General features: G+C 47.0%; 3 protein-coding genes across 4 annotated transcripts in view; 2 read left to right on the top strand and 1 right to left on the bottom strand.

The window, feature by feature from the left end:
• Positions 1–867: 867 nt before the first annotated feature.
• COMMD7 (COMM domain containing 7) lies at positions 868–12363 on the bottom strand. Of its 2 annotated transcripts, none has more exons than XM_080925746.1 (9): positions 12225–12363; positions 9041–9094; positions 8511–8613; positions 4202–4258; positions 4052–4089; positions 3458–3548; positions 3189–3238; positions 2007–2055; positions 868–1225 (listed from the first exon to the last, which is right to left on the bottom strand). In XM_080925746.1, the coding sequence occupies exons 1-9, from the start codon at positions 12306–12308 to the stop codon at positions 1149–1151; spliced, it is 603 nt and encodes a 200-aa protein (XP_080781872.1). In that variant the 5' UTR covers positions 12309–12363; the 3' UTR covers positions 868–1148. The 2 variants fall into 2 exon arrangements, with proteins under 2 accessions (XP_080781872.1, XP_080781873.1); XM_080925747.1 differs by having other exon boundaries at positions 9041–9091.
• A 15889-nt stretch (positions 12364–28252) lies between these two features.
• Positions 28253–63149, top strand: LOC308426784 (DNA (cytosine-5)-methyltransferase 3B). Its single transcript, XM_080924706.1, has 23 exons — positions 28253–28305; positions 39675–39852; positions 40351–40412; positions 40943–41062; positions 43068–43193; positions 43723–43914; positions 44813–44971; positions 46919–47026; positions 47695–47839; positions 48183–48242; positions 49372–49494; positions 49654–49698; positions 51800–51879; positions 52139–52251; positions 52648–52834; positions 53406–53490; positions 54269–54414; positions 54742–54832; positions 55068–55216; positions 55929–56014; positions 60446–60515; positions 60932–61050; positions 62702–63149. Exons 2-23 carry the CDS (start codon positions 39681–39683, stop codon positions 62841–62843), a joined length of 2580 nt encoding a protein of 859 aa, XP_080780832.1. The 5' UTR covers positions 28253–28305; positions 39675–39680; the 3' UTR covers positions 62844–63149.
• A 7016-nt stretch (positions 63150–70165) lies between these two features.
• The window catches only part of LOC308427456 (DNA (cytosine-5)-methyltransferase 3C-like), a gene marked incomplete at both ends in the record, with an annotated part of 28413 nt that continues 28246 nt past the window's right edge, over positions 70166–70332 (top strand). The window contains 1 exon segment of the mRNA XM_080925576.1: positions 70166–70322. Coding sequence (XP_080781702.1) covers positions 70166–70322 — 157 coding nt within the window.

The following is a 70332-nucleotide window of genomic DNA, read 5'->3' as shown; positions in this document are numbered from 1 at the left end:
GACAACTAATCCCTCATGGGCTGGGAAGATAGCCCTGTATTTAGTTCCTTGTAAAGATCTGACATGGGGACATGCCTGTAATCCCAGCACTCATGTGAAGGTAAGGTAGAACTGGTTTTATTTTCTTGAGACAAGGGGTTACATAGCCCAGGCCAGGTTTTATAAAGTGTTGGCGAATAAAGCCAGACTTTATGCATGTTAGGGAAACACTTTCCCAACTGAGCTACGCCACAACCCTGTGGCCTTTTAAAAAAGATTTCATTTGTATTATTTTGTGTGTGTGTGTGTGTGTGTGTGTGTGTGTGTGTGTGTGTGAGGTTGGAGTTACAGGCCGTTGTGAGCTTGCAGAAGTGGGTGCTGAGACCAGAGCAAGCAGGGTCTTCTCAGAGCAGGAAGCACTCCTAAGGACAGAGCTGTCAATCTAGCCCATGGCTGGCTTGGTTTGAGGCCGACCCTCACTCTGCTGCCCTGGCTGCCCTCTAACTTTTGGTGATCTTCCTGTCTCTGCCTCCTCAGGGCCAAAGTCAAAGGTGTGTGCTGCTCCAGTCGGTTCAGACACTTAGCAGACTCAGAGCTTTTCTCTGAAGCTGTTTTTCTTTTCATTTACCACTTAACCAAAAAGTGGTTGTCTTCTGGAACCAAAACCATCTAAGATGGCCTCAAAAGGCCTACAAAACCAGAAACAGTCTGGCCTCAGCTCTCTCCAAAGAAGACTTAAGCACAGGCTTTTTACAGGGACGACAGGCAAACACTGGCTGGCAACACCCTTCCCTTCCAAACAGCATGACACAGATGGGACCCCTCCTGACACACCATCCACACTGCCTGCCTCTTCCTCAGCCACAAACAAGAACTTAACCATCTGAATGAATGAAGAAACCGTTTGTTTACTGTTGAATGGGAGGTGACAATACCCGCCTCCCAAAAGAAAGAAAACAGTCCCAGATGTAGTAGCTGTCAGAGCATCTAGGTGTAAAGTCACCCAGGAGCTGGAGCTGGTGGCCCCCAGTGGGCTTACAGAAGCATCAGACAGGGCTCCTCAAGCACTGAGACTCTTATTTTTAGGAACTCTTTGCACCTGCCTCCCAAGGCAGCCGGGACCCTGAGTGGACATTAGGGAAGAGGCAGGGGCAAGAGAAGAAACCGGGTCAGCTGAGGCACTCCATGCTGGCTCTGACTCTCTCCATCTCGTGCAGAAAGCTGTAGAACTGAGGCAAGGTTAACTCTGGGGAGAGAAAATTCAGTTTCAGGTGAATGTTCCCAATGCCACGTTATTACCAGGAAAATCCATCTCTACCTGCAGCTGCCTGCGGCTACTGTCTGTACTGTGTGTATCCAGTGCTCCATCTCCAAGCTGACATCTATTCTCCCTGGTGATCTCAGCAGCTTTTTCTTTCTTCTTGTGCTGCTGGGAATCAAACCCAGACCTATAGCATGCTAAGACCTGAGCTACATGCCGCCAAGTGGCTCCTGATATGTAACCTATCAGAACAAGGAACCTGCAGTCTTGACTTCAAGGGTCTGAGCTCCAAAAGAGCATTGAAGTTTGTATTAATGGTGTCACACAGAAGCATGGAGGGTTTCAGTGGGCATGCAGGGATGCCCACAACAAGAGGTTCTTGCCTCCAGGGGCTGGAGAAATGGCTCAGTGGTTAAGATCACTGACTGTTCTTCCAGAGGTTCTCCCAGCAACCACATGGAGGCTCACAACCATCTGTGATGGGATCTGATACCCTCTTCTAGTGTGTCTGAGACAGCAACAATGTACTCATACACATAAAATAAATAAGCCTTTAAAAAAGTTTCTATCCTGCAATCTGCTTCCATTTTACACCCCTCTTCTCTTCTACTTGAGCTTTCCAGCCTCCCAATAGCCTAGTAACAATCCTGCTTTGAGGAGGGAGGTGGAAGCCTGCTCTAGAGCTAGGGATGATGTCTTAGAGAGCTGGGCTGTCAGGGACTGAATGGAGGAGGTGGGAATCTACAAATTGTGGCCGCGGACTCACCTATATACACGTTTTCAGTCTGTTTTCCTTTCTTAACCACCAACTTTAACTAAAAGGGGAGAAAAGGAGAAGGTACAATAAATAACTAACTTTAAAATGAAAATGATGGGCCAGTAAGATGGCTCAGTGGGTAAAGTGCTTACTACATGAGCCTGGTGGCCCAGGTTTGACCCTTGGAACCCATGTAAAGGTGGGAGAAGAAAACTGACTCCACAAAGCTGACCTCTGACCTCCACATTCATGATGTGTCATTTCTTTCACACAGTAACAACAACAACAACAACAACAACAATAATAAATGCATTTAAATGACAGCTGAGAAAAGAAATTCCTCCAAGCCTTTTCACCTAATTAAGTTCAAAAGCTTCCCAGGAGACCAACCTCCACCCCTGAGCTCCATCCCAGCCCCAACACAGGCTCCATCTTAGGACTTATATGAAGTGATCTGAATTGTCCCTGGTGAAATCCTGACAGTCCCCAGCCCCATGGAGCAACTGAACTTGTATGACCGACACCGAGACAAGCCCATCTGAAGGTAGGCATGTTGGGGAATCACATCCTTGGCTGGTCACACGGCTGTGAGATGCAGAAAGAACTTTAGGGGGATATAAACTAAGATAGAAAACCTGTAGTGGTTTGAATGAAAATGGCTGCCACAGACTTATATACTTACATGCTTTGTCACGGAAGGGACACACTTGGCACACTTTGATAGTATTAGAAGGATTAGGAGGTACAGCTTTGTTGGAGGAAGTGTGTCATTGGGAGTGAGCCTGCCTTCTCTCCCTCTATGTTCCTCCCTCATCTCTCTCTCTCCCTGCTGCCTATATGTGAGGATGTAGAATTCTCAGCTACCTCTCCAGCACTACATCTGCCTGTACATTGCCATGGTGACCACTGATGCCAATAAACCTGTTAGCGAGCCACAGTTACTGCTTTCTCGTATGAATTGTCTCAGTCATGGTGTCTCTTCATAGCTAGAACACTGACAAGAGCAAAAACCAGTACTGCTTTAATAAAAAACAGTTTGAGAAAGTGCCTCATGAAGCCCAAACTGTCCTTGAATTTTTGATGTTCAAACCTCTTGATTGTGGGGATTACAAGCCTGTGCCACCATGTCCAGCTTTGAATAACTTTTAACCAGGTTGGAATCCTCCCCGTCGCCACTGACCACAGACTTACCTGTAAAAATATGCTTCCCACTTTCTCTAATTCACTGCTTCCAGATGTCACTGCGACACACACACAAAAGAGAATACTAAGTAACCGACCTCTTCTCAAGAGCTCAATTTAGCAGGCTGTCCTGAGCAGCCAAGTTGGGGTGAACATAAACCAGAAAGATGGTAGCAGGGGTCAAGTACAAGTCTTCCCCACCCAGGCTTTCCAAAAGCCTCTACAATCCAGCCCCGGGACAGCGACACAAGTAAACAGGAATGGATCTATCCAGTTACCTCCAAACCTCCACTCCATGTCAATCAGCTGGTTAACCATCAGGGTCTGACCTATGGCCCACTGCGCTAGGGTTGGAGCGTTCTGCTTCCACTAGAAGAAAAGCAAAGGACGGCATCAGCATTATCAGAGTGGGGACAGGGACCATCAACCCTATCCCTCTGCTCCAAGCGCCACCGTGCTCAGCTCTCAACAGAGAGGAGGAAGCAGAACCTGCTCACACTTATCCAAGATATGGCAGGAATACAGTCTTTCAACAGGGTATCAGGAAGCCTAGCTGACCTTGGATTTTCTGTGTATTTGAGTTTGGCCTAGAGCCCAACCCCCAGTGCTGGGATTATGGGCAGGCACCCACTATACCCAATTTAAGTATTCTTTGTTCATCCCGAGATTTAATCCTGTGAAACAATGGCATTAATATTTGTCAAGTCAAAGGAGACAAACTAGGACTGCAGAGCTGGTTGGCAGGTGTGTAGTTCCTGAGCCGCTGAAGGGGAGGGGGGATGGGATGGTTTTGTCTTGCTCAGCATTTTTTTTTCCCTTTCCTTTTCAGGAAATAAAAGCCAGGCTCTTAACCTTGATTACTAGAATTATACCTTTTCAGAAAAGTAAGTGGCTTTCTCTTCACTAAGACCTACAAGAGAACAGAAGATATTAACATGACAAAGAGCTCACCAGCCCCCCCCCCCCCCCCCCCCCCCCCCCCCCCCCCCCCCCCCCCCGGCAACCCTAGATAAAGACCTCACCTAGAGTCAGGAGATCCGTCCGCACCTGCTCAGCACTGAGGCCCTTCTTCAATGCACCTTGGAGGCAGGGGGAAAACACGAGGTGTAATGAAAGCAGTGGTCAGTAAGAAGTATTTGTTGGACCCAAACTATGTGACAGAAAAGACAAAAGTAGTGGTCTCTCTCTAGTGGGGAGAAAAATGCAGCTACCTCGGGGCAGGGCAGTTGTCCCACCCATTCATCGAGCAGTGGGATCCAGTGCCCTCCAGCAATGGGAGTGATGAGCAGGCTACAGTCCTGGAGACGGTTACAGGCTACAGTACAGTCCACGGCACGGAGGACGGTTAGAAAAGACCGAGTGCAGCTGCACGACGTGGTTAGACCTTCAATCCCAGCATTTGGGAGGCAGAGGCAGGAGGATCTCTGAGTTGAGACCAGCTTGATCTACCCTGCCATGAAAAGACCCTCCTCTCCCACCCTCCCCCAAAAGAGTGAAGTTTGGAGACATAGCTCAATTAGTTTCCTTGGAGCTGTGGGTGCTGGGATAAGAAAAACTTTAAAAAAAAAAACAAGCTTATTTCTTTTATGTGAGTATACTGTTACAATGTAGCTGTCTTCAGACACACCAGAAGAGGGTACCTGTATCAGACCCAATTACAGATGGTTGTGAGCTACCATGTGGTTGCTGGGAATTGAACTCAGGACCTCTGGAAAAGTAGTCAGTGCTCTTAACCTCTGAGCCATCTTGCCAACATTTCTTTTTTTCTTTTTTTTGGAGACAAGACTTCTTTGTGTATACCAGGCTTGCCTCAAATTGGAGATCTATCTGCCTCTGCCTCTAGAGTGCTGGGATTAAAGGTATGAGAGCCCCATGCCCCTGTTCTTGATCTTTTGATCCTCTTGTTCCTACCTCCTGAGTGCGGAGATGACAAGTATGTGCCGACTTTTCTCTTTCCTTCCTTCCTTCCTTCCTAAAGCGACGGTGGTAGAATTGTAGGCCATATTTCCATTACTATTATTATTATTATCATTATAAATTAAATGGGGTCTCACTATAGCCCTAACTAACCTAGACCAGGATGGCCTGAAACTCACACAGGTCCACCTGCTTCTGACTCCTGAGCACTGGAATTAAAGGTGTACATCACCATACCCAGCTTACTTACTTCCCTTTTTCTTTTTCTTTCTCTCTTGCACATGCACACATATGTTGTGGTTTTTATGAGAGTCTCATGTAGCCTAGGCTAGCCTCACACCTATTATGTAGATTAGAATGCCCTTAAACCCCTGATCCTTCTGCATCCACCTCTCTTATACCTGTACCTTTTTCTATTATAAACACAAACGTTCCTTTGTTTTGCTTAGGGCCAACAAGTACAATACCCAAGTAACTTACAGACTAGAGGCTATCCCAGGAGCAGCTTCTTTACTGCCTAATATCTTAATGGGTTGTCCTGACGACCAGTACTGGGCAATTTTCCAGCAGAGACAAATACAGCAGACTAAGCGCTAGAGACCAAGGAGCAGGCTCTCCCTCCACTCTGGTTACTTCTGTAGGCAGAAGCTGAACCTTACAAAGATGAGGTTCCCTGAGACCTCTGCGGAAGCTTTTCCAGCTGTATCCTTTGGTGGTACCTAGATCAATGTCAGCCAGGTATCCAGGGGACAGGCCTACAGTCTCCACCTGGGTAGGAAGAGTAGGTAGCACTCCAGCAGGTCCCTGACCAAGTCCACACAGGAGGCCCCGGGAAGGCAGCTGCCACTCGCATGTTATCTTTCTCTGCCTACTCTGCTTTGTTTCCGCTGGAGATTGGAACCAGGGCCTCCTGCACTCCAGACAGGTGCTCGCGCTGAGCAATTGTCACCAGCTCATCTTTCTCCACCCTTCCAACAATGGATGCTGGGAACCCCCATCAGCTCCATTTCATCAATGGAGACTGTAATCATCAGAGGTGGTTAGCAGAAACCAGGGGCCCAGGAACCAAATCAGTTTGGGCTAGAGCCCTATCTAGACCCTGCTGAGCCTGAGAACTATGACCTTACCAGAAGACAATGCAGCAGACTATGAGGAACCAGTCACAGCGGAGGCAAGGTTTCCTTTCGATAGGTTATCATTCACAGACAGATAACTAGGCATTTGGGAATTAAATGTTCTCTGCTACCTGCTGTAAACAAAACCAGTCTGGGAGCAGTGAGTCCTGAGGGCAAGGGGAAAAAGCTCAGTTAAGAGTAGGTGGCTATTTCGGTGGAATTTTTTGTTTTGGTTTGGTTTTTCAAATAACTGTTCCTCTATGTAGCCCTGGCTGTCCAGCAACTCACTCTATAGACCAGGCTGGCTTCAAATTCAGAGCCTCTGCCTCCTGAGTGCTGGGACAGAAGGTGTGGGCCAACACAGCCTGGCAAGGAGTAAGTTATAAAGAACTACATGAAAGGTTACTTATGAATGGTGCCACTTGTTCTGGGGAGGCAGACACAGCCAGATCTTTTGGGTTCCAAGCCAGCCAGGTCTACATAGCAAGTTCTAGGCCAGTCAAGGCTACACAGTGAGACCCTATCTCAAAAAACCCAGAAACCAAACCAAACCAACGGAACAAATAAAACCCATGTGAGCTGTGCAGTGCGATTCCCAAGAGATGCAGTAAAAGTTAATTTTTAGAGATATGAATAAAAAAGGCACAGCAAACAAAATATAAGTCCTGCTGGGCATGGTGGCTCACACCCATGACCCCAGTACTCAGGGGCTGAGACAGGAGGCCTGTTGACATTTCAAAGCCATCTAGGGCTACATAGCAAGTATTCCACTAGGCTGGACTCCAGAGATACTGTTTCAAAAAATAAACAAGCAAACAAACCAAATAGCTTAATCAGAAAGGGCTCTTTAAGTGTGGAGTTTGAGTTAGACCCTCTGGAACTCACTTTAAAAAGCTGGGGTGTGGGCTGGAGAGGTGGCTCAGTGGTTAAAAGCACTGACTGCTCTTCCAGAGGTCCTGAGTTCAATTCCCAGGGACCACATGGTGGCTCACAACCATCTGTAATGGGATCTGATGCCTTCTTCTGGTGTGTCTGAGGACAGCTCCAGGGTACTCACATAAATAAAATAAATAAACCTTTTTATACTACTGTGCATGGTGGTGTACTTTAACCCCAACACACAGGAGGCAGAGGTTTGTGCTTATCTGTGAGTTCAAAGCCACCTTGATAGCCACAGTGAGCTTCACTTCCTAGAGAGGACCTATCTCAAAACAAAGAAACCAAAATAATTACTAGCTAGGGGTTGGAGGAGTAGCTGTCAGCATGGGGAAGGCCACCATGGATCCCAGTCCCAAGAGGAAAGAGCCAGCTGGGGTAGGCATGCCTTGATCTAGAGGCGCTGGCAGAGGCAAGAGGGTCTCTGTGAACTGGAGACCATCCACAGAGAATATAGTGAGACTGTGTGTGTGTGTGCTCGGGTGTTTGTGTGAGTGTGTCTGTGAGTGTGCCTGTGTGCGAGTGTGTGTGTGTGCACAAGTGTGTATGAGTATGAATGTATACGTGAGTATGGTATGTGTGATTGTGTGTATGTAAATGTGTATGAGAGTGTGTACATATAAATGTATGTGTGAGTGTGTGTGTATGTGAGTGTGTGTGTGAGGTGAATGTGTGAGTGTGTGTGAGTGTGTATGTGAGTGTGTATGTGAGTGTGTGTGAGGTGAATGTGTGTGAGTGTGTGTGAATGTATGTGTGTGTGTGTGTGTGTGTGAGAGAGAGAGAGAGAGAGAGAGAGAGAGAGAGAGAGAAAGAGAGAGAAGACCTGGCTTTGAGCTGCCTCCCTTTACGTGGCTCCTGTGCTATGTCAGCACACTGTCCCTGGCATCAACTGGGTACCAGGTCACAGGCCTCTTAGACTAACATGTCCCTCGGATAAAATGACACAGTACTTGTTAATACAATCAATACAACTACATACTTTGAACTACCTCTCAGTTTTTTTAGACCCCCTGCCATATTGTAAACACACAGAAATGCTAGTTATACGGCTCCACTTGGGAATATTGAACGAAAGCATGTCTATGCTGCATATAAGCACGATTTTTAGAATGTTTAAGGTGTATGCTATCACTTCTGATTTTAAAAATGTTTTTGATCCTTTCATGGTTGGTTGAGTGCACAAACACAGAGCAGCAAACACACACAGAGCTGTAACACTGACCTCCACACCTGTGTTCTGCTCCAGACTGTATGCCCTGCCTTGTTTGGCTATTTACCCGGTGCTGTTCGTGTGACTTCCTAACTGAAGGGCAGCTCAGGCAGCAACAGTGTCTCTGTGGAGACCTGTGGAGAGTCAACTCACCATTTGGAACCAGAAGGAGGCTTTTCATGATGCTTTTGAGGGGGCCAAGACTGATCTGATTGGTGGTGGCAAATTCAGAGAGTTGAGCCAAAAAGCGCTCCACCTGCAGAAAGGAGACGGAACAGGCATTCACCCACCACTTAAAAAGACTTATTTTGGGCTGGAGAGATGGCTTAGCAACTAAGGGTATCTTAGGTCCTGAGTTCAATTCCCAGCACCCACATGGTGGCTCACAACCATCTATAATGGGGTCTGATGCCCTCGGCTGGTCTGTCTGAGGACAGTGACAGTGTACGCATACATTAAAAAAGAGAAAAAGGTTTATTTTATGTACCTGAGTATTCTGCCTGCATGCGTGTTCCATGGGATCCGCTAAGCAAGAATGGCAGAAGGTTGTGAGCTGCCACATGGGTTGTGGGAGCCAAACCAGAGTCCTTTGTGAGAGCAGGCAGTGCCTAGATATTCACTAAGTTGTCAGGGCTGTAGACCCATGTCGGCCAAACCTCTTTATCGTGAAATGTCTTACTCACCTCTTTGGGCTCAGTTAGGAAATGGAAAAGTACTTCAGTCAGGGCCGAGAACTGCTGCAAAAGGACAGCATAGAACATGAGCACCTTTGTTTCCTGATGCCCACCACCCAGTGTTCCCATCCCCCAAGTGTGCCCATCCCCCAGCATGCCTCCCCCATGAAATGTCTCCACCAAACCCAGTATGCCACGTATGACCCAGCTATATAGGCTTTGGAGAGGGAATTCCTTGAGAATTTATACAGTATGTTTGGATCATGTTCACAGCCTCCCCTGTATTTATTTATTTCATTTGGGGTGTGTGTATAGGGCAGTCTGAGGACAACCTTCAAGAACTGGTTCTTAGCTTCCACCTTGCTGCGTTAGGGTCTCTCTCTCTCTCTCTCTCTTTTTTTTTTTTTTTTTTTTTTTTTTTTTTTTTTTGAGATAGGGTCTCAATTGTGTAGCACTTGACTGGCCTAAAGCTTGCCGTGTACACCAGGCTGGCTCAAACTCACAAGAGATGTGCGTGCCTCTGTCTCCTCAGTGCTGGGATTAAAGGTGTGAGCTACCATGACGGGTACCATGCTCATCAGCTATTTTAACTACTGTCACTGGTAAACACCACAAGAGATGCTTGGGTCATTCTAGACTGCAATGTTAGGGAAATGCTAACCAGTGATAGTGATACCCCTTCATTTACTGGATCTACAAACCAAGTCTCAGGACGCAAACTCTTCATTAATGGCTGTAGGGGGTGCCGGCCACCCTTTCCAGAGGACAACGGCATAATACACATCTAATTTTAATATAAATCACAGCCCTAGAACTATGAATTCTACTGTAAAAAGTATATGGTTCATATCTGTTCCATCCTTGCTTGCAGAGCCTTTTCTCTGCAAAGTTTCGGTTTAAGACCCAGGACAAGCAGCTGAGGTACCTATTTAATCAAAGCCCACCTGTCCTCCAGGTTCTCCCAGCATCCTTCAGTCCCTACCTGTTCCAGGGCATGGCTGCCATATCCCACTTTCTACTCTCAATTTTCCAGCCCAAGAGCTGGGCTTCCCCAGGGGCTCTTTAGTATATAATCTAGACAATTTGTGTGCTCTCCCTTTCTCTCTCTCTCTCTTTCCCTCCCTCTGCATTTTTCTCTTCCTCTGAATGCATGTGCTTTATCTTCCTTCCCTTCCTTCCTTCCTTCCTTCCTTCCTTTCTTTCTTTCTTTCTTTCTTTCTTTCTTTCTTTCTTTCTTTCTTTCTTTCTTTCTTTCTTTCTTCTTTTCCTCCTCCCCTCTGTCTCCCAGTCTGCATGGGGATGTCTCTGGTCTTCTTCCTTGGGACCAGTGAACCTGCCAGAGAGCTGCCCCCAGTAAATCTGCCTTTGTGTTTTTTTTTAAGTCCACTTAAATTGGCTTATTTCATCATCGGAGAAAATCTATCATCAAGTATCATTTATTTGAACAAATAACTGAAATTCAGCCAGGCATGATAGTACACTCCTGAATGCCTCTCACAGGGAACTCAGGCTACCTGGGCGACATACAGAGTGAGACCTTGCCTCAAGAAACAAACAAACCAGCCCTCAGGCTGAGACAGGAATCTAGGCTACATAGTTAAATAATTTAAAAAATTTTTTTTTTTTTTTTTTTTTTTTTTTAAAGAACTGGGCCTGTTGGGGATAGAGGAAGGAGGATTCTAAATTCAAGGCCATATTGAGCAATTCATTGAGAATCAGACTCAAATAAGGCCAGGCATAATGGTACAAGCCTAAATTCCTAGCCTTGGAAGGCAGAGAGAGGAGGATGATTTTCAGTTCCAGAACAGTCAGGATTACAAAGACCTCATCTAAAAATAAAAGAGAGGGGCTGGAGAGATGGTTCAGTGGTTAAGAGCACTGACTGTTCTTCCAAAGGTCCTGAGTTCAATTCCCAGCAACCACATGGTGGCTCACAACCATCTGTAATGAGATCTGATGCCCTCTTGAGGTGTGTCTGAAGACAGTATATATATTGCCAGACACTTGGGGAAGCTGAGACAGAAAAACCTTAAATTTGAAGACAGGGGACAGAGAGACTATCTCAAAGTAAAAAAAAAGAAAAAGAAAATCTTGGGACTGGTAAGATGGCTCAGCTGGCAAAGGTGCTTGCTGCCAAGCTGGCTGGCCCGAGTTCGATCCCTGGAACATGCACAGCCAAAGAAGTGCCAAAGCCAAGTCCCTTAGGTTGTTCTCTGACCTCCCCCACAATATAAAATGTAATACTGTAAATAATCTTTAAAAAAAATCATTTGAATCTCTCCCCCTCCAAATGGAAATCTTCCAGAAAACAGTGGTAACAGTACAGATTGATCCTCCTGGCTTTGAAGTTAGACATCTGGCTGTGAATTCCTGGTTCCAGTCTTGCAATTTTTCTGCTCCTACCTTTCACATGGTGGCACGACAGGCACATACTACCAATACATCCTATTTTTGCGATTTACTTCTTTTGATACAGGATCTCACTATGCTGTGGATCGTCTAAAACTCATTATATAGAAGGGAATGTTTTTGAATTACAGAGATCGACCTGCCTTTGGCCTTCCAAATGCTGGGAGTAAGGTGAGAACTATGCTGCTGTTTTTTATTCTTCGAACTGGCCTGGGTGTGCTGGGAGTTGAGGGCCCCACTTCCTGGGACCCAGTCAGGGAAACATGTGGATGGGTGAAGGGTTATTTATTTTTCTATTTTAGTTTTTTTGCTTTTTTTTTTTTTTTTTTTTTTTTTGGACAGGTCTCATGACATTCAGACGGGCCTTGATCTGAACTCCTGCTCCCACCTCTTAAGTGCTGGGATGGGCAAGGACCACTTATTCCAGGCTGATGCCCTCTCACTTGGCTAATTCCTGCAGTGTGAACAGGAGGTGGCATTCGGAGCATTAGGGGCAGGGCCTCCAAAAAACGTGCACCGCTGCTTCCCCCGCCCCCAAACTGGAAAGGGGTGTGGTCACCGGTCCTGTCTGAGCCTCTTCCGGCTCAGCCCCAGGGCCTCGCTTAGGCCTGGCGACACCAATACCTACACCCCGCCTGCAGTCGGGGTACCTTCCCTAATCTGTTCAATCCGGAGCCCCTTGGAATCTCCTCATTCCCTCCTCTAGAGGCCTACGAGTCAGGTCCCCGCGTCCGGAGTGCGTCGCCCCATTCCCGAGCCCCTCTCAAGCCCAGGCGAGGCCCACCTGCGTGCCCAGCTGGTTCAGCTGCTGCATGTCGCCGCGCACGGCCTCGGGCACCGGGTCCTGCGTGCAGTGCAGACGGCCCATGGTGCCGGGAGCCCCGCAGACAGGCAGCGGCGCTCGCTTCCTCCTCCCGGGTGTCGCTGCGCTTCCGCAGCCGCACTTTCGCCACACTCCGGGCCGCCGTTCTCCTGACAGCGCACGCGCGGCCGCCGGATTCTAGGGACCGCTCGGAGCATCCCAGTAGAATTCCGAGTCTCTGCCTGGGAGGGCCTGTGTATAAAGCACCGTCTGAGCCTCAGTTTCACAGAATAGTGTTACTTAGGGTGGCTGTTGGGGTTTTCATTCTCCCAAAACTTTTGAGCTTAAAGCCTGGAGCACAGGTATTCCTCAGTCAATAGCTTGTTGGTACATTGCTGTTAAACACAGAGTATATCTCCCAATCAAATATATCTACCATTTTTCTTTCTCTGCCTCCTATACATGTGGTGTGGAAGATTGGTTCTGGATCTTTGCATAGACTTGGCAAGGACTCTGCCACTGAGCTACATAAAAAACATCCAGGAAATACTAAATTCCTACCAAAAGCCAAGCCCTGGTAACAGGGAAGAGCATAAACCAGGCTATGGTGTCCCTCTGACAGTCTATGTCAGAGTAAAAATAGAAGATCTTGTCATCTGGACAATTTCGTGTAAATGCCAATTGCTGGGTCCCACCCTCAATCGCTCAGTTCTGAGCTGAGAGGCTTGGCGAACAGTCAGATAATGTCTATTTCCAATGAATTCCCGGAAACTTTGAGAGGCTCTGGAATAGAGGAATCTGATCAATCTAAGGATTGTTGAGAGCCCTGGGCAAGGTGGTGATAAGAAGGGTTGAGATAGTGAGACCAATGGCAATTATGACCCTTCTGGGGTCAAACTCAGCATGGTCACCTTCAGAACTCCATCCCTGACAGGGCAGGAAGACCCAACCCTAAGTTCCCTACAGCCAGCCACTGGGTGAGTGCTGACTTCATCCTCATTAGACCAGAGAAAGTAGGAGTCCACTCCCTGAGTCCTAAGCAAGGACTGTCTGGCACTTAGTCTAGTCTGGAAGAACCCTGGAGGCCTGGGAGTAGAATATGCAGTCCTTCTGGCACGGGTTTTGACTCTACACTTCTCTGAAAAGTTTCCCTTTGGAAAACATTGATAAAAAATCTTTTATCCAGAGACTAAACATATACAAGAGTGTAGAGCTCACAGGGCACAGGTAGCCAAGGACAGCTACAAATTGTCCCAACACAATACTATAATTACTCAAGACATAAAATGTGGTGGTGCACACCTTTAATCCCAGTAGTCAAAAGGCAGAGACAGGTGACTTTGAGACCAGCTTTGTCTACACAGTGGATTCCAGGCCATCCAGAGCTACATAGAAATCTCAACAAAAACCAAAAAAACCAAAAAATTATGAGCTTTCCTTTTGTAGTTTTATTTTGTAATTTAATTGCTCAACTCTCTCTTTTTAATTCTGATGCCTGCTGAAGTCTGCTAAAATCTTTTTAGAAGATTTATTTATTTATTACATAAGTACACTGTAGCTGTCTTCAGACACACCAGAAGAGAGCATCAGATCTCATTACAGATGGTTGTGAACCACCATGTGGTTGCTGGGAAATGAACTCAGGACCTCTGGAAGAGCAGTCAGTGCTCTTAACCACCGAGCCATCTCTCCAGCCCTAGTTGCTCAATTCTCAAGTGTCAACTTTGTAAGTGACAACGTCCTGTGGCGGTGCCAAAAGGTGGACATCCCTGCAAATTAGTCCTTCTTTCTTTCTCACCCACCCTTTATTAGCCCTTGCCCCCAAGATCAGCCATGTAGCTGCCTGGAACTATGTAGACCAGGAACCAGGCTAGCTTGAGTTTGCGCTGTATGCCCCTGTCTGACTCCTGAGTGCTGGGATTACAAAGCTGCCTGTGCTACTATGCTTGCTCTTTCTCATTTCCTTTAGACTCTAAAGTTTAGACACAGGAACTCACCGTGTAGTTCAGGTTGGCCTCAAGTCTTTCCTTGTTGCTTTTGTTTGTTTGTTTTGAGACAGTATTTCTCTGTGTAGCTCTGGCTGTCCTGGAACTTGCTTTGTAGAACCAGGCTGGTTTTCAACTTAGGGATCTATCTGCCTCTCTCTGCCCGCCTCGAAATCTTAATCTTTCTGCCTCGGTAATAAGTGCTGAGATTTCAGGCCTTTGTCACTGGAGTCTCTCATCCTTTTTCCCAGCATTCACTTTACAGATATTGACTACTTGTAGGGATATGTGAAGACACTGCCTGGCCAAGACTACACTGAGAAATGCAATATAGAATCTCAGGTTCAGAAGACTAGTCAGGATCAAACTCATAGCCTAATGCATGCTGGGTACTTTTGCTCTACTATGGCACTCCTATCCCTTAGGGTCTGCACTAGTACAAGCAGGGTAGGAGCTTCTGTCTCCATCTCCTGAGTGTTGGGATTATAGGCCACCATGCCAGGTTTATGAGGAGTTGTGGGTGGACCTTAAGGCTGTACTCATATTAGTAACCACTCTATCTACAGGGCTCCACCCCAGCTCCTAACGACCAGTCTTTGTGTGTAGGATTCTAAGTAATAGGATGCACATCATGTATGAAGATATACATGTATGGAGATATACACCACATTGTTTGTTCATTGGTCCCTCTGATTATTTCATTTCTAACTTTTGTGGTTCCAGGAACAGCAATTGTTTCTATTTTATGTTTATCACATTCTTGTCATTTTCACATTGTTTTGCTTTGCTTGAAACAGGATCACTGGAGAGTGGCCTCGTAGGTAAAGATGCTTGCTGCCAAGCCTGAGGACTTGAGTTTGATCCTTGAAATATGCAAGTGGAATAAGAGACCCAACTCTGACCTTCACACACACACACACACACACACACACACACACACACACACACACACATGAAAATAAAGAAACACGTTTAGCAAGTGACAGGGTCTCTCTCATGTAACCCAGGCTAACCTTGGTTGATCTCAATATACAATGAAGGCTGCTTCATCTTCTGAATGCTCTGATTATACATGAAAGCTGCCCTGCTTAGCCTTTATATTTTTTGCTTTATTTTGTATGTATTAGTGTTTTGCCCATGCGTGTGTATGTGCGCCATTTGTGTGCCTGGTGCCTGCTGAAGTCAGAAGAAGGCATTGTATTCCCTGCAGCTGGAGTTATTGATGGGAATCAATATTGATGGATGGTTGTCAGCCACCATGTGACTGCCAGAAACCTTACCCAGGTCCTCTGCAAAATAAGTGCTCTTAACTGCTGAGCCGTATCTCCAGCCACCACCATCATCATCATCGTCACCATCAGACAGGGTCTTACAACATAAACCTGCCTGACCTGAAATGCAACAATCTGTCCATTTTTAGGCTGACCTCAGAGAGAGCACAACCATCTTCCTGATTCTGCCTCCTGACTGTTGAAATCACAGGTATGAGCCACCACCCTGCCCCTGTCTCTGCCTCTGTCCCCTGGAGTGTGTAGGAGTATACCATCACCCATCACACCTAACTTTCCTTTTTTTACGTTTAAAGCTTTCTGTGTTTGGTTTTGGTCTGAAAACATTGAGTGAAAATTTTCAGAAGAATACTAATTCATTCATTTAAAGTTGCATACCTCTCTGACTAGTGATTGGCTAATCCACTCTGTTTTACTGTTTGGCATGTCCATATGATACTTGCCTGTCAGAAAATGTTTTCCTCCTCCTTGCTTTTTTTTTTTTTTTTTCCATGTTTGTTGAGGAATTTTCTCTGACAGCCTTTGAAACCCAAACCATAGAACTCTGTAAATAGAAGTCATTATAAAGCTTCAGCAAAATTTCGTGAACCAGTAAATCAGTCGCTGCTTATTATTAAACAGGTTTTCGGCATAAGGAATCTTACAGCCTTTTGCCTAGCATCTGCTACCCAATTCCACGTATTGCAGGCATATGCAATACGCCTCTGGAAACTGGAACTGTTTTTCTTGTTTTTTTCAAACCCAGCACCTTTCTCATTCAATTAGTTACAGCCTCCGCCTCTCAGAAATATCAGCAGTCCGTAGAAAAAGAGGCCTCATAAGATTTTTCTGGCCAGTCTTGGTTTCTACGAGGTAACCTCAGAGGAAAAAAAAATCCTAACCTCTCCAAAAAACTACGTAGACATGGAGCTCCTCCTTGCTTTTTTGTTTTTAGATTTATTATTTTTTTTTTATGTTTGAGTACACTGTAACTATTTTCAGACACACCAGAAAAGGGCATCAGATCCCATTACAGATGGTTGTGAGCCACCATGTGGTTGCTAGGAATTGAACTCAGGACCTGTGGAAGATCAGTCAGTGCTCTTGACCACTGAGCCATCTCTCCATCCCCCTCCTTGCTTTTTGAGCTGGGGTCCCAGTTTGTGGCCTGGGATGACTTGGGGCTCCTTACATAGATCAGGTTAGCTTTGCGTTTAGAACAGTTTCCTTGTCTTTGTCTAACTACTGGGATTACAGGAGTGCTGAATCACCTGAGCATAAGCTGTGTGTTTGTTTATTGTTTATTTATACAAACTCAGAGATCTTCCAGCCTTTGCCTCCGAAATGCTGGGATTAAAGGTGTGTCCTCCCACCACTCAATTTGAACAGACCCCTCTGTTTATAGATGGACACTGTCCTACGCTGCTTTGCCTACATTCAGGTTTTATAAGATCCCCCAAAACACGTTAGTTGGGTGATGCTGGCAATATGGTTATGCCAGATAAAAGCTACAAGCAGCCTCCTTGGAGTAAAAAGGGAAAGTTCTTGATGGAATAAAGAAAGGAAACAAAACAACATTAGTCTGATGTGGTGGCACTTGCCTGTGATTTTAGCACTTGACCTGCTGAGGCTGGAGGATGGATGGGGCTTGGCTGGCCTGGATTATGTAGTAAGAGCACAGCCAGAGGCACACAGCAAAACCTGCGCTCAGGGGCAATGATGGGAACAAATCTTTTTTCTGTGAAACTGTAAAGAAGGGAACGTGTTTGAGGGGGCACACAGGTGAACCCGTGTGGGGTGGTGTTCAGCACTGGAGAGATGACATCAGAAGGATCAGGACTCAGGCTCAGCAAGGACATTGGCAGGAATGGCCATATGTGACTCTACCTCAACAAAGGAAAACAACAACAACCACAACAAAGTTCAGAGAACAAAGTGTAGTTTATAGAGGAAGTTCCAAGCCAGCAAGAGTTACACTGTGAGACCCTGTCTCAAAAACACAGTGGGTAAAGGCACTCACCATACAAAGTCTCACCATCTGAGTTTGATCCCTGAGACTCACATGTTGAAAAGAAACAACTCCCAAAATAAGTCCTCTGACTACACAAGCAAATGTGGCATGCACACACATTTGTGTATACATACATATGTAATTAAAAAATTAGAATCTGTCTTTGTACATGTACACCTTTAATCCCAGTACTTGGGAGGGAGAGGCAGAGGCAGGGGAGTTGCTGAGTTTAGGGCCAGCCAGGACTACATAGTGAGAGAGACTGTGTTTCAAAACAAAACACAAACACAGATACACACACACAGACATACACACACAGAGAGACATATAGACACACACACAGAGAGGGGGGGAGGGAGGAGAGAGAGAGAGAGAGAGAGAGAGAGAGAGAGAGAGAGAGAGAGAGAGAGAGAGAGAGGTGGTGGCACATGCCTGTAATCTCAGTACTAGGAGTTTGAGGTTTGGAGGATCAGACTTCAGATAATCAGTTCAAGACTAGCCTGGGCTACATGAGACACCCCTTTTCCAAATGTGGCGTTAAATTTGTAGTTAGAAAATATGTTTGTATGACAGCGATGTGTTGAACCAGAAAGCATACACCGTATAGAAGATTTCCTCAGGGGACTGACTCCCTGGAAAGTTTGGCTCCAGGCCTTTACCACAGGATGAGAAATAAATTAGTAAATTTAGACTGGAAAATATAAACACCCTAGCAGAGGCTGTGTCTACTTTTGAAGAACCTGATACCATATTATTTACATCCACTTATATATGTATGTATGTATGTATGTATGTATGTATCTATCTATCTATCTATCTATCTATATTCTATCTATCTGAAACAGGGTTTCTTTTTGTAGCCCTGGCTATCTTGAACTGATTATAGACCAAGCTGGCTTTGAACTCAGAGATATGCCTGCCTCTGCTCTGCTAGGACTGATGAAAAAAATAGAGAACACGAAATGACACCTGTCACCCCAATTCTTAGAAAGTAGAAGCAGGCTGCTCTATGTATTAAATTCCAGGCCAGCCAAAGGTATACAGTGAAACTCCTTCTCACAAACAAAACAAAGCAAACAAACAAAAAGCTCAAAAACTTTTATCTCAGGCATGGGGAAGGGTCAGAACATTTCCAGTCCTCTCTGAGGGTTTTAGGACTGACTCATCCTGGAAGTGTGGAGGACCACTCCCCCTCCCCCTCCTCCTCCCTAGAACTTAGCTCAGGAAGGAGAAAGTGCCAGTTAGGGCAGCAGGAAATGCATGCCCAGAGGCCTCTTTTCCACCGCACCTCCGACCCCCCACTTCAGACTTAATGAGGGACCTGTTCCCTTCATTCATTTTAAAATGTCCCCCTGGCCTTTTCCCTCGCCCTCAAGTGAAAAGCCTTGTAAAGCAGGGGCCGGCTCAGGTGAGGATTCCTACTGTGAAGCTCACCAGGACCCACATTTCCCCGCGGGGGAAGATCTGAGCTTGCTGCTCTAAAATGCCGCCTTAAAGCTTTTTCTTAAATTAAGCTTTTAAATGTTGTAAATTCTTACCTGATTGAGAGCAATAATATCCCTTGTCACCTTCATCTGGTTGGTCTGCCTGCAGGATTCCTCCAGATTCAAAACATTCCATCCCAGCCAGGCCTTACTCTGGGCCTAAGGACCATTTTACAAAACGTCTAGCTAGCTTCATGTCTTGTTTCTAGCAAAAAAAAAAAAAAAAAAAAAAAAAAAAAAAATTGCAATTCTAGGTTGTTATCCTCACCCTAATCTCCAGCTTAGCATCTCTGTCCTAACAGTACTTCAGAAATGCAAAAGTGAGGTTGACTTGGATAGAGCCATGCCTTCTCTGTAAACAGATGTGCAAGCCCTCTATAAACAAAGGAACGACGAAGAATTATTACAGATTAAGAGACTCGCCAGGCACAGTTAGTGATAAACCAGTCTGCTTCCAACTTACACTTGACAGCAATCTTCTGGTCAGGACAAACTAGATTCACTACTGCTTCTTATTAAATCTGTTTTTCAGCTCCTATGTGTGTGATCGAAGCTGGGAGGCTGAGGCAGGAGGCGAGTTTGAGAACAGGCCTGGGTACATACCAAGTTCCAGGCCAGTCTAGCTCTTGGTCCCTGATTCTGTCTTCTATCATTGCCTCCCCCAACACACCACACACACACACACACACACACACACACACAGCCCGTGTGAGCACTCTTGTGCAGGCATACAGTGTGAAAACAAGCTGAAAAGAGAAGGTAAGGATTGAGGTGTAGCTCGTGGTAGAGTGCCCGTCTGACATTCAAGAGTCTCGGGGATCTGATTCCCAGCTAGAAGGGAGGAAGCGAAACTCGTCCTCATTTAGGAAGGCGAAGAGACAACTAAACCTTGACATTGGTTCTCATCTTGCACGGAAGCTAGGGTGCTGGGTAGGAATCAAATCCGTTACATGGGTGAGTGACTGAAAACAGCCCTCCAAGAGATACAGCACAGCTGGAGAGTACTTGCTCAGAGTGCAAGGGTCCCTGATCACCCACATGGTTGCAAAAGCAGGTGAAGGAACACATCCCTGTGAGTTCAGGCAGGAGGATCAGAAGTTCAAAGTCATCCTTGGCTGGATGGTGAGTCTGAAGTCAGTTTGCGCTACATGAGACGCTGTCTTTAAAAAAGAAAGAGCCCTTTATGGATTATTTACTTGTTTGTTTATATACCCCTCCAAAACCAGGGTGGCCATGGTGGCACACTCCTTTAATCTTAGCACTAGAAAAGCACAGTCAAGAGCAAATCTGTAAATCCAACACCAGCGCTGCTTACAGAGCTAGTTTCAAGGCAGTCAGGGGTGTGCACAGAAATCCTGTCTCAAGAAAAAAAAATCCTCCCAAACCTTCAATGCTCCGCGGGCATTCATTTTAAAAATTGGATTCCTCAAGAGGCAGTGATTCCCCTTAAAGACCCTTTGCCACTCTGTACTCAGAGGCAGAGTCAGGAAGACGTCGGTGAGTTCCAGGCCAACCTGGTCTACACCATAAGTTTCAGTCTAGCTAGGGCTATGTGGAGAAACCCAGTCTCAAAATAAAAATAAACTAATGAAAGATCTTTTTGCCTAAGCTTCAAGAGACATTCAAGCTGTCCACCTGGGACATTTGCCTTTTAAAGGATCTATTGCCAGTTCCTAGTTTGAGGAGGGGTGATAATGCCTGTACCCTTCGGAAATCTCACTCCTCATTTCAAATTCATGGGAGGAATTACTTTGAGGGGGACACGAAGGCCCGGGTTCTCTATTGTCTGCTCTGTTTTTCTCTTTGGAACAATTATAAAATGAATGCCTGGTGTGACCCCATGGGGAATTGCAAAGTTAGTCTCTGCTGGGTGCTGTGGACCTGGCTGAAGGTTTAACGTGAAAAGGGTTACCTGAGGAAAGTTTTCTTCTAAAATATTTTCTTCTTCTGAGATAAGGAGGAGACCATTCAAACATTCAGTCAGGAAGGTCCTAGCTGTTTAATAAGCACCTACTCTGTACTAGGAACTTTGTGTCTAAGGTATATTGTTTGTTTCCTTTTTCCTTTTCTAACTGGGGATTGAGCCCGGGATCTCTTGCATGCTAGGCAAGTGCTGAGCATGCATTGTTTGAAAAGCCACCTGAAGCCACTGCAAAGGAGAAGAAATCTAGGGAGCGAGTAGCTGTTAGCAGGTTTTATGGGCTGTAGACAGTCAGAGAGGGGAAGGAGAGGAGTGGGCAGGTCTGAAATACGAGCAAATATAAAATAGTCCCCAACCCTTGTCAGGTTCAGGACACCTGACAGGTGTGGAGGTGGATGAGAGGGATGTATGGGGCCTGTCAGTCCTTAACTGCCCAAATAGCTCCCATCTAGAATATTTTTTCTAGGCCCAGCCTAAGCAGGGTTGTCTGCAGGCTGTGACTGTGAACTTCAAGGAGGTAGGCCAGAACAGGCAGTCGGAACCCAGAACTGAGTAGAACGTAAATGGGTCTGAAGGCGGGTAGTTAAGAGCAACAGCAGGTCCAAGTCCTCAGTGCTTGCCATGATGTCTGAACCCAGAGAGGGAAAGCCACGAGCTTCCCTAGGTCCCTCACTGGCTCCCAGAGAGGATGAGAGTGAACTTGGCTGCTCACGTTTGCCTTTACTCGTTCCTTCCCTCTTAGGGATCAAGACTGCTTCTAAGAAGTTTCAGGGAACGCTAGATGATTTGTCTGAAGGCAGCTGAGTGTTTGAGGGGAGATGGGAATGAAGGAGAGTCAGGAGACAGGTGTTTACTGAGTGCCTAATTTGGAGTAGAGGTGGTGCTTGGTCTTGGTAAGCAAATAGGGTGGATGACTTAAAGTCACATCAGGGGGCTGGAGTGTTGGCTTAGTAAGTGTGAGACCCCAGGTTCCAGACCCCAGCACCACAGCCACCACCACCAGGAAACTAATGAACAATTAGTCTAGTCAGTACTAGTCAAGAAAATAGTCAGTGGCCCATGGGAAGTTGTAAGGGGTTTAAATGAAAGGACCAGAGCAAGTGGCATGAGCGTTCCTGTTGAAAATGAAAAGTGAAGACCGTGCTTGGCTTGCGAAGGTGGCCTCTAATGACAATCAAGCCTGAGCGCTTTCCAATGGACTTCTTTCTCTTTGCAGGGCTGGGAGAACCCTGCAGCCATTCTGGGAAATGGGCCTTACTTTCATTATTATTCAATTGAAGTTGAGATGGGGGAGGGTCTAACTTCTGAGTTTGGTACACAGGTGGGAGAGGCGGGGTGCAGAGGAGGTAGGGAATCCAAGCTGGCTGTATTGTGCCAACTCTCGGGCAAACCTCCCCTCTCAGCCTAAGCTGCCTCAACTGTAAAATGAGGTTCTTCATATTTGAGGCGGTGTGAATGAAGACCTTGAGTAAAAATGGGCTAGCCTTGAAAGCCAGGAGAATGCTCAGTGGAGCAGAAAGACATTTCCATTAAGGTTCTCATTAATTTTGTTGTTTATTTGTGCGCGAATCCAGCAGTTTATGTGCACCATATGTATGCAGGATCTGGAGTTACCAGCAGCTGGGGGCTTCCTGACGTGGGTGCTGAACTAGGGTCCTCTCTGTAGAGAGAGGAGTGCTTTTAACTGATGTGCCATCTTCACAGCCCAACCTAGAGTATTCATTCATTCATTGACTCATTTGTTTATTTTGGAAACAGGCTTTCTCAATGTAGTGTCCCATTCCCCAGTCACTCTGGCTGTCCTGGAACTCAACCCACCCACTCTGCGGGTCAGGCTGTCCTTGAACTTAGAGATCTACTTACCACCTGCTTCGGCTTCCTGAGTGCTGGAATTAAAGGCATGTGCTGTATTCCAGATCACCCACATTGAATTTCTTCTCCATTTATCTCTGTATCTCTCAAGAATGCCGGAGTGACCAGCCTGAGCTCGTATTTCCAGTTTTATTGCACTTTGAGATTATGTTTATTTATTTATTTATTTATTTATATTTTATGTATGTTGGTGTTTTGTCTGCTTGTATATGTGAGGGTGTTTGATCTTGGTGTTACAAACAGTTGTGAGCTACATGGGTACTGGGATTTGAACCTGGGTCCTCTATAACTAGTCAATGTTCTTAACCACTGAGCCATCTCTCCAGCCCCCATACACTATGGTTTTATATAACAACACTTTAATGGTTTTTCAATAAGCTAGACTTCTGTGCATTTTATTACATAATTTTCAACAAACTTTGAAGTAATTAAAGTTATCATCTCTGTTTTAAAGATGACCGAGGCATATAGAATGAAGGCATATAGAATCTAAAATACCCCACAGCTAGGACCGGTATATATTAGGTACTCTGTCAAAAACTTCACAGTAAAGATGATGGGGATGTGGCTCAGTGGTAGAGTGCTAGTATGCCTAGCATGAATAAAGTTCTGGGTTCAGCTCCCAGCACTGCTAAATTAATTAATGATAAGTTAAGTCAGATGTGGTAGTGCACACCATTAATCCCACCACTGGTGGGTGAAGGCAGAGGCAGGTAGGTCTCTGAGTTTGAGCACAGCCTGGTCTACAGAGTGAGTTCCAGAGAGCCAGGGCTACAAAGGGAAACTCTTGTCTGGAAAAACATAGATAGATAGATAGATAGATAGATAGATAGATAGATAGATAGATAGATACCTCAGCTGCTCTAAGCTGGACTGAACACAAATATTGACTGATGAAATTCTACCAGTGTTCATTCATCAGTACAAGGATAAGTAGCAGGTGTATAACTTTCATTTGAACAGTCTCATGTACCCCAGGCTGGCCTTGAACCCTGATCCTTTTACACTACTTAAGATCTGGAATCACAGGCCCAGGGTGACTGTACCCAGCTACAGAGGAAAGGTTTTTTTTCTCTCTCTCTTTTATCCTTTTGGGGCAGGGTCTTGTAGTAACTATGGCTGGCTGGCCTGGCTTGAAACTCATGGAGACCCTGTTGCTTTTGTCTCCCACGTGTTGAGTGACAGGTACCCTCCACTGAACCTTGACTTTTGTTTTTTGTTGCCTGAGACAAGATCCGGCTGGCTTTGAAACCTGACTAATCCTCCTGCCTCCACCTTTGCTGGGATAACAGGAACATGGCACCTAGCTTTAAAGTACTTAAAACACCCAAACCCACTTTTATTTATTTATTTTGTGTGTGGGTGTGTGTGCCGCAGTGCAGGTGTGGAGATGAAGGAACAACTGGCTGGAGATGGTCCCCACCTTCCAACATTATGTGGGTCCCGGCGCTTACACTCAGGTCCTCAGACTTGGTGGCAGGTGCCTTTCCCTGATCAGCATACTTTTGGTTGGTTGGGTCTTAAGAGTTATTTTTATTCTATATGCATGAGTGTTCTGCTTGCCTGCCTGCCTGCCTGTCTGTCTGTCTGTCTATCTGAGTGCTGCATGTGTGTTCGGTTTCCGAGGAGGTCAGATGAAGGTGTTGGATTCCCTGGAACTGGAGTTACAAATGCTTGTGGGTGCTGGGAGTCTAACCTAGATCCCCTGGAAGAATCTTCAATTCAATTCAAACTGCTGAGCCATCTCTCCAGCCCTTATTTGCCCTTTTTGGATTTCTACTAGAACAGAACGGCCTTGTCCTGCAAGAGAACTTGAATTTCTAATCTTGCCTACTTCTTCCTCCCAAGAGCTGCAATTATATACTACCAGGCCTAGTTTTAATGCATGGTTTATGATAAAACTTTACTTGGGAGGATCCTATATGAATAAGACAATTTTTGTTTGTTTTGTTTTTGAAATAGGTATCTATGTAGCCCTGGCTGGCTTGACTCCCCCAGTGTAGACCAGTCTGGCCTTGAACTCAGAGATTCACTTGCCTCAGCCTCCCAAGTGCTGGTATTAAAGACGTGTATCACACTTGGTTCTTGGATACCAGAATGTAACCTAAGAGGGCTGGTAAGGAGGCTCAATGGGTAAAGACACTTGTGGCCTGTCAAGCCTGAAGCACTGAGTTCAGTCCCTGGAACTGACATTGTGGAAAGGGAGGGAGTCTTGAAAAATTGTCCTCTGACCCCCCACATAAATAAATGAAAAACAATTTCTTCAAAGTCATAATACACTTGTTTATATTTTGCCTCTTTTTATAAATCTGCCACCTGCACATACTTATTGTATTTATTTTCCTGTATGAGAGAATAAACAGGTGCATATCTGCCTTTCCTAAACACTTCCTGTTTGTTAAGCGCAAGGACATTCCTTTGTATCTCTGTCTCCTCCTTTATTGAGCGAGATGGGAGGCATCTTAGTCTATAGTCCCGGCTCAGACTTCTAGCAGCCTGCCACCTCTGCCTCTCAAGAGCTAGAGCAGAAAGCTTGTGCCACTAGCCCCAGCTTGCTTTTTGCCTCTTGAATGTAGAATAAAAGGGCTAAAATCACAGATGTCTGTGTGGGCATATGGCACTGGGGATAGAGCCCCTGGGCCTCGAACAAGGTCAGCAAGCCTGCAACCACAGAACTACAAATCCAACCCCACCTCCCAAATACACAGTGATTACCATCATGGCTGGACTGACCATGATGTTCTTACAGTAAACATCGCTGGCAAACTCCACGTACAGGTGGTTCAGCCAAAGTCACATTGTGTAAGTGCCTCCCTCTTCCACAGGGCTTTTGCTTCACTATTCCAAAACTCAGGCCTAGGCTCTTGGCTCTGCCTTTTCTCAGGGCCATCTTGTGGCTCAAGTGAGTTTACCAAAATGGTCAATGACTTTTCAAACTGTTTGTGCTTTCTGGAGATACTTTTCACTCTTTAAACAAGGTCTCATTGCATAGCCCTGGCTGACCTGACTTTCAACAGAGACCAGACTAACCAGAGATCCTCCTGCCTCTGCCTCTGAAGTGCTGGTAAAGGTACTAGTGACCACACCTCCCCTGAGGTAGTTTTCTTTCCTTATTTTAAAATTAAGTTTATTATTTTGTATGTATGTATTTTGTATGTATAGCTTCTTGTGGAAACCAGAAGAGGGTGTCTGGTATCCTGGAATTGGAGCTTCCAAGTAGGTGCTGGGAATTGACCCCTGTTCCTCTGTAAGATCAGCCAGCCTTTTGTTCAGTTCTGTGTGACGTTTTCTTACTCCCATTTTCCTAAACTCCTTTTCTATGTGTAGGAAAGGTGATTCAGACAGGGTCTCACACAGCCACAGCCTAGCCTGGTCTGGAACTTGCTACATAAGCTGAAGTTGGCCTTAAATTCCTTAACCTCCCCAAGTGTTGGGATTCCAGGAAGGCTCCACCATGCCTTGATTCTCTGGATCCCTATCGTCCTTCCAAAGTCATGGACCAAGCCCACCGGCTCATCCAGACTCTTTTTAAAAAAATATTTATTCATTTTATTTATATGAGTACACTGTAGCTGTCTTCAGAGACGGTTGTGAGCCACCATGTGGTTGCTGGGATCCAAACTCAGGACCTTCAGAAGAGCAGTCAGTGCTCTTCACCGCTGAGCCATCTCTCCAGCCCCCTCATCCAGACTCTTACGCCATTCTCTTTCTGTATCAACTTCTGGACACATTTCTCAGCCCTGAGAGTCAAGACTTTCTGCTGGTCCTCCTCCCCAGGGGGCCGGGGCCAGCTGGGGTGGGGGTGGGGGCAGGGGGCTGTGCTTTCTCTCCTTTTGTCTTTTGGCCAGTCTACCCTATTTTAAGTGGAAAGGTCCAGAAAGGATTGAGACTTGAAGTTCCCAAAGTTACCATTTGTCCCTTTACTTGCTAACCAGGAAGAGGTGCAGGGAGAAAGATGTGCTTTACACTAGAGTCCCCAGCGGCAGGAAACCTTTGGAGATTTATTCAACTAACTGCTGTTGAGTTAGTTCCTTTTGGATGCTAGCCTCCCCGGAGGACCTGTGTTCCTAGAGAGAGAGATGTGGCTTCCAGGCTCCATCCACATGGAAGATGGAAGCCACCTCTGCCCGGAAAGGGGACGCAGACAAGACTATACAAAACAACCTTAGAGGGGTTTCAGTGTTACAGCAACAGGACGAGCTAGAAGGATTCGAAGACTGTTCTGTGTGGTAACGAGAAAGCTCCTTCCTGTGATAAATCTGGGGAAACAGTCTCAGAGGAGGAAAGAGGCCAAAGCTTTTCTCAGATGGACAATGCTTGGTGGGTAAGAGGAACAGTAACGAGGAAGAAGAGGTTGGAGTGACGTCAGGGAAGATTTGTGAAGGCTGAGCCGCACGTGCTTGGCCTTTGCAATCATTCGATTTGTTTCTTCTTTTTAACATATGTTTGTTTAGCATCTACTTTGGTCTTCACCATCTAATCTATGGAGACAGACAAGCAGGCAAACAAATAAAGAAATAAGCATAAACGCCAGGTGCCTATCATAAATATTTGTGTTTCGTCAATGGTTCAGCGGGGGGGGGGGGCCTTATGGCCGAGGCAACCCGAAACTGCAGAGTAAGGCTCCTCCCTAGGAACCCAGGTAGTTGGGGGAACATGTATGCTTTATTTTTCTCCAAGGCCTCCTTTCCCCTCAAGATGGCTGACAAAGGCCAAGCTGGGTGAAAGCAGGAAGCAGTATGGGGTTCCAAGCGGGTGACCTGCAGGGCCATCACAGCGCCCTGGCCAGCCTTGCAGCAGAGGGGTAGTCGAAAAGCCGAAGCAGGGTTGCTGTGTGACTCCAGCAGGAACTCTTCCCTCTCTGGGCTGCTCATCCAGACCTACGAGTGTGTGATTGTGTGTGTGTGTGTGTGTGTGTGTGTGTGTGTGTGTGTGCATCTGATCTGGGTTGGGGGGGACAGGAAGGAGGGGGTGCCTCAGGTGGAGAGGGTTGGGCGCTATCCGTGGGCTCGGATCATCCGGGAGGGTGACCCGCCAGGCATAGGGGGCCCAGGGGTGGCTCCCGAGGAGGCGGGGCGAGGAAGCTCGGGAGGGATTTCAAATCTCCCTCGCCCTCGCCCGTCCCCTTGGCCCGGCCGGCCGGTGAGTGGCTGCGGCAGGGGCGCCCCCGGGTGGGGGCGGGGCGAGGGCCAGGCCGGGGCTACAAGGGCAGCGGCGCCGCCCCCTCCCCACCCACTCCCGTGCGCGCCCGGCCAAAGGCGTCCTCGTCGCCGCCTCTCGTCTCGCAGCCGCAGCCCGCGTGGACGCTCTCGCCTGAGCGCCCCGGACCAGCCCGGGTTGCCCCACTGGCGCGCGGGCGAGCGCACGGGCGCTCCCGGCCGGCAGCGCGGGGGTTAAGCGGCCCAAGTAAACGTAGCGCGGCGATCGGCGCCGGAGATTCGCGAGCCCGGCACCCCGCGCCTCCCGGCGGCCGAGACCCGCGGCGCGTCCGCGGAGCCGCGCCACAGCCAGCCACGCGACAGGTGAGTGCCACGCGCCCCTCGGGGGCTGGGGACCTGATGGCTGGGGTTGGGTGAATGCTGGGGCAACAGGTTGCCGGGATCTTTGCCGGGGCCGGAGAGAACGGGGCGCGTGGCACTTAGCGGGACGGGGACACGGCACCGGACACGGGGACAGAGGAAGCCAAGTTCCAGTTGCGTTCTGCCACGGAAGAGTTGAAGGGAGAACTGTAGCGGCTTTTCTGGAGTGTAGAGTTGAGAACACTTGGGAGCGGAGTGGGGCCCGATCAGTGGTTGTCCTTAGGACCCAGTGTTCTTACCTAGCCTGCTTCTTACCCAGAGCCTTCTCGGGGAGAAATGGCTGGGATGTAGAGGGAGAAGTTGTCTCGGCAGTGTGGCGGTGGATGTAGATCCGTTCTCACTTGGGACCTCTCACTTCCAGGTTGGAATGGCGCTCTGGGTACCGGCGAGTGGGGATGCGAGATGGGCGTTGTCCCCGGGGTCCTCGGAGCCGAGCCACTTGAACTCGGGCGCTGCCCGCTGCTGGGAGGGGCAGGCTGAGCACACCTGGCCGGGGAGGAGTCAGTTGGGCGGTTCCTCACCGAGCCTGCTGCCCTAGGGGCTCACTTTCCATTCGTAGTCTTCTTCCGGGGTGAGGTGGCCCCACTACTCAGTCCATAATGATAAAGTAACTCTCTGCCTCCACTTCCTAGCGGTCAATCGTCTGTGCTTCAAGGATTGCGTAGGGATACCCGTGGAGTCCGTTCTGGCTAGAGGGTGCAACCTAAGCGGAGACGGTGCGCTTCTCAGGCTGACTGCGCAGAGGGGAAGCGTTTCTTGCTCCAGTCTCACCAGTGGCAGCAGACCTGGACTCTCCATGCCTCTGCCCCACCGCCTGCCACCCCCTGCATCCCTGAGGCGTGGGCTCCCTGTGATTTCTGTTTTGCACTCTGAGGCATATGAATTAAACTGTATTAAGGGCTCGGTAGAGTGCTTCCTGACTTGTGGATTTTGTGGATTGGTGGCACTCACCGATCTTCTTCTGTCCACCAGGCCTGCTGAGGCTTGTGTGCCAGGCCTTGAAAAACCTGAGGTATACATCACTCTTGACTCGTGGGTCTCCCCTCCCCCACATATAGTGCCTTGGGACCAAATCCAGGGCCTTACATATTTCAGGTAAGCCACCTACCACCGGGTTACACCTTCCAACTTCAAGGCAAATTTTGTAGGGTTGGTAATCCAGCGAGCACCGTCGTTACCGTGGTTGACCCCATTACCTACCAGCACATGGTTAGAAGCAGTCTGCCCTTCTCATGCCAGCACTGTTTGGGATTTGTGTTCAATCCTGTTATTGCAAAAGCAGTTACAGTTCTGTCCCTGTGCCTTAGCGGTGCAATAGAAACAGTTCAGAGATTAGAGATGAAGGCAGCTGTGGGCTCTTCAACCCTACATCTTCAAGGTGGTGGTGGTAAGCCCTCAATGATACAGTACCTGGAGTAGGCCTCAAGACTGAATGTTGAGGTATGCTGTGCTGAGTGGAAAGGACAGTCACCTCTGCCAGCCCCTCCTTTTCCTGCCTTCCTGAGGTAGTGTTTCATTCTCAGCTATGGAAGCATTTCTAAACCATCATTGTCTGACTGGGGAGTTGGCAGGAAGGGCCGTCTTTGTTTCCTTTTAAAAAAAATTATATTTTATTCTGTGTGTGTATACGAGCGGGGCACCATTGTGAAGGTCAGGAAAACGGGGCAAGCAGTATGCCACCATGTGGGTCTGGGGATCAAACTGAGGACTTCAGCCTGGGCTGCAAGTGGCTTTACCTGCAGGGCCACCCCCATCACCAGCCCTTTGTTCCCTGTTGGAAAGGGGCTGTGTTGTTTAGGATTTGGGGGCCACTTTTTTTTTTTTTCTCCTTCCTGCTCCAAGTTTGAGGATTGCTAAAGGTGTAATGACAAGCAAAATCCTTTACCTTTCTTGTTGGGGTGGAGAGTGGAGACAAAGGGGCTGGTGAGGCAGCTGGGGCCAGCCACATCCTTCTTAAAGCCATAGGCCAAACCCTTACCCCTACAAAGGTTGGGGGAGGGGAGAAGAGGATCTGGGAGCTGCAGGGGGCTGAGGGAGGAGGAAGGGAGGTGGGGCGGGGGAGGCTGCTTCCCTGCCTGCCCTTCCTCCAGCCATGTGGTGCCTCTGACCCAGAGACGCCTGTCACCCTTCATTATCCAAGGAACCCGGTTGCAGTGGACATTTGGACAAGTACTCCATCCAGGAAATGTCCCTTGGCGTTCCTTTGTCCCAAGCCAACTCCCACGTCCGCGCCACCTCTAGTTCTGGATACCAAGATAATGCTAAGTCTGAAGTTTCCTGGGTGCTATACTGTGGTCCAGGGTGCCCTCGGACCCGGTGGGTTTTTTCTTTCCTTCTCTGATGTTGCCTAAGGTGTTTCAAACACAACATTGCTCCTTTGCCTCCAAGTACTGGCATGCATCCCCAGGCCTGACCTCAGCAGTATTCTGTTGGGTGGTCTGGCCTGCCTAGCCTGTTTCTACCTCTCCCCTCTAACCTCCGTTACCTCCCTCAGGCCATGTATGACTGTTCCTCACATCCTTTGCAAAATGTGACTGTGTATATGTGTGTTCAAGAGTGTGTGTGTGTGTGCGCCTCCTAGGGACCCCTCGGTGATGGGGCGGAGGCTCTGGGATATCTAGTTATTTCAGTTATTATTCTACCATCTCAAGATGGATTGCTCTGCAGAAGGATAGATGCCCAGTGCAGATGGATGGGTCAGCGTCTGGCTTGACAGGCACATTGGCTGTTGTTTTGGGAGACTCCCTCCTAGCTGAGAAGTAGGCACCTTTAACCTACCAGTGGCTAGAAGGGTCACATGGGATCCAGGATATTTTTAGATTATTGGACTGATTGCTGTAAGTTTAGTTAAAACCAAGTGTCTGCAGGGTAACAGAATTCTGAAGCAGCAGCACCAGGCTCAGAACTCATGTCCTGAGCCTGCCTTGGTCTATTTATAAAATGAACAAGGGAGGCTTTTTTTTTTTTTTTTTTGAACCCCTCTAACATTTTTAAAAGATTTATTTATTTTACTAATAGTATAGTGTCAATGTCTTCGGACACACCAGAAGAGGGCATAAGATCCCAGTTGCGAGCCACCATGTGGTTGATTAAACGGGACCTCTGGAGAAGCAGTCAGTGAGTGCTCTTAACCACTGAGCCATCTCTCCAGCTCCGGGAGGCCGGTTTCTTTAAGGCGCTTATTACTGGCTAATTGCTGGAGATGCCAACTTTTCAGTTACTAGAAAAGGACTCTAGGGAAGTCCAGTGTTGAGGATGTAGTTAGGTAGTAGAACACTTCCTCGGCCCGCAGGAGGCCTGGGTTTAATCCATTGTACTGTGCACACAGAACAATACGTCTTAGCTTTTGCTTGGTTTTTGAGAGTCTTGCTGCGTATACCGGGCTAGACTGACTTGCTATGATGTGACATGGAGTGGAGCTGGCCTTACACTTAGCCCATCATTTTGCTTCAGTGCTTTGTGCTTGGATTATAGGCACAAACCATGTGGTCTTGCTTGGCTTTTGCTATTGCTGGGGGTTGATTCCAGCATCCTGGATTTAATTTATGCCATGCAAGCACACAACCTCTGAACTACACATAGTCTCACTGGGGTGTTCTGGGCGAGAATCTCAATGTAGGTAGGCCAGAGATCTGGGTTTCAAGTGTGTCTCTGTCCAGTTCAACATCTCATGCTTATATTTTTTGAGTGTGCCTCATTTTCAGTGGGTCTTACTTGTAACCAGCAGCATTCGGAGGTGCATTGCAGGGCAAGGGTGCATGAGGCATGCACCTTGGGTTTTTATCTTTACTTGGCACTGCCCCCCTCAGGAAAAAACAAAAAAAGCAGGTGTGCTGGGACAGCAAATGAACTTGTTTTGCGTTTCCTAGGTTTCTGTTACCGAGTCTGCTTGATTTTTCTGACCAGTGAGTTCTTCCAGTGGGCTGCTTGAGATGTGGGAGTGAGAATTCCCCAGCTTGTGTTGTGTCTAATCCCTGTTCCTGTCCAAGGCTCAGCCTGTGTGGATGACAAAGGAACAGTTTGAGGAAGGACACCTGGAAGAGGGAAGAGTAGCTAATCTTTCAGGATACGCCGCCACATGTCTCCCGGTTACGTTTGCTTCGGCCAGTGCTGGGGCTGTGAGACCAACTTGGTGACATTATATCAACAGTCATCATTGCTTCCTGGGACTCAGACCCCGTGAGTGGGTTATACTGATTTTTCAACTGCAACAACGGGCATTCACTCGACCATCATGTATCTGAAGCACTTGATGAGCCCAGGGACCTGGTGAGAGATGGTTGCTCAGGCTAGCCACGTGAGAAGGTGGATGCTGGGGGTAAAGCTATTTGACCAACCCGGGGTCTACCAAAGGCAGAGTAGAGCAAGGTTTAGGAAAACCCTGAAGAAATGTGTGTGAAGGAAGCCATTGTTTTTCCTTACCCTGGCTAAAGAGGGACCTGCAACAGTGTAGTTTGGGTGCCTGAACCTTTTTCCTTGTTAGAGGAGTCTGTCTCTGTTCTCTGGTTATTACAATTATACCTTACTTTTTTTATTTTTTGTATATTGAGTGTAAGGTCTTAGGACACTCCAGAAGAGGGCACTGGATCCCATGTGGTTGTGGGAATTGAACTCAGGACCTCTGAAAGGGCTCTCCAGCCCCATGTGCAGGTTTCTATGTTAACATGGACCCTTAGAGCAGGAATTGTCCCCAATAATGCTTACTGGTTGTGCAGAAGCCTCTTCCCTGTCTAATACAAACAGCCACTTATTTGCAGGTTTTGCTATGACATTATAATGACTGGACCACTCATGCGTGTACATCTTTTAAAATTTCACGAGGTTTTGGAGAGATGGCTCTGCAGTTAGGAGCACTGGCTGTTCTGAGAAGACCCAATTGGTGGATTCCCAGGATCCACATGGCTGCATGCAACTGATTCCAGTTCCAGGAGATCAGATGCCCTCTTTTGGCCTCTGCAGGTAGTAGACGGACAGACAGACAGACACACACCTACAGTATACATGCAGACAAAACATTTCACACAGAAAATAGAAGTAGTCTTGCCTGATAGTCCGGGTAGGCTGACACCTGTTTTGTACTCTAGACTGGTTTCAAACTCTGGAGAGTCCTCTTGGCTTCTTCAGTCTTCGGATGAGGGCCTTACAAGGATTCCCCATCATTGTTCTTGTCTCTTAAACTTGAGCTAGTGGATTCCCAGCTGCTTCTCTATGTAGCAAGACAGAGATGCTTGACTTTTTTTTTTTTTTTTTTTTTTTTGCTTTGGGTATAGGTGTCTGATAGTCCTGCATCTGTACTGGAGCCTGTGTCCCAGGTATGTTTAGAGGTCAGAGGGTGTCCTTCCTTAGTCTTAGACAGGCTCTCACTGGCCAGAGGCTGGCTACGCCAAGCCTGAGAGACCCTTCTCACTGCACAGGCCTTTTTGGGCTACATTTGGCTTTTCTGAGTCGATCTACATGCTTGTCTGACAAGTGTTCGTACCCACTGAGCCACCTCTCCAGCACCTTTAAGGTGTGTTTGAGTCTAGTCCAGCTTGGAGCTGTGAGCAGCCTGATGTGGGTGGGGACTGAGCTTGGGTCCTTTGTAAGAAACAGTAATGCCCTAGGCACTGAGCTATTTCTAGCCAATCCTGTTCTTTTTTTTTTTTTTTAAATTTTATGTGTCTTTAGTGTATTACTGTATGCATGAATGTATATGTACCACATGTGTATGTATCTACTGCACATGGAGGCGCCAGATGCGAGCCACCAGATGGGTTCTGGGATATAAACCCAAGTTCTGCAACAGTAGCCACTGCTCCTTAACCACTGAGCTATCTTTCTAGTTCCATCTTATTTTAAAAGGTTGTTAGCTTTTATTATTTTATTTTTTGTTGTTTTGTTCTGTGAGACAGGGCTTCTTCTGGCTATCCTGAAACTCACGTTGTACACTAGGCTGGCTTGGAACACAGATCCCCTTCCTGACTCCCTAGTACTGGGAGTAGAGGTGTGTACCACACGGCCCAGCTGCCAGCTTCTGCTTACGTAGCCCTGGGTGGTTTTGAACTTGCCATACTTCTGCCGTCACATGCTCTCTGAGCAGTTCTGAGAATGAAGGCATTTTTCTTGTTTTTGGGGACAGGATCTGACTGCACTACCCAGGTAGCCTAGGACCCCCCCCAGTCCTCTTGTCCCAAGTGCTAGAATTTGTCATTTACCACCATGCCTGGCTTCAGGGAAGTCTGGTATTAAAGGTGGGCTGGCCCTGTAGCAGGGTGAGAAAGCCACATTCTGGGCTAAATTTTTTTTAACGGCCATCAATGGTCACAGGTGGCATGCTAGTGTGTAAGGTGAACCCTGATGTGATTTTTGGAACTTATCAGAACTTCATTCTGAGACAACAAGGCAGTATGTCTGTTTTGGGTAACATGATGGTATGTACCTTTAATCCTAACACTCGGGAGACAGGCAGATTAGATTGGATCCGAGTTCAAGGCCGGCCTCGTGCCAGGCTCAAAAAACAAACCCAAACGGTGTGCCATATGCATGCAAACCCACGTGCCTATGCATGACAGTCAGACTGGAGGTAGTTTGTTCCCCTGTTCCTGGGGACTGGCCTCATGTTGTCAGGCTTGGCACTTTCTGACCATCTGCGTTTAAATTTTTTGTTTTGTATTGTCTCTCAAGATGGTTTCTCTGTGTAGACCTGATTGTCCTGGAACTTGTTCTTTAGACTAGACTTGCCCCAAACTCACATCCTCCTGCCTCTGCTTCCTAAGTGCTGGAATGAAAGGTGTGCATTTGTCAAGATTTCGTTTTATTTTATTTTATTTTTTATTTTGTGGGTATTGTCTGTACCTGTCTGGACCACATACACTTATCTTCAGAAGCCAGAAGAAGGTGACCTGGAAGAGCAGCGAGGACTAATTGAAGCCCTATTTAGCCTTACACTTAATTTTAACTTAGACCTCTGTCCCAGGCCTTGTAAGAACCCCTGTAGTGGCCTAAGTGTCAGACTCTTGGAATGCTGTGAACTCTACTTCCTCTGAGCCATTGTGTGTCCTGTAACAACTAGCCTGTCTGCTGTGTTTTTCACTGAGACACAAGGAAAATATGGAACAGGCGGGGGAGGGGCACCCAAGGAGGTTGTGGATTCTCAGTAACAAAACCCCCCCACCCCCCACCCCAAGGAACTTCTTGAATGGAGCAGGTGAGACTTTTTCAACCTCATTGTTTTGTCCTGAGGCTGGAGGTGAGGCATGACCTTAACACCTCCTTCCTGCCAGGGAGGTTTACAAGATGCCTTGAAATAGCTCTTGCTGGCCAGCTTGGAGAAGATGGATGACATCAGCTCTAAGCTTCATTGCTGGGGTTGGAGGAGTTTCTAGGCCCCCTCTTGAGTCTAGTGGGGGTGTCTTTTACCCCTCGTCTGCCACATTAAATTTGGTCTCCTGACCTGGTTCCTGCACAGCTGCCTAGTCTCTGGGAAAGGGTCAGATATTACCTTTGCTCCTGAGGTTAGGTATCTTTCGGAAGGTAAATTATACAGTAGATATATACTTCATGCCATGGAGTGCCCCTGAGTCCTGGAGTGGCTGGTGAATCCTTAATTTAAGGGTCTGTCTGCTTGTCTCTGGAAACATCAGTAGTAAGGCCTCTACCCTCCGGACTACCTGGGCATTAGAATTGTCAGAGTCATTAGCTCCTTCTGCATGGTTTCCTGGGAGATGTATGTTTGTGCTGTTTCCATACTGAAAGCAAAGACCAGAGAAAAATTCCTTGCAAAGGTAAGACCTGGAAGAAACAGCCAGTTCAGCATTCCTACTGGAAAATCACAGTAGGTAAGGTAAGTTGGCTTGTGACAGGGGCCATATTACTCAGGAAGAAATAGTGTTGAGGCTGAAATTTAGTGTGAAGTCAAAATGAGGTACACAGGAAGGGATTTGTAATCTGGCATCATGCCAGTCCCTGGTGAGGAGCTGAGTTTTGGTGTCATCCTGCTTTGTGAGTGGCAGGCGTGTTCTCTGCCTAAGTTTATATACTCAGTCTGATAAGTTCCCCTTCCTCACCCCCCCCCCCTTTTTAGACAAGGTCTAGCTTAGAGCCCTGGATGTGCTGGAACTTAATATGTAGACCAGGAATGGTATTTGAGGAGGCTGGAGGGAGTCAGATCCCATGGAACTGGAGTCATGGTAGTTGTAAGCCACTTTGTGGGGGTTGTGAACCTTAAGCCAGTTTCCTCTGCCAGGAAACTGCTCTTAAAACTGAGGCATCTCTACAGCCCCAGTGTACAAGGGGGGCAGTTCTCCTGTGAAGTCCATCCCTGGGCACCTTAATGGTAGGGTTCATTTCCAGGCCCTGGCTGTGGGTCCAGATGGCTTTGTGGGATGCTGAGGTGTTTCTGGGAAGGTATGCTGCCCACCTACAGACACTGGCTCTCCAGGCACTGCTGATGCCCTGGGGGAAGGTCCAGGGTAAGTTAATCATTGTCAGCCCTGGGCAGCAGGTCTGCTTGGCCCTGTGTAGAAAGAGAGGGCACACACCTGTCTGGCTTCTGGTTGACCCAGATAGGGCCTGTCTGAGGGACTGAAGTCCAAGGTTGTGTGAGAAAACCCACTACCCTGGATGAGAGGTCATGTCCTTGCTTTAGGGCTCCAACTGCACATCAGCTCTTGACTCTGCTTCCTCCTCAAGGTGAGCCTTGGGAGTGAAACCTCAAGTGAACCCACTAGAGTCAGCCTCCCACTTGTGCTCTGATGGCACTGGTTTGGTCTGGGGGAAATGCTCTTCTGAACACAGCCCGGCAGCTTTCCTGAATGCCTGCCTTCCTGGCCTCAGGAACTGGCCACAGTCAACTAGTTTGTTCTACCAAGTCATGGTGCCGGGCTGATGGGACTCGATCAGACACTTCCTGTCTGTGGGGAGCAGAAGAGAGCTCTTGTGTTAAGAAAAAGTTTTGGGACTGGGGACCATGTTAGAAGTCCCATTTGCTGCCTGTCTCTGCACAGATTAGCCAGAGATTTTGATGAAGTTTAAAACCCTGGTGTGGCAGGTTTATTAGCTTTATTTAGCCTGAGACTGCGGCTAATGCCTGTGTCTCCAGTGCAAGGTGATGTCCTTAGGCTGTATGGTGAGGCAATGAGATTCCAAGTCTGTATGATCTGATGGCAGTACATGAGCCTTTAATTCTAGCACAAAGGAGGGAGAAGCAGGCATATTCTGAATCTGAGGCCAGACTGGTCTGTATAGTTTTCAGGTCAGCCAGGTCAAAAACCAAACAAACGAACAAGCCAAACAGGAGCAGATTGTCGTTGTTTGAGACAGGAATTCTTTGTGTGGCCCTGGCTGTCCTGGAACTCACTTTATAGACCAGGCTAGCCTCAAACTCAGATTTCCGCCTGCCTCTGCCTTCTGAATGTTAGAATTAAAGGCATGTGCCACCACACCCAGTTATGTCTGAGATTTGTGTGTGTGCTCTGTGTGTGCGACTTGACTAAGCAATTATCATACCTGAGATTTGTAGTTAACACACTTGAATGTTAAAAGGGTGGATACATAGCAGGTGAATGAACATGGCTCACAAAGACTTTCCTCCAGTCTCATTTGGGTGCTGGGAATTGATCCCAGTCTTGTGGAGAGAAGAGCCTCAAGCCAGTGTTTAACAACTCTTCACCTCTGACTTCTTGTGTAGCTCTGGATATTCTGAAACTTGCTATGTAGACCAGGCTGGCCTCAAATTCAGAGAGCTGCCTACCTCTCCCTTAGCCCTGGGACTAAAGGTGTATGTTTCCTACCATTCCTGAATCCTGTATTATCGTTTTCATCTGGGTTTACTGTGTGGCTTAGGCTATCCCAAATTCCTGAATTATAGATTTGACCAGCTATAAATAGTTTTAATTTTCTCATGCTAGTAAAAATTCCCTAAGGGTTTGGATATGCAAATCTCTTGCTGACCTAGCTATATTCTCATGGGTGTACTTTTTTCTTCTCTTTAAAATGTAAAGTTTTGTCTACTTGTGTGTGCACACATAAGCTTACATTTATTGGAGGAAAATACAGGAACTTCTTCATGTGGGTTTGGGCATTGGGGTTAGGTCTTTAATCTTCACGACAAGCCCCTCTCCTGGCTGATCATCTAACTCACTTATCCCTTCTCTATTCCAGATGTGCTCACAGTTGCCTGTTAGAAAGGTGCACTTTCTGTTTGTTTGGGTTTTTTTAAAGATTTATTTTATGTATATAAGTATACTGTAGCAGAGGGCATCACATCATTACAGATGGTTGTGAGCCACCATGTGGTTGCTGGGGTTTGAACTCAGGACTTCTGGAAGAGCAGTCAGTGCTCTTAACCACTGAACCATCTCTCCAGCCCTGTTTTTTTTTTTTTTTTTTTTTTTTTTTTTTTTTTTTGAGATAGGATCTTATTGTAACCCTGTGTGGTCCAGAGATCCATTCGCTTCTGCCTCCTGAGTGTTGGGATTAAAGACATGTTACCTGGCCAAGGACAGGTTCTTACATGTACCTATGTCTACTTGGTGTTTACAAAGTTGTAGGGAGTGAATCAGGTCACATAAGCCCATCAGCCCATCAATGAAGACCTGGCTAGCTATTTTAGCTGCCTTACTAGAGGGACAGATGTATAAGGCCAGGTCTTGGGACTGGGATGAGCAGTCAGAGGCAGGTCATAGTTGTCACTCCTGGTAACCTCCATAACCCTTTGCCACTGCTTCTCCATTCTCTTCAGAGCATGGGATTTAGTACCCCCTGATGAGGGAGGAAATGAGTGACAGGCAAAGTGACCAGTGAGGCCCAGAGGATGGGCTGGGGTGGGGCTTATGCTGTCTTGGAGGGGAGAGGAGCCCCTCTGAGAGGAGGGGCAGAAGGCAGGAGACCTGGAGACAGAGCCAACAAAGGGGTCATGGGAAAAGAGTGCACTGGCTTCTTGAGGCTCTGCAGAGGCTGGGCAGGGAGCAGGGAGCAGGGACAGATGGGAACTAGTTCAAGCAGGCCCAGGTAGGTATTCCCTAAATGGCATTGTTTGAAGAGTTGGCCAATTGCAGAGCAGCCCTAGTCCCAGACCCCAGCCTTAGCTCCTCTGTCCTGTCCTGGGAGCAGGCCTCAAGGACACTGATTCTATCTAACTAAATGGAACCAAGTCCTGAGCCTGCAAGTTTGGTAAGCAGACAGGCTCAGTTTGGGAGGGGTCTTGGGATCATGGCGATGATGTGAGCCTGAGGCTGGGTCATGGGGTTTCTTCGGCAGGGCATAGAGAACATGTTCTGTGAACCTAGCAGTGCTCCTCATCTGCCTCCGACTTACCCCGACCTTTCCCACAGGACACAATGAAGGGAGACAGCAGACATCTGAATGAGGAAGAGGGTGCCAGCGTCTATGAGGAGTGTGTCATCGTGAATGGGAACTGTAGTGACCAGTCCTCAGACACCAAGGATGCTCCCTCACCCCCAGTCTTGGAGGCAATCTGCACTGATCCAGTTTGCACCGCAGGAACTAGAGGTGGGCGTCCCAGCTTAGATGCAGTAGGCACCATGACAGGCCGGGCACTGCCTCATTCATTGCTTCTCATGGCCTCCATAGTGATCAGGAGGTACTGTCTGCTGGCCTTTTCCTCTTGGCATTTCTGAGACCACTTGGAATTTCTCCCTCACAGTTTGGAGTCCCCAGTATTTTTTCCCTTTTTGTCCTTAGGATCTTCTGAAATGGATAAAAGTGGCCCATTTCTCTGTTGACCCCAAGAGCTACTTGGCCATATGAGAACATCTGAAATTGTAGTCAGTGTCAGCCAGTTTCCTGAAATGGCCTGTGAAGGAAAGGGATTCTTTCCACTCTAAAATGTCAATACTCAGCTTGAGGTGACAAGCATCTGCCCGGCCCTGTGCCCCTTTACTTGGATATAGTGGACATTGGCTTCCTAAAATGACTGGGTTGGGGTTGGCTGAGGCCACTCTCTGGGCTGGTGACCTCTGTCCTACTCCCAAATGTGTATCCTTGCAGGCCGCAGATCAAGCTCCCGGCTGTCGAAGAGGGAGGTCTCCAGCCTTCTGAATTACACACAGGTACCAACTCTATCTCTTTGTGTGGCTCTGGTCTTTTCTCTCAGCTTTGGTTGCATGAGAAACAAGACCAGTGGAGTTCTTTACCGCACTAGAACGTCTGTTTCAGTCGGTCCTTCCTGTACATCTGTCATCAGTATATTAATAGAGCAAAACTCACTCATTCCTGGGATGAGCTCAACTGGGCCATGATATCTTTGACATCAGGGTTTGTTTCTTTGAGACAGTGTCATGACTGTCTTGGTTGTCACTAAACCAGGGTGGCCTCCACCAACCCCTTGGCTCATGACTTCTCATGTGTTCTGAAGACATTGAGAGGTATTTGGAGGCAGCATTTGTCTCATTTACATAACGTGCTGATGGCCTGGGACTTACCTTTTTAACCCAGTTTGAGTTTTGTGAACATGTGATTAACAGAGGTAAAAATTCATTAGAGAGAAACTAGTGATTGTAGGTGATTATAGCATGTATTTTGGGAACTAGTAGGTAAGATTCACTATAATGATGCTTCTGTCCCCTTGACCTTTCCATAGGACATGACAGGAGATGCCAGTGGCGATGGTGAGGTAGATGATGGGGATGGCTCTGAGATTCTAATGCCTAAGCTCACCCGAGAGACCAAGGACACCAGAATTCCCTCCACCAGCCCAGCCGTAAGTCCCACATCTCAGCTTGGGCACCTCGCCATCCTTGGGCCTGCATATCTATCTATCTATCTATCTGTCTATCTATCTATCTATATGGAGGCTTAAGACATTGTTTAACCAGAGGTTTATTTATTTATTTATTTTCTGACACACTTGGTTTTATGTGTGTTACAAAGGTCAGCAGACAACCTTCGAGAGCTAAGTTTTCACCTTGCAGCATATAGGTTCCTGGGACTAACTCAAGACTGGCAGGCTTTAGCAAGTTGCCTGGCCCACTGAGCCTCTTGGTTAAGTGTTAATGTGTACCGCTACTACAGGGTAATTCAGATTATAAACTGAGCCTCGGGGTAAAATGACATTTGATTGAGCAAAGAGCACATAAGTCACAACCCGTTGACACTCACTGAACGTGTCAAGAACTCGATGAACAAAAACCACTTCAACATTTCTGACTACAATCCCTTTGAGAAGGACTTTACATGCATTAGCTATGCCTGCTAAAATGGCAGGGACTGAATTGCGGTCACCAGTGTTTCCACCCTCACGATGTTAGCAGGTCTAAGTTCAGATTCGAGCTGATGGCAAGGAATGAGCTTTATTTAAACCCGGGTGTGTGGAAATCCCGGAACAGCAGAACCTGTGAGGTGGAGGCAGGAGGATCAGTGCTACCCTGCTATAGCAGGGTCCTTAAGTCACCTGTGTAAAGCCAGACCTGCTTCTGGCTGCACTGCAGGCCTCTTCCTTCCCTCCTGGACTAGGGCTCAACCCAGAGCTTACATGAACCCGTCATTCACAACTTTGATGATTTGAACTTTGGAGAGCCTCTGCTAAGCTAAGTCATTGCTTAGCATGAGTGGTAGCTTTTGTTTGGTTTTTGGAACGGGGTTTCTCTGTAGCCCCCAGCTGTCGGGGAACTTACAGAGATCCACCTGCTTCTGCCTCCCCAGTTGCTGGGATTAAGAACTTGGGCCACCACACCCCACCATTGCTGCTTTGTCATTTGTTCAACGTGCTCACCCTTGAGTACCGTGAACTTGTAACTTTTTGGGAGGTAGACAGGTGTGCCTGTCACTTCGGTGGGTTGTTCTCTCCGAGCGTATGCCCTGGCTCGAGCAGACATTGACTGGGGCAGTCTACGATCTGACTTCTAATCTAGTTTAAATCTACTCATTCTATGTCAAACAAAATAATGAACACACATCAGTCAGAACTAAAACCAGAAAAGTCTATTGAAATGGGAAGTCCCAGGTGTGTGTGTGTGTGTGTCAGTGAGTGACCACATGGCCGCTACTGCAATGACGTCACCTTCTGTGGATTTCTACACTCTTACACACTGGAGACAATTCCAGTAACTTCAACTCCGTTCTTGAGCTGCGGTTGGGTCTCAGGGTGTTTCCTGAGCCAGTCTCTGTGCTGGCCTTACAGACGGGCGGTACCCCACACCTGGTTAACCATCAGTGCTCTATAGAGTTTGGATAAATGGCAGCAACAGGAAAGTGCCCACTGCTGAGAAATTGCTCTTTTCTGCTCTGCCCTTATCCAGGGCCTCCTTGAATGAGCTGCGCTTCTCATGGAATGATACTTGGTTTAAGGCAATAGTTCAAAACCTGTGGGTCTCAACGCCTTTGGGTGGGGGAGTTTGAAGACCCCCTTCACAGGGTTGCATACCAGTTATATTGTAATTTTATAGTAGCCAAATTGTGATTATGAAGTAGCAACAAAAACACGCTTGAGGGGGTGAGGGATCACCACATCAGGAGGAACTGCATTGAAGCCTTGCAGCATTAAGAAGGCAAATGATAATTATCTCCATGTGCTGCTGCCAATTTAGGTGGCCAAATCTGCACTGTGACATGGAGCAGTCTCCCCCAAGGACGCTCTCCTTAAACGCATCCCTGAGATTACATCCAGTGTCTTTATTAGGTTGAATTGAGGCCTTCTCAAGGACTTAGTCCTTTGGGAGCCTTTGGACCCCGAGCAGCTTTTCACCAGTATTTATCCTTTTTTTCAGGTCCGAACCCGAAATAGCAACAGTACCTCCAGCGTGGAGAGACAAAGAGCCTCCCCCAGAATCACCCGAGGCCGGCAGGGCCGTCACCATGTTCAGGAGTACCCCGTGGAGTTACCAGCTACCAGGGTTGGTCCTGTCTCTGATTGCAAGATCTGCTTCATTCATGCACAACACAGCACAACGCAACACTGTTGTGTGTATAACGGGTGCTTTCTTCACACGCTCCTGCTTTCCGGGCTCTGCTTCTTACTTTCTCTCCTGACTCATCCTACTTGGAGCTACTTTGAAGAGGCAAGAATTCCCGAGTGCTCGGGTCTCTACCACACCTTGGAATTAAGCTGAAAGCCACTATTGTCATTACTTTTGTCTGGTGTCTGTCATGAGGCAGCTCCAGCAGGGGCAGCACCTTCTTCTGTTTCCAGATGGACAGGAACCAGTTAACCAGGGACCCCACCCTCTGAGCTTCAGAGGCCTTCAGTGAACACAGTGTTCTGTCTCTGTTCTGCCTTGGTCAAATGGCTGCCAGTTCCTATAACCCTGTCTTCTGGGATGCTGATTTTGTTCCTTCTTTGCTTCTCCGAGAACCTGTTGGATACTGTTTATGTGCCCCCTTTTGACTTCCTTCATTGCGTCTTGGTCTTATCCTTCTGTCTAGTCTCGGAGACGTCAAGCATCGTCTTCAAGCACGCCATGGTCATCTCCTGCCAGTGTCGACCTCCTGGAAGACATGACACCTAAGAGCAGCAGTACTCCATCAGTTGACTTGAGCCAGGACAGCCATCAGGAGGACATGGATACCACACAAGTGGATGCAGAGAGCAGAGATGGAGACGGCGCTGAGTATCAGGTACCGCTGAGACGGGATATTGGCCCATGATTGCTTAAGATGCAAAATACAGGGGAAAGAAAACTGTAAAACGTATTTATTGACTAAAGGATTTTAATATTTCATACCATGTATATTTAATCATAAAACACAGGAGGCAGAGGCAAGCCTGTTCCACATAGGAAGAAGCTCCGTGATACCACTTGGTGGGAACATGTCTCAAAAACAGTTGTGGCCAAGGATTTCCTCCAAATCCTTGATCTGTCAAATGATGGGATTATATGCATATGCTATTGGAATTTCTGTTAACTTTAATAGAATTACAGTCAGAGGGCTTCAAAATAATGGCTTTCTTTATTGTAATCCACACCTAACAGTTTAGCACCTCAGTAGCTGCCATTGGGACATAGTTTAGTTTTAGATATTTGACTTACCAGTTACACAATAGTGTTTACTGTATGTATTCAGGCTCTGGAGTTAATTTAACCAGTTGGGGTTGTGTCTTGACAATGCCAAAATGTTGTGTTGATCCAGAATACTTACTGATGCAGCCCCATATGTTGCTTTTTTTGTGAAGCAAGGTTGTAGTTAGATTATGTGGGAGGAGACTGTTAGCCATGGAATGTGAGCTCAAGAGTAGGTACAGGCTTCTTTCTGCTTTCCTAACATAGTTTTCAGGCTGGTGAGCCTCATCTGAGGTTAATCCCTGGGACAGTGGAAGACAGACTAGACTTCCAAAATGGCCTCCGCTTGCCATAAAAGCCAACTTCTTTTTCCTGGGCATCTTGTTGTATGTACCACGGAGCTGTTTCCTGAATTCCTACCTCACATTTTATGGCTAAGATTTTCTAGCCCTTGTTCAGTAGAGATGCTCACTGTTCACGTGCCTGGGTAACTATAATTCTGTTAATTCTTCCAGGATGAGAAGGAGTTTGGAATAGGTGACTTGGTATGGGGAAAGATCAAGGGCTTCTCCTGGTGGCCTGCCATGGTGGTGTCCTGGAAAGCCACCTCCAAGCGCCAGGCCATGCCCGGAATGCGATGGGTCCAGTGGTTTGGTGATGGCAAGTTCTCCGAGGTGAGCCAAAAGCAAGACAGGCAGGTTTGGGGGTTCACACCTCAGGCCTTGCTTCTCCTTTTGGGGTGGCTGAAAGGTCAAAGACTTTTTGTAATTGGCTTCAGTAAGTGCTTGGCACTGGTACTTGAGGGAAGAAACTTGAAGGAAGGTACTTGGGTTACCTGTCTTAGACACCTGTTGTAGAATCTGATTGGCTGCTTTATTCTTAGACAGGGCCTCAGTGTCCCCTTTTGTTACTGCCACCCGATACTGGGACAGAAGGGCAGTTATGCCTGTGACAAGTCTGCTGGAAAAGAAGGAAGTGATGGAGAGATGGTGTAGTGGTTATAGGAGAGGTAGCTCTGCTCTCATAGAGGGTCTGAGTTACATCAGGGCTGCCTATGACTGCCTGTCACACCAGTGCCCTCCTGTGGCCCCCACGCTCACACGTAAACACACACACACACACACACACACACACACACACAGCCCTGTACTCCCAGCACAGAGAGGCCTTCTCTAGAGTGAAGTCAGTGACAGCCATAGAGGCTGCCTGAAGAGAGAATCTGAACACTACTATTAGCCATTTAAAACGAATCTTTCTAACGAGGGGCTTCTGGGCATAAATTGAGTTTATTTTGTGCCTTTTTAGTGTTGTGGATCCAACCCATGTACCTCACATGTGCTAGGCAGGTGCTAGCAGCATCCTAATGGCATCCCACATGTAAAATGCTTGTGCCAAGATCTGCTTAAAACCCTGCTTTATCACTGACTGTTTCCCGGGTTGTAGTTTGTACAGCATGGAGGCCAGATGAGAGTTTCACATCCCTCAGGACTTAAGAAACCATTATGGGCTGCCATTTGAATGCTGGGAATCTTAATCCAAGTCCCGTGTACAAGAAACCAGTGGCTAAAAATTGTCCAGCTGTCTGTTTGAGGGATGCAGATAGAATGGATTTCCTGTGGGGTGTCCTTAGAAATGCCAGTGTTATGCAAAGTTCTGGTGACAGAAAAGGGTTCCTGAGGTACAGCAAGCAGGTGAGGATGAAATGGCATTGAGGACTTTGTTCCTTTTTTTTAAGGTTCTATTTCCTACAAACATGTATTTTATTTTTCTGAAATATAATCTACGTTCTCCTGGGGTAGGAGTCAGGATATGAAGTCTGATCTGAGAGATTACGTGCAGTTCTCTTGTCTGAACAGCAGAGGGAGCAATAGGACTTGTTTCAGATGCAGAAGTGACCTCATTGCTTTGATCCAGTGAGACAACATACTGTTTCTAGACAGGGTCAGATGGCTGCATGGGGCAGCGTGGAGCTGGTAGCACTATGGGATGGCAGTACCAAGGGCCAAGATCTACCAAAGCTTACATAACACTCTCTTGCTTATGGTGGTTAGAGCATGGTAGGTAGGTACACCACAGAATTGAAGCTTTAAGCATGAGATGGACCTGAACACAAGTGAGCGTTACATCCAGGAACACGCAGAGACTGCCACAGCCTGAGTCACCCAGGTTTATACTTGCATTCACTATGAGTCCCCTTCGTGACTCATGCCCTATCGGCACAAATAATTTGCCTTAGTGCAAGATAAGACAGTCATTATGGGTAAGAAGGGCTCAAGCATACTTTGCACTGTGGGAACTCATTGAACTGGAGCCAACGGTTATTACACACTCAGGTAGAGTGAAGAACATGTACAGAACACACTGAGGACCGTTTCAGCACTGAACCTCTGTTCACACACATGTGCTCAAAGCTGTGTAGGATGCTGAGGAAAAACTTCACCCGGATCATTCTTACCCATACTTGGAGTTTCTAGCTGTGAAGTCTGTTCTGTGTACCGTGCTTGCTTTATCTGTTTCAGTATTGAATGACATTTGTAAATTGTTCTGGAATGGGCTGAGTGAAATCACTTCACATTGAGCTTAGGTATGGGTCAGTGACAGTCATTTTTTTTCTCTCCTAGATCTCTGCTGACAAACTGGTGGCTCTGGGGCTGTTCAGCCAGCACTTTAATCTGGCCACCTTCAATAAGCTGGTTTCTTACAGGAAGGCCATGTACCACACGCTGGAGGTAACATGAGTGTGGGTGGTGACTAGGGTTTCCGGCTACAGTCAGGGAAGAAAAAGCCTACTGAAGAAATGAGGTGCTAGAGACTGGCTTGGAGGCAGGGATACCAAGGACCTAATGGAGTCTGACTTAGACTGAGTTTCATGTCTGAAGGAGTCATTAATGAGTTAATACTTGTGTGGCCACATAGTTAATAAAGGGCCTTTTACAGACATTTGTAGACATTTATTCTATTGAAATATTAGGTTGTCCCCCTCCCTCACTCTAGCCCTGTAAACCTTTGTACCACATAGACAAGTGTCCAAATCCATAATGAAAGGTAGTCTTCCTGGACAATCTGTTAGAGCTGGGGGTGAACAGCCAGAGCCTTGCTTCTATGTCTTACATGATAGCTTAACTGATGTCTTTCAGAAAGGTGATGATATTTGGTACCTGTAGCAAATGTTCCCTTCATCCAAGTCCCTTTCTGTTGGTTTCCTAACTGCCTTAATTAAATCAGACCTCATGGCACATAACATAACAGCCCAGGACAGCTGCCTAGCTCTGAACCTCACCACTGTTTAGGGAATGCAGGCCCCAGCAGGGGGAGTCCCTGGGTTCTCCCTGGCACATACCTCTTTCCCTGCTTCCAGTCCCAGACAGACTTTTTGACTTTATTTTTGTCTTGGCAGAAAGCCAGGGTGCGAGCTGGCAAGACCTTCCCCAGCAGCCCTGGAGAGTCACTGGAGGACCAGCTGAAGCCCATGCTGGAGTGGGCCCACGGTGGCTTCAAGCCCACTGGGATAGAGGGCCTCAAACCCAACAACAAGCAACCAGGTGGGAATGAACTTATGCCTCTGCAGATGGTATAGTCCCAGCCACACGGCCACCCACGCCCTGTACGCTGACTGCGCCAGTTCAGTCAAGGCCTATGAATATCAGGGAAATAAAATGAACCTGTGGCGATTTGGGGGCCCTTATTTGAACGGTGACTTCGCAGACACTCGCTTCCACGGGCATGTGCAAGTCATCTTTTCTGCATGTCCTTTGCTTTGTTCCTCTTTCTCTTTAAAGTAAAATACGTGGATTGGGTCACCTGTCATTTTGACAGTTGTCTTATCTCTGAATTACACAGTCCCCTTATCTAATATGATGTTTTTGTTTTGTTTTCCTGCCAAAGTGGTTAATAAGTCGAAGGTGCGTCGTTCAGGCAGTAGGAACTTAGAGCCCAGGAGACGCGGTATTACCTTTCCATCTTTAAGTGGTTTCTTTGCTCTCTCTTGCAATATCTTGGCATCTTCACACTCACTGGAGAAGGATCAAATTTCCTGAACTGAGTCACTCACCCTCACTCCCCACCCCCACTGATCTTCAGGCTAACCTTGGGTGCACATCTAGCCTTCTACACTCCTTCGATTATCACCTTCTCTGGTTTCTTAACATTAATGACACAAGCACTGGCAATTGTCACATTGTCTTCAAAGGCTCTTAAGAGTTGATTTTTTTTTTTTTGTATGTTCATGCTTAGAGACTTGTGGAAATAAGACAACAATCCGAAGTATACTACTACTTGGGAACCCCAGTGATGTTAGGCTTAGCTGCATCTCAAGGGCTAAGCTTTTGCTTGTTGAAACAGCCCCAGTATGTAGGTCAGGATATCTTCCGTAGGGATTTTGATGGGCTTATAATTTTATATTCATGCCTGCCTATGGTGGTGCATGCTTTGAGTCCCAGCACTCAGGAAGCAGAGGCAAGCCTATCTGAGTGTGAGACCAGCCTGGTGGTCAGCGGTATGAATTCTAGGGCAGCCACGGTGACACAGAAACCCTGTCATGGAAATTATTTCCTTAGTTGGAGGTGTCAGGTGTAGTGAGTAATGTCTGGAGGGTGTATATTGGCTAATAGATATCAACTAGTAGCATGATTACTAAAATTCATAATAATTAATTATACAATTCACTAAAGTAGATTCCATTGTTCAAATCCCATTGAACCAGCCAGTAGCATCTCCTGACAATTTGGACCTGACCCTCTGTGAAATCCTGTCCCTCCTAGCATTTCAAATGCTTAGCAGCTGCATGCTCCTGTTGGCCACTGGCAGACATCACTGTCTGGTACAGCAATGAGCTGGCTCTCTGGACAGATTCACTTACATACTCATGTGTAAACCTGTAAACAGAGTTTGGCCTGCTTCCTGGGTGAGGGGAGCTTTGAACTGGCTTCTGCTCCTGACTCCCCTCTGGAGTTCTCTGTGCCCATCATGGTCCTTGCTCTAGAAGCAGCTGGGTCCCAGGCAATAAATACAGTCTTGTCCTAGGCCTGCCTTGTCTCTTAGACCCTTCAGTCACACCCGCCTGCTTCCCTTGCAGAGAGCAAAACTCGAAGACGCACAACCAATGACTCTGGCGCTTCTGAGTTCTCTACCCCACCCAAGCGCCTCAAGACAAACAGCTATGGTGGGAAGGACCGAGGGGAGGATGAGGAGAGCCGAGGTGATTTGGGGAGATGCTGCAAGGCCTGGGGATGCCTGGTGCAGAACTGTGAGCAGCAGGCCCTCAGGACCACTGCACTGTGGGATACAGGGGTGCAAGGCTGAGGGTCAGGAGAGATTTCTTCACCTCACCTCACACCTGTGCCCCTTTCCTCAACAGAACGGATGGCTTCTGATGTCACCAACAACAAGGGCAGTCTGGAAGGTACTGTTGTCTCCCATCCCTTCTTCTGGGGCTGCCCCAGCCCTGCCTGACCCTGGCTTTGCCCTTCTGCATGGGCTCAGTCCAGAGTCCTGGGCATAGACCTATCTGTTCTCTGTGTATTAGTTCAAATGTATTAGACCAAGTAATATGATTTACTTATTTTTAAAAAAGATTTACACTGGAGCTGGCTTCAGACACACCGGAGGAGGGCATCAGATCCCATGACAGATGGTTGTGAGCCACCATGTGGTTACTGGGAATTGAATTCAGGACCTCTGGAGAGATGGCTCAGATGACCACTGAGCCATCTCTTACATTTATTATTTTTAATTGAATCTAATTTTGTACGTGAAATTCCTGATTGGTTAGATCTCAGGAGAAATGTGAGCTGTGGCCCTTTGGCTAAGCATTGTTACTATGAGCTCTTTGTGAACTATTTTGCTATTTTAATCATAACTGCTTTTCCCATTGCTTCATTTCGCCTTACCAACTCTCTGTCCCTTAATCCTCAAATAACGACTGTTTAGTATTGAGAAACTATCACTGGACTAGGGAAATGTCTGTCAGTAAATAGCGTGTGGCTCAAATAAGACCTAAAAGTGCACTTCTTCCTGCCGAAACCATGAGAAAAAGTGAAGGAGGCCTTGATGTCTTGTAGTAAGACACACATACAATTTTCTGTCAAGAAGAGTTGTGTGTCCTTGCCCTATGTGTGAGCTCACAGATGTGTGTGAGTCACAGCTGTGTGAGTGAATAGATGTGTGTGAGCCACAAACTGAGGGAATGAGTGCAAATACATAGGTTTTATTAACAGCATGGTTTGTTTGAATGGCATGGCTCTGAGGACACAGATGGATATAGTTCTATATTATTGACACAGGTTTCATGAACCCGGTGCCAGATAGTGTACCACACACAATGCAAGGGCAATTTTTCCCAGATTATTTTCCCAGAAATACATTGCCACAAGGCTATAACTAAGCCACCTACACTCCTGAGTTTCTACAGAGAGAAACGAGACAGATGAATACAAGTTTCCGCATGACACTAGAGGACAGGGACAATAGTGGTAGGCATTTTTTCAGATGAAGAGGTAGAATGCCATAGTGGCTTTCTTCAGTGTGATCATGGGACTGTCTGCATTCAGGCATATTTGCATACACATGAACCTCCACAAGTACATTCTTGGGTAGAGACCGTGAGAGGAAAACGAATGAAAAATAAGGAACCCAATATGCACCTGTAGTTTTCAGAGCATACACGTGTGCATGTATTTTACATAAGTATATGCAAATAAATTGCAAAAATCAGTAATGGAAGAGGGACAACCTTGTGTCTCTCATCCTGGGAAAGTTGATGGTGATAACAGGCTCTGAAAGTATGTTGGCTCCACTTCCATAGCAAAGTCATTTACTGCCTCCCAGTCAGAGTCTAGGCTAACATTACTGGCCATCTGTCTGTCTGTCTCTTTTCATACTTATGTAAATTATTGAGGCCCTGCCTCTATTTGGCCCTAGTTGTCCTAGAACTTCCGATAAACACGTCTTGTGTCTTTGCCTCAGACGTGCTTTGGACGAAAGCTGTGCTGCGTTACATCTGGCCAGTCTTAGCCACTGTGAAGGTCCCATAAGAAACAAATTGATGTAGATATTCTCTGAGATACAGTTAAGATATGCCAACTGAATGCTACTGTACAGGAAGGGATTGATTGGTCCCGTCACCTGCCAAGCAAACTGGAGTTATTATTGGTGCCTTCATTTTTTTGTACCATTTGTATACAAACTGGAAATGCTCAAGACAATAATATTAATTTCCTTGTGCGGTAGCCCTTCAGGATGTTTGATATTTTGCTCCCTGATAAATGTCCTATTTTGTTGGTTTGAAACAATAACATTACACTGAAATACAGCACTGGATACAACAGTGTCCTTGGCGTGGGACTGGCTTAGGATGGTTGTTTAGGACTTAAATGTCTGAAAAGCTCGGAGTTCTCAGTGCAGTGCTGGCGAAAGCAAATGCTCAGAACTGTCAGACTCAAAATTAGGCAGCTGAAGTTAGGCCCTTGGTTTCCATAAACTCTGACACCCCATCTCTATTTCAGACCGCTGTTTGTCCTGCGGTAGGAAGAACCCTGTATCCTTCCACCCCCTCTTTGAGGGTGGGCTCTGTCAGAGTTGCCGGGTAAGTCTTGTCCCCCATCCGGGTCCCCAGCACACTTCCTGCTCCAGGCACTAGTGAACAGCTTCCCCAGGACACACCCCCACTCCCTTCTTGATTGGGGGACAGGTGCCACAGCAGAAAAGTGTCCACAAGACACTCAGGTCACATGGACTATTGCTGAAGAGGGTGCCAGGCCACCAGCTAGGGCCCCGAGCAGCTTGCTAGACAGGCATGGCTGAGATCAGGTCTGCAGCCTCACCCGCTTCTCTCTGGTGGCCAGGACCGCTTCCTGGAGCTCTTCTACATGTACGATGAGGACGGCTATCAGTCCTACTGCACCGTGTGCTGTGAGGGCCGTGAACTGCTCCTGTGCAGTAACACGAGCTGCTGCAGGTGAGTGACCCTCAATGCGGGCTGGACAAGAGGGCTTTGGGTGCAGGGTTATACCTCAGATCCAGCCTGTGTAGTCAGCTAAAACCAGAGAGGGAGCACCCAGTGGGTGTCTGTGGTGCTCACAGCTTGTACTGGGTTGATGAATTGTGCTGGGCTCAGGTCAGGTGTGCCCATGGAGTCAGACCTGTGAGCTTTCTGTGGGAGGAAGTCTAGATTTGGAGGAGTCTAGATTGGAGGGTTAGTCCGTATCCAAAACATCACATCCTGTCCTAAGCTGACAACACTTGGAGGCGGAAGCTGACCATTAGGCAGGGATGGTCATCCTCCAGGGAACTTGGTCTGCAGGACAATTGCCTGGGAATCTTGGTGCCCATTGTCTCTGGACACTCACCACAGGTGCTTCTGTGTGGAGTGTCTGGAGGTGCTGGTGGGTACAGGCACAGCCGAGGATGCCAAGCTGCAGGAACCCTGGAGCTGCTACATGTGCCTCCCACAGCGCTGCCATGGCGTCCTCCGGCGAAGGAAGGACTGGAACATGCGCCTGCAAGACTTCTTCACTACTGATCCTGACCTGGAGGAGTTTGTAAGTCACAGGCTCTGCACTGACCCTTCAATTATGGTCCCTAGAAAGCTGGAATCCTCTGTATATGTCAAAGCAAGAGTTAAACTTGAACCTGAGACCCTACGAAGCAGGAGCAGGCTTGTGTCCTGAGTTCAAGGATAGCCTGGTATACATAGTGAGTTTCTGGCCAGTCAAGGTTACATAGTGAAATTCTGTCTAAAAAACAAGCAAAAGGTACTGTAACAGGCATAGTAAGAAAGGTTGAAATCACAGCACAGAAGCTGATCCATGAGCTTTGTGTTGAGTTGACACAGCCTGGGTTAAATAGTAAGGTTGAGTCTGTAGTTAGATTTCTTAGGTCATGCCCAGAAAAATTACACCCAACCAAAACATCCACATAGAGAGGTTTAATAGAAAAGGGATGGAACAGCGTTCATGGTCTAGGGAGAAGAGAAAAAGAGGAAGAGGAGGAGGGGTTTCAGTCTTTCACTTGCTCCCGGGAAATGGTGGGTTTTTGAACTGATGTCTTCTGGGAATGTTTGGGCCCTGCAGGCTGGACGGATCCTCTGAGGTCTCTTTCCTTATCTAGCAGGAGCCGCCCAAGTTGTACCCAGCGATTCCTGCAGCTAAAAGGAGGCCCATCAGAGTCCTGTCTCTGTTTGATGGAATTGCGACGGGTCAGTATGATACCCTGGGACAATGAAGGAAGCATCTGAGCAGGTTGAAGGGGCCTCCTATGTAACAGCTGAGAACATTAGCACAGAGGTGTGGTGTGTGCCTGTTGGTGCTGCACTTCATAGCCTCTCGGCTGCTCACGCTGCTATTGGGCTTATTATGTACGTGGACTGTCAGCCTGTTTGCCCCAAAGACACACGTGAAGATCAGAGACAACTTGTGCCCCTTGGGTCACCCATGTATCAGGCTTGGTGGCAAGTCTCTGTTCCTGCCACATTCCCTCCCTGGCCCCACAGGCATCTTGTTTTCCTTCTGTTGAAGCATCTGAGGGTTTGCTGGCAGACATGCAGGTGTTGGGTCACCAGGCAGTGCTCTCCAGCAAACAGTGCTCTTCAGTGCTGGTTCTTTTCTGTCTTCGGTTTCTGTTCCTGCGGGACTCAGTCAGCACCGCTGCTCTCTCAGGTCTGCTGACGCTCTTGGTGCTCCTCGCCCCGTTTAAAGGGACATGGTTCTTAGCTCTTGCATTTTGCCCTTCATTCTTCCATGTTTCCTTCTGTGTGCATAAAACCCTTATGGTCAATTAGGGAACAGCTACTTTCCTCACTCATGGTTTCTCTTCACTTTGTGAGATTTCCCATACCTGGAGTGAGACAGTCAATATGGCCAAGGCCCTGAGGTCCCCAGGAGTTGACTCAGATCCCCTGAGGTGACAGGAGGAGGACCCTGGGGCTGATGGTCCACACTTGGCCTCTTATCTCATTCTTCTTTCATCCTTCGCAGGGTACTTGGTGCTGAAGGACTTGGGTATTAAAGTGGAGAAGTATGTTGCCTCTGAAGTCTGTGCAGAGTCCATTGCTGTAGGAACCATTAAGCATGAAGGCCAAATCAAATATGTCAATGACGTCCGGAAAATCACCAAGAAAAATGTGCGGGTCACCGTGTTTTGGGTTCATTACAACTGTTATCCCTCTGACACTCTGCACTTCTGGTCTCAGGCTCTCTCTCTTTCTGGTCCAGGGATTCAGCTAGTGTTAGCTCTAGACACCTTAGAGAAGTTGTGGCCGGGCCGTTGGAGGTGTAATTCAAGGTGTAAATACAGCAGGAGCATTTCGGGGTCTGTTCTCAAACATTTAGAGCATTAAAGGAATATTTTAGAATTGCTGAATTCTTAGCAGTTTCCCCCAGAGTCCAGTTCTTTCTCCTGCTCATATCAGCTGTGCATATGGTTTTTTTTTTTTCCCTTTTCCGCTCAGATTGACGAGTGGGGCCCGTTTGACTTGGTGATTGGCGGAAGCCCATGCAATGATCTTTCCAATGTCAATCCTGCCCGGAAAGGCCTCTATGGTAAGCATACACTGATTGGGACCCCGGCCACAGTATGTGCCCTGTGCATGTTTTCAGGTGGAAAGTGCAGAAAAGGAGCTGTTGTCACTTGTTTATCCTTCCTCATGGGTCAAGTACAGTTATTCCAGGACACCACAGTTACAGAGGCTTCACTGAGGTGTTCTCGGGGAAACTCCTATTCTTCCGAGGCTTATGATTGATTGTACCTCATTTTCCGATGCTATTCCCAATACAGAGGGCACAGGAAGGCTCTTCTTCGAGTTTTACCACTTGCTGAATTATACTCGCCCCAAGGAGGGAGACAATCGTCCTTTCTTCTGGATGTTCGAGAATGTAGTGGCCATGAAAGTGAACGACAAGAAAGACATCTCCCGATTCCTGGCAGTGAGTGGCCTGGCGGGGACCCTGGCAGGGAGGCAGCAACTACACTGTGGGATGGTGATGTCTGAGGAAATTATTTCCTGCTTAGAGGAGGGTGTGGTTTGACCATGGACTAATGTGGCAGGCTTTTTGAATGTAGATGCTCCTTCCTTGTTAGTCCGTTTTCTATCTTCTATTTTTTATGGAGAATGGCTTGATTTTAAGGGCTGTGTGGTCATTAAGTAGGCTCGTTTTTCTGCTTTTTGGTTGGTTTTCTTTCATTTTGAACCTTTTTTTTGAGTGTGCACACAGGCTCACGTGCCAGGCTGCATGTTTGAGCTTTCAGATTTACTTCAGGGGTCCATTCATTCTCTCTACAATGTGACTCCCAGAAATCAAACTCCAGTCATGAGGCATAAGTGCACCCAAACCTGATAAACTGTCCTCATGCCTCTGTTCTTTTTGAAGTTGGTGTCCTGTAGCTCTGGCTTTCCTTGATCCCCTCCTCTTCCTGTTTTTGCCTGTAGAGAGCTGGGGTTACAGGGGTGCACCAGGGTCATGATTCACAGGGGGCCAGATTCGATCTCATCCCTTTTCCATGTAAAGACAGCTTTGATCTCTTCCAGTCTGCCTTTGGGTGGGAACTGTGCTTCCTCTTGTAAAGCTAGGAGGGCCTCACCAGCGAGGTCAGACCTGTGCTGGGTGCTACTGAGCAGCTCCCCTTCTCTTCCTGCAGTGCAACCCCGTGATGATCGATGCCATCAAGGTTTCTGCTGCTCACAGAGCCCGATACTTCTGGGGTAACCTACCCGGAATGAACAGGTAAGAGCCTGAGAGGGACAGATGACATAGCAAAGTTATACCTGTCTTCTGTGACATTCTAGCCTTCTAGAAGAACAGTGCTTCTCAACCAGTGGGTTGTAACCCCTTGTCAGGATTTACTTGTCAGTGATTTACCTTGTTACATTGTTTTTACATTACTCATATTACTTAAAATATGTTAAATAACAGCACCAGTTATGGAGTACTGAATTTTAATGAAAAATTATTGGAAAGAATTTATTTCGTGTATATGAGTACACTGTAGCTGTCTTCATACACCACAGAAGGGCATCAGAGCCCATTACAGTTCTGAGCCACCATGTGGTTGCTGGGAGTTGACCTCTGGATCTCTGGAAGAGCAGTCAATGCTCTATCTGAGCCATCTCTCCAGGGTGGTTTCTTACACCCACCTGGTGCTTCACAGCCATCATAAGTTCATCCAGAAGTTGCAGAGCATGTGATTGCCTAGATCCAGGCACGAACACAGGATGCAAGTGACACCCAGAGAACTCCCTCACTTAAAGTTTCCCCTTAAGCACTATAATTCTCCCCCTCCCCGTGTCCTTACGTATTTAACTATCAAAGGTTTAAAAGTTAGTATTCACATATAAGAGAGTATACAATATTTGACATTTTGTGCCTGGGTTACTTCTCAGGATATTTTATTAACGATGTATGTATCTATGAGTACCCTTGCTCTTTAGTCCAGAAGAGGGTATTGGACACCATTACTGATGGTTGTAAGCCATCATATGATTCTGGGTTTAGATTCAGAACCTGGAAGAGAACAGTCAGTGCTTTGAATTGCTGAGACATCCAGCCCTATTTTTCTTAGTTCTATCCATTTACCTTCAACTTTTATGATTTCAAATTTTTCTCAATGGTTGAGTAATTCCACTGTATAAATAACTTTTCGTTATCCATTCATTAGTTCAAACTAGGGAGTTTCCAAGTTCTGGGCATTATGAGTAGAGCAACAGGGGAATTGCTGAGGAACTCAGTGTAGTTGTGTTTAAAGTCCCTTTGGTTTCTGTTAAGAATGGTGGAGCTGGATCTTGAGGCAGATCCATTCCCAACCACTGAGCATGGCCACCCTGCACATAGTAGATGAGCCTGTTTGTTTGCACAGCAACCAGCAGTGAGTAAAGGTTACCCCTGGCCTACATCCTCACCACCATTAGACTAGTGTAAGAAGTGATCTCTGTTTCGATTTGCACTTTTATTATGGCTATTTGAATTTCATCTACTACTGGTCCCTTGATTTAGTTCTGTGTATGTATGTATGTATGTATGCATGTATGTGTGTTTATGTATGTATGCATGTATGTGTGTTTATGTATGTATGTGTTTATGTATGTGTGTATGCATGAATATGATCTCATCAGATGTATAATTGGCAAATGTCTTTTCTTCTATAGGCTGATACTTTGCCATATATGATGGAAGTTTATAGCTTTTAATATATTATTGGTCTAAGTATCCTGTTCCAGGGTCTCTGCCCTTTTGTCTTCTGAGCTTACAGACATGCATGTGACATGCAGGTAGTGCTTGCATGCACATAATACATTTATTAAAGATTAAGTAGCACAGACTCTTGAGAACCGGAATTTCTTAGTCAGGGTTTCTCACTCTTTGATTCTGAACCAACAGTTTCTTATTCCTGGGGTTATATATTAGCAGCTCTGCTCACGTACTGGCTTCAGAAGCCTCTCATGTTTGATTCCAAGACCCCGACAGTGAAGACGTACCCAGTAATGGTGTTGAATCTTTGACTTTCCTTGAGTTTTGGAACACTTTCAGATCTTGATTTTGGTACTTGCAAGGGTGGAGGCAGATGGGAGGGTTCCGTCCACCATGGGGTGGTTATTCAGTGGTTATTCATTTTATGATATCATTAGTCACCGTAGCTTGCCGCATTTTTGGTTACCATACCATGTTTATTCTTGGGATATCTTGTGCTAATTTACACAGATATCATTGTTTTGCCTGTTTAGTGGTGACTCAATGGTGCTTGTGGAGTAGACAAGCTCACTAGGAGGGTAGTGTGCAGGACCTGACGCTGGCTTTGCAACTCTTCTTCTGAATAAGGAAAGATTCCCATTCAACAGAACAGAAGAAATGCCCCAGAGGAATGATGAATATTCTTTGTGAAGGAAGGACTTTGTTTGGATCATGGGGTGGATTGATTTTTTTTTTTCCCTAGGCAGCTTCAAGATCAGTGATTTTAGGTCAAGAGTGCCAAGGAAAGAAACTCCCAGTATAGATGCAAGTGGTTCTGTCTGAACTTGGTTCCATATACTTGTTGGCATTGGGCAGTATAGGAGGTTGTTCACTTGTTAGGGAGTTGTAATTGACATCTTGGAGTCTTACTGCTGAACTGTGGCTGGGGTGCAGTCTAGCTGTTCTGGCTTTTACAAGCTGACTGATTCATTCTGCTTCTCTCGGGTTCTGATTGAATTGCTCTGCTTGGCCTCATACTAACTGGCTCCTTCTCCTTCTCTAGCTCATACTGTCTTCACCTGTGTCTTGTGTATTCTATCTCTGTAAAACTGTCTAAGTACAACTGCCATATTCACTCCACACACCACACCTGCGTCTACCTCCTCTCTTCCTCAGCTGTTCTTATGTAGCCTCTTGTCATAGGGTTTTATTGCTGTGAAGTGACAACATGGCCAAGGCAATTCTTATGAAGGACATTTAATTGGGCTGGCTTACAGTTTCAGAGGTTCAGTCAATCATGGCTGGACGCATGTCAGTGGGCAGGCCGACATGGTGCTAGAGGAGCCAAGAATTCTACATCCATGGGCAGCCAAAAAAAGGCTCTGATCCCACACCGGATGGTGCTTAGACATAGGAGACCTCAAAGTCCACAACCACAGTGACATTACTTAACTTCCACAAGGGCACATCTACTAATAGTACCGTGCTCTGGACCAAACATTCAAGCACACAAGTCTATGGGGGCGGGGTTCCAAACCTACTCAAACCACCACCTCTTTTCCTGTATCGTTTTTGTGAGAGTTAGGCATGACCTGTCTCTGACTTATTCTGTGAAATCATTGTTTGATTCTTCACCTTGCTACTCTATTAGACATCACTTTCAAACATTGCTGCATGCTTGACAAACTAACTCTTCCCTTCATTGTTTGGTATTAAAGGTGTGTCCTAAGGGCGAGTCTGTATTCTAGTTAGATCCAGTGAACCTACCTCTTTGGGACGTGATCCCTTGGCAGAACAGACATATCACTCAATTATAATTTCTCAACAGCTAACAAATGAGATGCGATACACAAATGAGGTGGTAGGAATTATTCTGGGTTCCATAGAATGACAACCACTAAAAACATGAGTCAAAGAATGGTATATGCTCTAGGAGTAGGATAGCAGTCAGTGGGCCATTAAACAGAGTCTGTTCTGATACATTGAGCATTTGAGGATTGAGAAGAGACATGAGACTGCACTAGCTGATCTCTGATGAGAGACGCTGTCACACTATTCTTGTATTGGCATGTGTGCAGTGACTGCTTGAAAGCTTTATTTGGTCTTCAGCATCCACTGTTGCATCTCTGCACAGCCGTGACCAAGTATCACATGCCCTGATGAAGGTTTGTGTGCATCTTTGAATCTGTGTAGATCTAAAGGCCTTTTTCTTGGTATCATGTAGGCTCATGGGGACCCTGAAAGAAAGAGGGGATTTGCCATTTGGTGGCTGCCAGAGCTGGGTGTGATTACTTAACTACACCGTTGTGGTTGATTTCTAAGGCTGTAATGGGGCTGCCATACTTCTGCTCTTCCAGACCTTGTACGTATGTGGGCATGTTTCTGCTTTGAAACATAGCTCTTGAAGCTTGAATCTGCATTTGCAAGTCAGGTGGTCTGACTTGAAGGGAGCAATCCCTGAATGTGTTTCATGAGAGGCTGGTATTCATCAGCCTCAGCTCATGCAGAGCAGTGCATATCTCGGAAAGGGTGCCCGTGTGGAGGTATGAAGGAGCACTTTGATATGAGGTTTGCACAGAGCTTTGTTCCTCCTTCATGCATGTCATTCAGTAGAAACACACTGTACTGTGTGTAGGTACTAGGCTGTCCTCAGGCACTTGCACACACAGCTTTGTGCTCGAACCATGACAAAGTACAATCAAGCGGGTTCTGGAGTTGGGGGACTGGCAAGTTCAGAGCACTTGCTGCTTGTTGTTCTGTCCCCCACACCAAATGGCAGCTCAGAACTATGGTTCCCCTTCTAAAGGACCATATTCCTTTTGCTTCCACTGAACATTTACCTGTGGTGCTCTTATAGGCAGGCAAGACATACATACACTTAACGTGAAATCTTGCTTTAAAAGTTAGATTCTCTCCTCGTCTGACTGGTGAGGTCTCTCGCTTGGACCTCCCATGCAGACGCTGAGAGTAACGGGTTTTGGCTGTTCCCAGGCCCGTGATAGCTTCCAAGAATGATAAACTCGAGCTGCAGGACTGCTTGGAGTTCAGTAGGACAGCGAAGGTAAGCTGTGGAGTGGCCTGTGGCACTGACCTTGGCTCTGTCCACGTGGTGATGCCCGATCCCTCACGGATTCCTGGTGCTGGGCCCCTTTCCCTGCGGACCTGTTCTGTCTCTGCTCTGAGATAAGTGAGAAGCAGATGCCGCTGGACTCTGCAGTGGTTAGTGGTGCACACACAGGAGCTGAGCTGCAGATGCTCTTTGGAGTAACGAACAGTGGTGGATGCTGTGGCAAAGGGCTGTGTGCTGTGAAGCCACAGACTCGCAGAAAGGCCTCCATGTGCTCGGTCTGCCTCGGTGTCTGTCTGCCACCTCCCTAACCTCATGCCTTCTGTCCTCTGCCCCCTCTGGGGTCTTCTGAGCCCGAGCCCACTTGGAAGCCTTCTGTGCTCACCCTGCGATGTTGTTTTGTTCTCCAGTTAAAGAAAGTGCAGACAATAACCACCAAGTCGAACTCCATCAGACAGGGGAAAAACCAGCTTTTCCCTGTCGTCATGAATGGCAAGGACGACGTTTTATGGTGCACTGAGCTCGAAAGGTGAGCTGCACTTGAAGCTGTGGGAAAAAAAGCCGGAAGGGGGAAATGGAGTAAGAGACGGATGGCAGACACCTGTCCTCAAATTTGGTTTAAATGAGAAAAGCCAAGGAACCTGGTTTATCCCTGAATTCTCTGTCTCTGCTTCCTCCTCAGCCTCAATCTCTCAGACCTTTTTATGGTACCGACGAATTTATCTCTCAGTTTCAGGTGCTGGGGTTTTAGTTTTTAGACAAGGTCTCTGTGTAGTTCCGAATGACTGTCCTTGCTGTGTACATCATGGTGACCTTAAATCACAGAGACAGCCTCCTGTTTACCAAGTATTTTATGCTGATCATCTCATGAAGATGTTAGTGCTTCATGTTCTCATTGCAGTTTTGTTCCATTACACAGAGATGGTCTGTGGTCTGTGCAGGAGCTCGTGGTTTAGGCGTTCCTTCGGCTTCAGCCTCATGAATGCTGGGCTTCTAGGTGTGAGCCACCAAAGCCCATCTGAACACACCTCCCTCTGTCCCACTGTCCCAGCCTGCTCACTGGATTGATACTATTTCCCCTTTCTTCCTTGAGTGGACAATGCTTCAGGGCAATCAACCCAGCAGGGATCACATCAACTGCTTTCCCTGTACCAGAGTGTCAGCCCTTCGTCACAGTGGGACTTTCACCTTCTCTCTGGGGTCATGTACAGGTCTTCCGCATGCTAGCACCACACTGAGTAAACTTGGAAAGTTTTCGGGGCGTTATCAACTCTTGGGCTTGCAACGATCTCAGGCCCCTCCTCTACAAAGGTCCGTGAGCCTTGGGGCCATATTCTTAATTTGTAATGCGTGGGAACTTTGTCTTGTCCTGGGATTTGGAATCAATGTGTTTCTCAGATGAGATTGGTACTGTAGATGCTGGGAATAAGGCCTGGCTTTGCGGTGTTGGAACCCTACAGGTGACTCTAGACCTGTTGCAATCCTGGGATACTTGGATATGGGGGACACGGGTCAGTTTTTCTTTGTTCTCGTCTTGGGAAAACTCCAGGATAGGTTTTCTCTGATATTTGAAGAGAAACAGAGTTTGTGTATGTGTCTGTATCTGAATGTGTGTGTGTGTGTGTGTGTGTGTGTGTGTGTGTGTGTGTACATGTGCTCATGTGGCTATAGAGATGGCATCAGTGACCCCCATGTATTTGTCATTGAGAATGTCACCTTTTTCCCTCAGAAAACAAATTGCTTGACTTCTCATTCAGCTTTGAAGCAGAACCCATGTGTCTTCTGGCTAAGTGGCTGCCATTCATGAACCAGTTCATACCGTGCATTCAACAGTGGTTCTGGATATGTCTTTGTGCTGATTGTCAATCATTCATGGATTAATTCACACTAGATGTTTAAGAAGGGTCCTTGCATGGCACATAAGGACCAGGAACACAGTCCCACTGAGGATGTACAGTACCAGTTCCCTATTAACTGTCAGCCGCATGTTCTGGGGAACCAGTGGAACCTGCAGTCCTGAGATTCCTTTGAGCTCCATAGTCCTGTCAGAAGACATGGGAAGGGTAGAGATGTGGGCAGAGATAGTAGCTTTCCCAGGCCTGGGTCTCCAGAACACAGCTGCTTTTTGTGTCTCAGAGACATGGAGCCTTTTAACCTCACATACATCTTTCCTCTCCCAGGATCTTCGGCTTTCCTGCTCACTACACGGACGTGTCCAACATGGGCCGTGGTGCCCGCCAGAAGCTGCTTGGAAGGTCCTGGAGTGTGCCGGTCATCAGACACCTGTTTGCCCCCTTGAAGGACTACTTTGCATGTGAATAGTCCTACCCAGGACTGGGGTGCTCTTGGTCAGAGCCAGTGCCTGGAGTCACCACTCCCTGAAGGCACCTTAGCCATTCCCTTCCTTAGCTCACCTGTGTGGGGCCTCACATTACTGTACCTCAGCTTTCTCCTCAGTGGGAGCAGAGCCTCCTGGCCCCTGCAGGGGAGCCCCGGTGCTCCTTCTATGTGCTCCCTCCATGTGCTCTCTCTGGGTGCTCCCGTGTGCACAGCTCACACCTGGCTACTTAGAGTAGCCTGGCATGGTGCTCATGTTTTATCCTGAAACTTTAAAACTTGAAGACTTTCTCTTTCCCTCCTGAGTTGATCACTCAGAAGTGATGGCTAGGATACCAAAACAACAGCTCTCTTAGTTCTCAGGTTCATGCTGCAAAGTCACTTGGGCTTTTGTTTTTAAGTAACCAGAGCTCTGCGTTTGCTATTGTGAATGTGGGCTCAGATGAACGAGGTCAAGGGGCCAAAAAATTTTTTTTCGTTTTGTTTTTTCCCTAGAAGTAGTTGAGGATGACCTTTATGGGTTCAGTCTTCCTGGCACCTTCCCCTTGCTTTGGCACAAGGCCAGAGTCCTGTTGGTCTTGTAGCATTTCCCAGTATGATGTCAGCAGGGATGACATCACCTTTAGGGCTTTTCCTTGGGCAGGAGCCCGAGTAGCTAGTCCTAGAAGGTGGAGTAGAATGTTTTGAGCTCAGGAAGGGTGGGTGGAGTGGCCTTCTTCAGGTGTGAGGAACGTGAAGCCTGGGGAAACCTTTTCCCACTCCTCACCAAATGATGGACCCTGACCCCAACAGCTCAGGTCACCAGACAGGACCCCTAATTCCTCCTGAGAAGCCAGCACCTGCAGCACATTGTTTCCCTTATCTAAGTGATGGTCAGGGAAACTGCAAAGAGAAAATGGGATCTTCTGGGGGTTTTTATATCCTTTTCACCCCGTGATAGATACATTGTATTTTTAAGGGATGTTCTTATTTTAGGGGCATCACTGGAGAATGAGAAGCTGCATTTCAGAAATGCATCGTAATGGTTTTTAAACACCTTTTGCTCTAATTACAGGTGCTATTTTATAGAAAGCGGATGACATTCAGGCTTTTTATACACTTTTTATGACTCTCAGACTTCTATTTTCATGTTTAACAGTTTTTGGGTTTTTTTGTAACTGGAGCGGTATCAGGAGTGTGGGGGGACAGCCTTGATTCAACAGTTTGTCTCCACTGGTTTCTAAATTTTAGGTGCAAAGATGACACATGCCCAGAGTTTACCTTTCTGGTGGATTAAAATTGTATTTCTCTATAATGTGCTGTGTGTTTGTTTGTTTGTTTGTGTGTTTATCTGCTGATGTGTACTTGTTCAAGGCCTCCTGCCCTGTGTGTGCCCCAAGTCATCAATCTTTAATACAAAACCAGGTGTCTCAAGGTGAGTTCTAGACCAGCCCGGGAAACACTGTTAACTTGCTGGGTCACATGGCCGTAACAAAAGGAAAATCATAACAGAAACATGAAACAAGAAAACAAGCATTCTTGCTTGCAGCGTTCTTGGTTATTTACCATAATAATCACAAAACTCAGTTTAGTGGGAAATTTATTTGATTGTTGGTAGCTGGGAAGGGAGAAAGACCTTAACAAATTAATCTGATAAGTTAATCCACCAGTCAAGTTTTGGGGATAGAGGATTTCCTCAGGAACATGTCTGTTGTATATTAATCCTGGTCCGGGGATTCCATTGTGGCAGAGGGCTTGCCCTGCCTACTATTCATGTCCAACCTTGCCAACCAGATGTGCATGTCTTTCTGTCATGCACGATGTCAGTTCCCACGGAGGTCTTAGAAAATTAAACATTATCCAACCCCCCTACTCAAAATGGACCTTTTACTCCAAATGGCTTCTTATTGGCGCAGGTGTCTTTCTCATGTTGGGGTTCATCCCTGAGGCAGCTTTATAAAAGGCAAAAAACCATAAAAGGTCACACATAGGTGCAGAAGGTGCTTCTGGGTGGTTGGTTCGGGTCCAAGCTTATTCCGGATAATTACACGAAGCAGTTTTAACTGATGTATTGCGGTTGGAGTCTAAGGACATCAAAGCACGTAACAACATAATATGCAATCAACTCAACTCAGTTGTTTTTGGTAACAAACACACGAGAAAGTTTTCTTATAACATTAGTGACAGCATGAAATGGCTGACTAGCCAGGTAATGGTTACTCAAGCTTTGACAGACCTGTCTGTAGAACAGGGACAGGAGGGGAACTGAACTAAGCGAGATATATTTTCGTCACGGGTACAGACACTGGAGATTTGAGAATGTCAGACAATGGTGGTAACTAACTGAATTGTGCAGCCCTGGACAGCACTGAGCTCCTAGCCCAACTCAGGAAATACCCTTAAAACTTGGAAAAGGTTTTTTGAGGCAAAGTCCCACTATGCAGCCTTGGCTCGCCTGGATCTTGCTGTGTAGACCAAGCTGGCCCTGAACTCACTGTGATCTTCATGCCTCTGCCTTCTATGTGTTGGGAACAAAGGCATGAGCCACTATGCCCAGTCAATTTTTTTTAATGAACCATGCTCATGTGTATCTCATCGCTGTGGAAGTTGAAGCAGGAGGACTGCTGGGAGTTCAAAGCCAGCCTGACCATGAGAGACCCAGTCTCAAAGAGCCCAAACAACAAAAGAGTTTCGGCTATCATTGTAAGTTGTGTGGAGGAGTCATTGTACCCTTGTGAAGTCCATCCCTGGGCACCTTAATGGTAGGGTTCATTTCCAGGCCCTGGCTGTGGGTCCAGATGGCTTTGTGGGATGCTGAGGTGTTTCTGGGAAGGTATGCTGCCCACCTACAGACACTGGCTCTCCAGGCACTGCTGATGCCCTGGGGGAAGGTCCAGGGCAAGTTAATCATTGTCAGCCCTGGGCAGCAGGTCTGCTTGGCCCTGTGTAGAAAGAGAGGGCACACACCTGTCTGGCTTCTGGTTGACCCAGATAGGGCCTGTCTGAGGGACTGAAGTCCAAGGTTGTGTGAGAAAACCCACTACCCTGGATGAGAGGTCATGTCCTTGTTTTAGGGCTCCAACTGCTCTTGACTCTGCTTCCTCAAGGTGAGCCTTGGGAGTGAAACCTCAAATGAACCCACTAGAGTCAGCCTCCCACTTGTGCTCTAATGGCACTGATTTGATCTGGGGGAAATGCTCTTCTGAACACAGCCCGGCAGCTTTCCTGAATGCCTGCCTTCCTGGCCTCAGGAAAGGGTAGAACACACTAGCAGACTGGCTGATGGGACTTGATCAGACACTTCCTGTCTGGGAAAAAGTTGAAGCACTGAGGACCATGGCGGCCTAGAAATTCCATTTGCTGTCCGTGTAGCAACAGACTCATCTAAATCATGACTTTTTAGCACAGAAATATAACTGGTTTATATAGGAGGTATGAAGGCAGAGGTAATATTTCTGTAGGCTAGCTCAAGGATATAATTCAGAGATAGAATGGAGACATTTAAAAATAGATATAAGTACCCTGTAGCGTCTTCAGACACACGGGAAGAGGGCATCACATCTCATTACAAATGGTTGTGAGCCACCATGTGGTTGCTGGGAATTGAACTCGGGACCGTCGGAAGAGCCTTCTGTCCAGCCCAACAACAGATTCTTTATTGCACGGATTAACAGCCAGGGTTTAAGTCAGGATGACTATCACTGAAAAAACTCCATGACCAAAAGCAAGGTTGTGAGGAAAGGATTTCTTTGGTGTAAGCTTCCACATCATAGGCACTGAAAGAAGCCAAGGTGGGAAATGAGAGCAGGAGTCTGGAGACAGGAGCTGAGGTAGAAGCCATGCAGGGGTACTGCTTCCTTGGCTTGCTCTTCATGCCTTGCTTGCCCCGTTTACTTACAGATCCCATAACTGTATTCTGGAGAGATGGCTTAGTGGTTGTTTAAAGCACTGGCTGCTCTTCCAGAGGACCTGGGTTCAATGCCTAGAACACACAGAGCAGTCCACGCTGTATGTAATCCAGCTTCAAGTGACTTGACACCCGCACACAGACTTACAAGCAGGTACAATCATTACTTGTTACACTTCATCCTGGCACTCAGGAGGCAGAGCCTCTGTGAGTTCCAGGACAGCCAAGGCTGTTACCCTGAGAAGCCCTCTCTGGAAAAATAAACCCCATCACCAAACAAAAAAAAAAAAAAAACAAACAACAAAAAAGAACCCAGGACCACTAGCCCAGGGATGGCACCATTGACAACCACCCTCCCCCACCAACCACTAATTAAGAAAATGCCCTCCCTATAGGCTTGCTTGCAGCTGATCCCCCCCCCCCCCCACAGTGCCAGTGTCTCTCCCTCTGTTTCTTGATTTCTAACTGATCCCTCCTGTTTTTTCCCACCCCCGAAAAAATTTATTCTATTTCTCCTTCCTGGGAGATTCACGAGTTCCCCTAGAGCCTTCTTTGTTACTTAGCCTCTCTGGATATGTGCACTGTGACATGATTGTCCTTTACTAACAGCTAATGTCCACTTATCGGTGAGTACATACCATGTTTGTCTTTCTCAGTCACCGTACTTAGGATGATTTATCTCCACTTCAATTCATTTCAATATTTCCTTTTCTCGTTGAGGCTCCCTGTTTTCAGATGGCTCTGTCTGGACTGTGACAAAATCAGCCAGCACAGCCAGGGCTCTTGGGAAAGTTTAAACTGCTGGGGGAACAGATTGGACTCAAGATGGTGCCCAAGGTTCTGAATAAAACAAAAAACCAACCAAAACAACAACAACACCCCACAAAACATTTGTTCAGTCATTGTGTGCGTGTGCGTGCCTATGTGTGTGTGTGTGTGTTTTAAGAGAGATACATGTACAGATTTTTAAGAGCATTTTGAAATAAAACTATATGAATGTAGTCTGTGTGTTCTTGAGAGACCAACCTGAGGGAGTCACACTTCTTCCATCATGGGGATTCAGGAAATTAAGTATGTCAGGCTTGGCAAGACGCATCTTTACTCTCAGCCATCCTGCTGGCCTCAAATTCTGAAGTTCTAAGAAACGCTAAGGCCATGCTTGTACTAGCTCAGGGCCACCGGCAGGGTAAGAGGGACCCCTTGCCCAGTTTTCCCGGTGCCCATTCGTGTGTGATAACCAAATATAAAGGATACTGTTGGTTCTCACTTGAATACACTGCAAAAACATCTATGGGCAATAATACCCAAGCCCATCAAACTCTACTACACAGCGCCCTCTGGCGGCTGTGAAGCCTGTAGCGTCTGCAGGCAGCTACAGCGTGCTTCTAGAAGGTTCTCTGAGGATAGCCCTTTCTCAGGTGAGTGTATGGATGGGACAAATACAAAAAGACTAGAGCAGATAACAGCTCCCTAATGGGAAACTTACCCTTGTTAAAGTTCAGAGTGACCACCCTGGGCCGTATGACGCGAACGGATGGCACTCTCGAACGTCCTATGCAGACCTGTGCGACCTGCCCACAGCGAGCGGTAGCGCTGAGCTAGACCCAACACAAAACCGTAAACTTACTTAAAACACTGCGTCCCATTTTCAATGAAGATGATATGTAGTCTGATGAAGCAGATCTTGAGTATGATCTTGCAGAGCCGTGGCTCTCAACCTTCCTAACGCTCTGACCCTTTTAATACACTTCCTCAGGTTGTGGTGGCTTCTGAACCATGAACTGATTTTTGTTGCTACTACGTAACTGTAATTTTGCTACTGTTATGAACCATGATGTAAATCTCGGTGTCTTCTGTCTTAAATGACCCCAAGGATGGGTCATTCAGGGTTTGTGACCCACAGATTGAGAAACCCGTTGCAGCTCCTAGTATCGTTTTGACTCGGTATCGTGTTTGCAAACTAACATGGATTTTAGAAACCATGGTGACTCTGGTGGGTAACCACAGTATTTGGGATACTAACCTTATGTATACTTGACCCTGGGGCTACTTTTTAGATGATTTTATTTTTTGAGACTGGTTTTTACTATGTGGTCCGGGCTGTATTCATCTGCAGAAAATGGTACCTCAGCTTCCTAAACAACAAATATGTACATCCATGGGTTGCTTATGTGTTGTTTTCCCTGTGGTGGCTTACTTTAAGGGCTAAGATTTGAATCTAGCACCTTGATGCACACATGTTATGAGACTTAGATGTCTTTTGTTTTTAAATATGTATTTATTTGTTTTATGTATATGATTCACATCATGTTGTGAGATTTTGATGTCTTTTTTTAAATTTATCTATTTATTTTATGTATGTGAGTACACTGTAGCTGTCTTCAGACATACAAGAAGAAGGCATCAGATTCTATTACAGGTGGTTGTGAGCCACCATGTGGTTGCTGGGATTTGAACTCAGGACCTCTGGAAGAACAGTCAATGCTCTTAATTGCTGAACCATCTCTCTGGCCCTGGTTTTTGTGTTTTTTGTTTTTGACTCTAAGATGAAACCACTTCTCCCTATTAGCCCAGGCTATTTCTCCAAACTTTGGCTTGCAGTCCACCCCCCATAAAGGTGCAGTTTCTTACATGTGTACATACACGTGTATACCTAATTGGGTACCCACAATGTTGTGTGAGTCAGGGCAAAGGTCACACAAGCCTATCAACCCATCAGTGAGGAACTACCTGGCTGCTGTCTTAGCTGGCTTACTAGAAGGACAGCAATGGGAAGACCAAGTACTAGAGGTGGCCTGAGGCCACAGCAGGTCACAGCTGTCACTCCTGGTAACCTCTACAGTCCTTAACCACTGTTTCTCCTCTATCCTCCCTTCCCTTCAGAACATGAGATTCAGCTCCACCACCCCCACCTCCATCCCCACCCCATCACGAGTGAGGGAATGAGTGACAGGCCAAGTGACCAATGAGGCCCAGTGGATGGGCTGGGTTGGGGCTTATGCCCATGGAGAGGAGAGGGAAGGAGACCTGGAGACAGAGCCAACAAAGGGGTCATGGGAAAAGAGTGCACTGGCTTCTTGAGGCTCTGCAGAGGCTGGGCAGGGAGAAGGGAGCAGGGGTAGAAGGGGACATAAGTTGGTTGGAGCAAGAATGATGGCATACAACAGCTGGGATCTCAGATCCTAGCTCCCTCCTCTCCTGAGTGCTGGCATCTGAGTCTTCTAGACTACCTGGCACATGAGACCAAATCCAGAGCCTCTGAGTTCGATGAGCGGTCTGGGATAGGGCTCAGGAGATTGAGTCACAGGGGTCTCTCTTGAGCCAAGGACACAGAGCCCATGGTCGGGAAAGTTAAGGTGAGCTGCTCTCTCATTCCCCTGTCTCCTTCCTTCCTCTCCACTCTGGCCTTTTCCCACAGACAATGAAGGGTGGTAGCAGACTGTTCAGTGATGAGGAGGGTGTCAGTGAATGTGAGGACTGTATCATCATCAGTGAGTCCCGCAGCGACCAGTCTTCACACACGAAGGCAGTTCCTTTGACCCAAGTCTTGGAGGCAGTCAGTACAGTGGAGAGCAGAGGTAAGTGGGC

This window comes from Micromys minutus, assembly GCF_963924665.1.
Source record: "Micromys minutus genome assembly, chromosome: 11".
NCBI lineage: Eukaryota > Metazoa > Chordata > Mammalia > Rodentia > Muridae > Micromys > Micromys minutus.
This window is presented reverse-complemented; position numbering and strand designations above follow the sequence as displayed.

Excerpts from the sequence above, each read along its gene's own strand:
- COMMD7 (XM_080925746.1), bottom strand. The coding sequence starts at position 12,308 with ATGGGCCGTCTGCACTGCACGCAGGACCCGGTGCCCGAGGCCGTGCGC. Across the intron at positions 4,259-8,510 it reads CCTCCTTCTGGTTCCAAATG|GTGCATTGAAGAAGGGCCTC; the intron begins GTGAGTTGACTC and ends CCTGCCTCCAAG. Across the intron at positions 3,239-3,457 it reads CATGGAGTGGAGGTTTGGAG|TGACATCTGGAAGCAGTGAA; the intron begins GTAACTGGATAG and ends TGTGTGTCGCAG.
- LOC308426784 (XM_080924706.1), top strand. The coding sequence starts at position 39,681 with ATGAAGGGAGACAGCAGACATCTGAATGAGGAAGAGGGTGCCAGCGTC. Across the intron at positions 39,853-40,350 it reads TTGCACCGCAGGAACTAGAG|GCCGCAGATCAAGCTCCCGG; the intron begins GTGGGCGTCCCA and ends GTATCCTTGCAG. Across the intron at positions 44,972-46,918 it reads GTGATGGCAAGTTCTCCGAG|ATCTCTGCTGACAAACTGGT; the intron begins GTGAGCCAAAAG and ends TTTCTCTCCTAG.